The sequence below is a fragment of the Megalops cyprinoides genome, chromosome 21 (genome assembly GCF_013368585.1).
Source record: "Megalops cyprinoides isolate fMegCyp1 chromosome 21, fMegCyp1.pri, whole genome shotgun sequence".
Lineage (NCBI taxonomy): Eukaryota > Metazoa > Chordata > Actinopteri > Elopiformes > Megalopidae > Megalops > Megalops cyprinoides.
The window spans coordinates 9,473,014-9,543,984 of NC_050603.1; the positions used below are offsets into that span (position 1 = coordinate 9,473,014).

Here is a 70,971-nt window from a genome sequence, read left to right on the forward strand (position 1 = left end):
CTCTTGGGCTAGAGTGAAAAAAAAATTGAGACAATTTGTTCTGCAGCAGCTGTTTTAATATTGGTTTGCGCCACAGTTTTTAAAACACCTTGATGGTGTCAGGGAGATACTAAATCTCTTTAATCACCTCGCTGAAAATTCAGTTCACTCATAGGTGGTGTGCTCAAAGCTGAGTCCAGCGTCTCCTGACTTTGAGTGAACTTGCTTCTGGAAAATTCTGGAAACGTGATAAGGGTGTATAGTTTGACCTGGTGTGACAGAGAAGAGGCCACGTCAGTCATGTTCTTCAGAAGGAAATGGTGGCACTTCACTTTACCCTCCCTGCATGCATAACTCATAACTCCTTTCATTAATTATGTCCACCTCCCGTAGCTGAAGTGGTTATTTGATCAACCACCTTGTGTTTGTCTGCTGTAGGGAGCACGTCTTTGGATGGAATTATTGCTTTTCAGAGAAGGAAGAAAGGATTAAGGCACACTACATATTGTAAAAGAGTGATCTTTTAAACTCCTTTGACCACAGAAGGAGGGGTCCATCCTTTTCAGAGGGGAAATCAACCAGACCACAGTGTGAGGGTTTATTCGTGTTGGCAGTTTCTGCCCTCAGCAACTGATCTTGGGTCAGAATCTAAATTTTACACTAAATGACAGGGAATGAGATTGGGGACAGGGACGTCAATCTTGGATCTGCAGAAAGTGTCCAGAGTAGGTTAATATTTTACCATCGCCTGGCCAAAGTGGCAGAGGTATGCACAAGTTCCAGTCTAATTCCCTCTGAATTCCCTCCATGTTAAAATGACCTTTCCTGGCCTCCAAAACACTCTTTTTGCATATACACATACATTCAGGATGGGACATCTTTGCGAGATTTCTTCTGTAATCTTCTCCATGGCTGTCTCCTTTTGCAGGAGGATAACATGGCATTCGGGAACCCCACAAAGTAAGTCTCATCTCTGCACTATTTCTTTCGTTGAGAAGAGATACAGTGTTACAGACCCATAATATTGCTGTAACGTCTGCCTGTCTGTCACAGATACTGGCAGCTGGATGTGAGCAAAGTGTATGCCAACGGCCCCAATGCCTGGGACATAGCCGTGAATGATGCCTCAGAGGAGTACAAACACAGAATGGTGAGGGGCTGAGAGGGAGGGATGTGGGGAGAGGATGTGAGCAGGGGAGGTGGCTGTTAGCATGTCAGGGGGAGAGAGAATGTCACATCCCCCTCAGACCTCTGTAGGTCACCTGTGCAGCTGTGGGTCAGAGGAGGGTATGGGGGGGTGGGATGAGGGGGAGGAGTGGTTGTTTCCAACTCATGTGTGGGTTTCACGAAAAGGTTTCACTCTGCTATTGTACCCTTCAGTGCAGCAATGGTGAGTTTTGGGGCCTTAGCTTGCACTTGATTAACAGATTAAAAGTTTTAAAGGTGTGTGTCCATGTGTAACGCACTCGCCTCTCGCTTGTCCCTCAGCACAACCTATGCTGTGACAACTGCCACTCCCACGTTGCCATGGCGCTGAATCTTATGCGCTACGAAAACAGCACCTCCTGGAACATGGTTAACCTCTGCCTGCTCTCCCTCATCCACAGCAAGCATGTCAGGTGAGTAACCCCTCATAGTCTCTAGGAAGCAATCAAGAACACTTGAACCCCCCCCCCCCCCCCCCCCCCAAGTGGCTCACCATGTCTGCAACTTAAGGACAGTTGTTGCTTGCCTGTCTGGAGAATGGCCCTACATCTGTTTGTGTGTGTGACGTGGTGTCATCCACCCCCATACCTCTGGTTTGCCCCATACCTCATGTCTCCCAGCTTCCTTTATGGCTCAAATCATTTATAAAGACTTGAGAATTCAAGAACTGAGTCTGCACATCATGGTTCTCATCATTGCTGTTATTGTAAACATGAGGTTCTTTGTTTGATTACATGTGTCCTTTTCAGGACATTTTCAGTGCATGAAATGAAGCCCCAGTGTAACTTGCACAGAATGTTTTATTAGTGGGGGAAACTTGGACACCCCATTAGAGACTGAGAGCTGGAGAGGACATGAGAGTCTACAGATTTAGTTGATATTTCTCCTCATTGTATCTTCTGTCTCCTCTTCAGTTGTGGGGGATTCCTGAAGACCTGGCTACCTTTCCTCCTGCTAATTGGAGTTATCCTCACCATTACCTTGGCACTCAACCTGCGGTGACCATACAAGCGGGGGGACCATATTCTTTAGGTGTTCCTGAATCCTGTGGTGATATGCTGGGACTGTCTGTTGCTTTGGCAAGAGTTTCCTAAGATGTTGGCAGGTTGGTTCTGCCGGCCTGGAGAAACAGACCTCTCAGGGAGGGAATGGATCTCGAGAGTCTTTATGGAAAATCTTTAAATGGTGGGGTGAAAGGGGTGGGGGTCCCATCTGTGCCCTCCCACCACCCCCCCAGCTGTAGGCAAAACTTTGATACTTCAATGGCTTGGTCCATTGATGGCTTGGTTAACCCTGTAACCTCTTTTATGCTTTCCTTTTTCTAACAGAAGAAAGAAAAAAAATCTTTGCTGTTCTTCTTTAAAAGCATGATCATATTGCATATAAATCTTTGTTGTTTGTTGAAATTTTTTTATCAGTGTCAAGGGCAGTGCTCTGGAATGGTGAGCTACACGGGCTGTTGTGAGTTTTTCCCATTTACATTTATAATAAACATCACAATGTGGTCGTGCCGCTTGCCTCTGCAGCTGTCTGTTCAGCATGCTGACCGTAACGTTCCTGGTTCATATACTGTGTCCACCTCGCTCTGCTGTGTGCCAAATGGTAAATGGTGTTCCTGAAAGGTACTGTTCTCACCGGGGACAAACCCTAGAGAATTCCTGGTATCCAATTTCCACCCCAAGGGTGGAGGTTTCAAAGCATTTTCATACAGTTTTACCATAGTTTTAAAACGAGTCTGGTGTGCAAAGAGAGACCGTGGGCTTCATGAGTCCCATCTTAGACAAGTTACACTGAGTGTATGCTATGACTCGTTCGGATCAATTAGACTAATTGGTATCATTACAGCTCTACCCTTTTTAGAGCTACAACCTAGTGTGTAAAAATGTCCTAAACTCCTCTGGCTCCAATGGAGTGTGTCCTGATAGGTCCAAGGTGAGAATTAGAAATTTTTTTTTTTTTCTGAAAACAGTTATAACATCCATAGTGCTTGATTGGTTCTAAAGTGTGAATTCTGTGTGTATGTATTATGTGGCTTCAGTTTGCAAATATCCAAACGAACACAGCAGAATTCATCATACTGTTGTGTCTGAATGACTCACCATGGCCTCTCAAATGACAAATTAGATGTTCCTTGGCAGAAGAAGGCAATGTGAGGAGACAGTTTGCTACAGTGTGGTGGCGGTTATGGATGGACGCTGGATATTCAATTCATGAACATAAATGAATGTGGAATGATTGAGGAACTCTGCTGTCTCTAAGACTTGTTAACCCTTTTTACGTCATTTTCACTTGCATTGTAGTGTAGTCTTGGTGGTTTTGTGGAGTGTTCTATTTCTTCTCTTCAGTAATAGATTTTTGCCCGCATTTGCTCATGCAGTTCTTATTAAATTTACTTCAAGAACAAAATTAATTAAATGTAATCCTTTGCGCATCTGCCGAAAAGTCAGACAAGATGTGTTTATCACCAGATTCCTACCCGGTCTTGTGTAATTGCTCTGCAGTTATAAGCGAATATCAGTCTAAGCTTGAAAACATTTCTGTCTTAAAGAGCAAAATTATTCATTCGGCCTAATTACATAGCTTACATTTCGCATAACACACATTGAATCAGCTGCATTTTTACTTAAGTAATTGCAGTTAAATGTCTTACTGAAAGGGGACAACGGCACTGCTCCCACCTGGGACCTGAACCTTTGACTTTTCAGTCATAAGCCTGGCTGCACATCCCCTACGACATATTACATGCCTGCGTGTGCCTGAATGCACACGTGTGCATGCAAGTGCGGCAGTGCATGCATGCACTTGCATGCGTGTGAGGGTGGCCGTGTGTGCATTTGGGCGTGCATTTCAGTGAGAATTAAGGAAGCCTCACTGTCATCAGTATGTGAACATATGATAGAGAGTCCTTGATGAGTGAATAACAGTAGCACATCCTAGCAAACAATGTGAACATGCTTAATTTTTATATATTTATGTGTTTTCACATTTTTACTTAGATGGTGATAATTACACATGCTTTCAGAGACTGGGGAAGATATCCCAGCATTTCCCCAGTTGTGATTTAAATTCTGGAACGACTTAGAAAGACTGTTGTCATTAGCTCAATTCTGTCATTTCCAGCGGCAAAAACATGAACGTTGATTTTGGCTTTTGTCGTTTCAGAACAGGGGGGAGGATGTCTGGTAGGAGTATTTTTCATTGCTTGGATCCGGGAATTGTCCTCAAAAAATGCTGTAGAATTTGATGTCATACGACACGTCTGAATGTGTGGGTTCAGACCCCGGTAATACAATTCCACAAGAGCCAACCAGGACTTTGTAATAGTTGCCTTTCTGTGCCTTGTGTCACATGAACGGTTTAGCCTTCTGGTCTGCGTTTATAATCAGACTTGTTTACTTGGTGTAAACCACAAACTTGCATACAAATCGTTTCTTTTGTTTATGCCTCCAGACTCATCCCTGCAACCTTGGCGTGAGTTTCCCTTCAGAGGGCTGCTCTTCCAGTGTGATCTACAGATTGTGTAAAGTAGGATGTGTATAATTTCATGGAACACTTTTTAATGAAATCTTCTCAGGATAGTCTCTGGATACTAAACAAGATGATAAAGCTGCTATTAAATAATTGATAATTATGTAAGAATGGATTTTGTTAATGCGTGTTAAGCTGTGTTACAGGCTAAACTACCATCTTATACAGCATTAAAGGAAACGTCCCTGATAGGAGTTGCATTACATTACGTTATTGGCATTTAGCAGACGCTCTTATTCAGAGCAACTTACGTAGGTTACATTTTTTACATCTATACAGCTGGATATTTACTGAGGCAATTCTGGTTAACGTACCTTGCCCAAAGGTACAACAGCAGTGCCCCAGTGGGGAATTGAACTGGCAACCTTTCAGGCGCTGCTCCTTACCACTATGCTCCACTGCTGCCCACTGTGAGATGTTATGAAGCAGTAGCCATACCCCTCTGTAACTCTGTCCTGCCTGAGGCAGAAGCTAAGCAGGGATGGCCTGGGACGAGGCTGCTGGAGAAAACCAAGTAGTGTTGGTAGCCCAGCAGGGGGAAGCCTTCCCTCTGGACGTGGAAGACTGCCTCCTACTACAGGAAACAAATGCCCCAGCTCAGTTATGGGGACACTGTGCTCTAGGAGGCACTATCCTTCAAATGAGAAGTTAAATCAATCTTCTGACTCTGTGGTTATTAAAGATCTCATGGCACTTATTTTAAAAAGCAGGGGGGTTCCCAGGTTTCCTGTCTAAATTCCCAATCAGGCTCTTTCAGTCTGGCCATCTAAGAATCCTCCAGGTCAACTGACTAAATAATTCTCTCCCCAAGTAGTTCCCTCCCAATCCGTCGTTGCAGAGGAGAATTGGTTCTCAATTGATCTTACGCTGGTGAAATAAAGGTTAATAAATAATAGCAAACGAAAATAAATGAGGCATTACAATGTATTGTATTACTGTGGTGTAGTTACAATAGCCAGTTTGGACCTGGCTCTGCTTTAAGTATTGTACATGCCTCATTTGACCTGGACGTGCTTTTGTTGTAAGGGAACCACTGTGTGTGTGTCTGTGTGTCTGTGTGTGTCTGTGTGGCCTTACAACAGGACTCAGAAGCAATAGCATGCCAAAAGGCATTTGAATTCCAAAGTATGGCAAGAGTCAGTCTTATTCCAGTAAACTGAAACCACATCAAAGCCTCTGTTTGGGAAGTATATTTGTGTTGAAAATGAGTTAATAATGAGTTATAAAAAAAGGACTTGCAGTAGAGCCAGGGGTGAGTGTGCATCCTTATCTACCCCTGAACTTGGACCGTACGTACTGTTCACGAGTCAGATGACCATATATTTAGGTTTTCCAAAATCACTGCTCAGCTTTAGTTGTGCGGCATAACCAGAAACAGTATGACTAAGCTGTAGATTAAATAACTAAAAAGCAGGAATGAGCTTTCTTCTGCCTGGCATGACAGGTCATTTTCCACACCAGTCTCAGGCTTGCTCAGGCTGCTAACCATTGCCACACCTATGTGGTGTTCAGTTCACTCCTGTGGGGTGCACTCTGACAGTGATACTGTAAATATGTAAGGTGCTCATGTAATGCCAATGTAATACTCTATTCATACTACTGGGACTTTAAAGGGTTGCATGAGACAGGCGTTATATAATATTATACACCCAGTTTGGTCTCACACCTGATGTCAGCTGATGACCTAAAACAGCGCATTATGAGGGCCTGATTCGATATCTGGTTAAGGGAGCCCTGTTACAAATCTTACATCCTAACCACCCCCACAGCTTCCCTATAGCTTTCTCAAACTCTCATCTTGACAGTGAAACCATTTTTGCCTCCATTCTACATTCTCTAAAGGTCTAGGGATTGTAGCGTCTGGTGGCCCGTCTGTGAATTCACACTTACAGCTCCATAAAAAAGATCCCTCCGCTTGCCTGTCTGATCACGTTATGTGTTTTCACACTTCACCCCACAAACATATGAATTGTGAGATGCTACTGAATGCGTTACCTTATACTACATTATTTATTTCCTTAGGCAAGCAGACTCCCTTTTCAGTAAGCTTGCGATTGTATGCACTACGCTATCGGTTCTTCAGCCATACCTCTTCCTTACAATAAGTCAAATTTTAGTCTCTTTCTTGTGTTTGAATGAATGGTAGACATGTAGCAAACCCAGTAACTGATTAATTACAATCATTTCATCAGAGATCACATCACCCTACAACCCTACAACATTTCCCTGAAGCTATACCGCTGGGCTTGGTTGGTACTGGAACAGGAGACATTCTGGGAAAACCAGGTTACAATTGGAGGTGATGTTCCCTCTGGATCGAACAGGACCAATACCCCAGTCCAGTGACAGTGAAGAATAACAGAAAGGTCTTTTGCACAAGATGTTTAAACCGAGGCCCTGACTCACAATTACTAAAGGCCCATGGCACTAATTGTAAAGAGTTGGTGTCCAGGCCAAATTCCTAACCGGGCTCTTTCAGTTTTCGGCTAAGTAATGCCTTTCCTCTCACAATTTATGTGTGGTAAGCATTCTGATGCAAAATGGCTGCCATGCATTACCCTGCTGGGTGCTGCACATTGGTGGGAGATGAGGAAAGTCCCAACACTGTAGTGCAAGTCCTTGGGATTCATGACAGGTGCTAAATAAGGTAAATCAGTTATTATTACTGTTACATTTGATAGATTAAACGATGTAACAGATGGTGAGGGGAATTACTAAAACAGAATACTCAGAAGTACATGCGTGTGGAAAGTACATTGTAGGATAAATAATACATATGCATAAATGGGGTTAAAATGGGTTTAAAATGCTCCATATATTCCCGGTCAAATTAAAAGTCGTTGGTTTGCGTTAAAACGACTGAATTTCCAGCATTGCATAGCGCGGTATTCTATACACTACTGAGACACTATAAACCCTTGGTGTGAGACTGGTCCTTCAGACGATGGCCCCTCTCACTGCTTCACTCCTCTTTCACGTCTTCTACCCCGGTTCCTCTGACAGTTTCCAGGGAGTCTAATTACAGAACAATCAATGGGAATTCTGACAGTCTTAAAGTGCTCATCATCGGTGCTCGAATTACACAACGTGGTGCAAGCTTGCAGTTTTAACTCTCATATGCGCGTTATATGAACTAGCTGCTACATATCCAGATAACCAACCTGGGAAAGAAAGAATAAAACCGAAGTGAAATTAAGCCTTGCAAGAAAATGAACAATCACCTGACTCAGACACAGTTTCAAAGATGACATGCTTAAAGCCTTACTTTACAGAGTAGTCTCCAAAATTTACCTGCAGGAATGCGCCAACCAAACAATGATTACTTCTCCAATATATTGTGTAGAGCCTGTACGATATTGTTTTTGGCCGTTCTCAGCGAGACTTGTTTCTTTAAGAAAGGTAGTAGCTATGGAATACAGCGCTACAGCAGAGCACCTCCCCTCCCTGGTATAGCGAGCATTCTCGATCCTCCGAGGCGATATTGTTTTAATATCATCGCGGGCCATTTACAACAGGGACTGAACTGAAGACACCTAGTGGGAACCCACTTCTCTTTTCACGTGGAGACCCGCCCCTGCCTCCACTCGCGCGGGGTCCTTCTGAAATGCAAACAAGCCGTATACACTGGCAGTAGATAAACCAAGCAAGGTCAGGAGCGACATCAAAGGCAAGCTGACACAACGGAACCCTCTGAGCAACACGTCCTCTTTTTTTGCTTTTTGCATTACTTGTTTAAGCTGGGAGGATAACTTCACATCATGCGGTGCCAGACGTAAAAGGTCGTTCATGGACGGAAAGAGCGACCGGACGCCCTCATTCCTGCATCTTTAGTTCGTTCATTCTAGCCGGCGAGGACGTTTTGAAAAAAGTGCGGCGAGAGTTGTAAGTTGCAGCGAGGTAACAAAATGCCAGTAATGCACTTGTATTTGTTTTAGGTTTTATTAAGAAACTTTGCTCTGCGTGCGTGAGCGAATATTTCTAAATAGCCTGGAATTTGTTAAAATTCAATCATTGCACCTACGGCTGTATTTTCAGCAATGATTTCGAAAATGATGGGTTTGGTTTTGTGGGACCTACTCTGCGTGCTGCTCTGTGCCCCGGTCCTCCTCGCAGCGTGTCCGGCGCGGTGCGAATGTTCGGAACCTGCGCTAACGGTAAAGTGCGTTTCCAAGGACCTCCAAAACATTCCGACGGGGATTCCCGGATACACCAGGAATCTGTTCATCACGGGAAACCACATCAGCAGAATCGGACCCGAGTCATTTAAAGGACTCGATAACCTGACCACGCTGTCATTAAGTAACAACGGGTAAGGGAACAATCCATAAATAATCGAGCCTGTATCGTTAGCCATCTGTGCCAACAGCCATGAAAAATAGCGGAATATACACATCTTAGAAGTGATTGGGCTATTGTATCATCTATCTATGATTCTGGATTACAATGTAAGAAATAAATTGAATTTTAGAAATGTACGTTCATAATCTTATTTTTCTGACAGCGTTGTGGAACGGTTTCTCTTGTTCAGCAACTTATGTTAGTGGTTTATATGTAAGTATCTTAACATCTTTCATGTTTTGCAGTTACTGTCTGCACTCCGTATATATTGCATTATCCACAAATATTTCACTTTACCTGAATGTTTCAGGTGGCGGAGTGAGTTGCTTTAATTAAATCCAAATTTATATGTGATAATTGAACCCCGCAGAGTCTAATAACACCTGTATAGCAGGTGGTCAGTGTTTCTTATTCTGTTTTCAGGCATGTAACAGTTATCCACACTCACACTGAGTGCCATATGTAATGTATGCCTCTAACACAAGCAGTCTGTCTCCCAGGGTCATGACAGCTCAAAGAGGCAAATTGTTGTTGTAGTGGTTGGGGGTGTGGGAGTGGGTGTAGTGGTGAGAATGTGATAACCCTCAATGCGTTGTTTAACCATGGTGACCCTTCCTAACCAACAGGATCAGAGAGCTGGAGTCCCAGGCATTCTCCAGCCTGCACAGCCTGCTCCATCTGGACCTGAGCAGCAACCAGCTGACTCTCATCCACCCCGAGGCCTTTGTGATCCCGGGCGGGGCGTTGCGAGAGCTCAACCTGAGCGGCGCCCTCCTCCACCACTCCTCCGGCACCGACCTGGCCCGTTCGCTCCGCTGGGGCACCCTGGGAGAACTGCGCAGGCTGGACCTGTCGGGGAACGGCCTGGCGCACCTCCCCTCCTGCATGTTTTCCCACCTCCCCAGCCTCCGCCGCCTACGGCTGGCCAACAACTCCCTGGTGGTGCTGAAGAACGGCACCTTCTCCGGCCTTGAGTGGCTGGAGGAGCTGGACCTGACCCGCAACTCCTTCAGAACCTTCCAGGGGGAGAGCCTAGGGGAGCTGGAGGCCCTTCCCAGTGCCCAGCTCTTCCTGGGCCAGAACCCCTTCACTTGCTCCTGCTCCATCGAGGACTTCGCCCGCTGGCTCAACAGCTCGCACGGTCGGGTGGCCGATGTGGCCCGCCTGGTGTGCGCCTTCCCCACCGAGCTGCAGAACACCTCCCTGCTGGAGACGGACGAGCTGGACCGGGCCTGCAGGGCCAGCCAGGGCACGGACCTCACACTGCAGACCTCCTACGTCTTCCTGGGGGTGGTGCTGGGATTCGTGGGCGTGGTCTTCCTCTTTGTGCTCTACCTCAACCGCAAGGGCATCAAGAGGTGGATGTTCGACACACGGGACGCCTGCAGGGAGGCGCTGGAGGGGTACCACTACCGCATGGAGATCGATTCGGACCCACGCCTGGCACAGGTCTCCACCACTTCAGACCTGTGATCCAGTCCCACCTACTGTAGACACTGAATAGACATTTTTACTCTTTTCCCAATGGATTTGTATTGACAGCGGATTTAACTGCCTGTAAAAAATACATTTGTATAAACATACTGTATGTAAATACATATAAATATTTAGGAATATATTTCAGCGCGTTTTTCTTAATTAATGCATGCACGGCCTGTCCCTTACATTTCTAGTGCTTCATCTATGACGCTCCTGGGCTGTTCTCTAGTGAGTCCCCCGTCCCCAAATCCACTGGTGTTCAGACTGCTGGCAGCAATCAGGGCAGACTTGAGAATTTCCTCTGAACAACTAATACAGACACTCCTCCCTTCCCTGAATCTGGCCATCCTTCAGTGAGTTTCTTCAGTCCATAGAGGATACAGCAAGCCACCCCCCAGTCCTTTCTCATCGTACAATGAGCAGTGTGTGATAATGCTGGTCATTCTGTGCTTTTTTTTACTTGCCCGGGTGCCGTTTCAGGACTGACTCACTTGCGCTTGTTATTGATGATTAATTCCACAGACTTGTTTGATTAAATCTTAAGTCAAATTCCCATGAAGTCCTGGGAACTGAGAAGCTGATATTCCCTTGTCTTGGTGTGTAAAACTGACCAAATATTCACGCCTTAGCATCTGTCCCTGGAAAACGGCTCTGGCTCATTTATTCGTTTGGAGTCCTATGGCCCAGGGTACGAGGGAGAGATTTCTACACATTGCCACCACGACGTTTCAGAAGGAGGAACACACCTAGAATGGAGGGGGGTGATCCAACAAACCTGTGACAGTGAGAAAGGGTCGAACACACCTTTGATGGTGGGAGAGGGTCCGCAGAGCGGAGGCTGAGACCGGGCTGCGGGTTTGACCCTGCTCTGCTCGTACCCCTTCACACACGGGGCAGGGAACCTGTGGCGTGGATCCAGAGGCGGAAACGTCCCGCGGCCTGGGGCTCCTCTTTGTTTTCACTCTGGTTGTTTTATCGTCACGGGTGATGAGAACCAGCCTCCACTCTGCACTGCAGCTGAGAGGACCCCCCCTCCCCCGGCTCACCCCCCCACCACCCCCCATGCCTGGAAGACAGCAGTCAGGCTTGGAAGCTTTTGGAAGCACTTTGAGGGGGGAAAAAATGAGCCGGATTCTTCTGGTTTGTCACAAGCTCCCCCAGCTGCCTCTGTTTAAGGGACCCGCAGTGATAAGACACAGATGATTCTCCCCCTGCGCCAGAGTTCAGCTTTCTCCCAGAAGTGTTTTATCTGTGTGCTGGATTCACTTAGATTGCGTCCCGCCTCCTTCACCAGCTGGAGTAGTGTTGTTTTAATAAACAGTAATATCTTTATTAGATTGTATTATACATATATACTATTTCATATATAGTATACCATTAAAGCCTATGCTGCAAACTGTATTTTGCAATATGTTATTTTAGAACAGGTGCCATGTATGGGATGCACACACACCTTTGGATTCAAAAACCAGGCAGGAAGTTCAACTTTGTCATTGTGTCCTGAAATGGTAATCTTCAAATATACAGGCTGAACAAAACAGCTACACATATAGCAGTAGCTAAAGTACGGTTGGAGAGAATAATCTTTTTTTTTTATTGCACTGCTAATTATCACATACACTTTTTTAAGCACACCATTTACACTGTCATTGTTTATGCTAGGGATAGAAAGGAAGTGAAAATACTATTCAACACTGCAGTAATGACCCATTCATTTAATGGCTGCAAGATGTTGTTTTGTAATGTCTGTTTAAAAGGTAAATGAAATTTCATGTATGAGGACATTACTCCATAATATTTGCTACACATGGCCACATGTTTAGAGATGCAGCTAACAATGCATTCCCTCTGTTTTGAATGTCATATTGTGGCATATGTTCACTGTCAGGATGTGCTGTTCCTCATAATCAATGCAATGAAAATCTGCAAACATTTTTCTTGGGTCTTGCAGCTGGGTTATGAGTGGTGTAGAGAGCATGGAGGAAGAAAATGTCAGTGAAGACATTCTGTCCTGTCCAGTGGAGAAAACAGTTTGAATCAGTGTTTGGTTTGCATGTTTTAATTTTTAGAGTTTCGATCAGAATAAGCCATTAATTTTGTCTCGGTGTAAGTTGTCATACCCTTAGGGTTTGGATCTAAGATCATATTAGCTCTATATTGTTCAGAATCCACTGCTTTTGGACACCACATTTGTTTCCGTAGCCCTCTGCCCTTCTTGGTCTGGGATGTCCCTTTGGTCACATGGGTGGTGTTGCAGGCAGTTCTAAAATGTAATTTGGTTGTTTGAATGGCTGTAAGTTTTCCCAGCATGCATGAAAAAAGAAAAAAACTGAAGAATCATAATTAAAATAAACCCCTGTCTAAGTAGTATTTGTTCTTTGCCAAAGGTGTCCTTCAGAAGCCTAGTCTTCTCAGTGGAATTTTAATATCTTGTTGATTAAATGATTGCTTTCAATGGAGAGCCCAACACCAACAAGTGCAATTTTAAAACTGAATTGAATCCAAGTCCACAAACATACAAGACAATAAAAATAAAAGGAAAAATGAAACATGAACATTTTGAAGCATTTCATTTTTGAGCTAGTTCAATCGGTGTTAAGCAGGGTTGTTGAAAGCAAAATGGCTGTTTCGTACATGTTTCACAAAGGACAAAAAAGGAAGAATGAGTTTCCTGTGCACTCTCACCAGAGAGAGAGAGAGAGAGAGAGAGAGAGAGAGAGAGAGAGAGAGAGAGAGAGAGAGAGAGAGAGAGAGAGAGAGAGAGAGAGAGAGAGAGAGAGACAGAGAGAGAGAGAGAGAGAGAAAGAGAGAGAGAGAGAGAGAGAGAGAAAGAGAGAGAGAGAGAGAGAGAGAGAGAGAGACAGAGAGAGAGAGACAGAGAGAGAGAGTGAGAGAGAGAGAGAAAGAGAGAGAGAGAGAAAGAGAGCGAGTGAGAGAGAGACATAGAATGAGGGCGAGAGAAAGAGAAAGACCAAGTGAGAGAGAGAGAGAGAGAGAGAGAGAGAGAGAGAGAGTGAGAGAGAGAGAGAGAAAGAGAGCGAGTGAGAGAGAGACATAGAATGAGGGCGAGAGAAAGAAAAAGACCAAGTGAGAGAGAGAGAGAGAGAGAGAGAGAGAGAGAGAGAGAGAGAGACAGAGAGAGAGAGTGAGCGAGAGAGAGAAAGAGAGAGAGAGAGAAAGAGAGCGAGTGAGAGAGAGACATAGAATGAGGGCGAGAGAAAGAGAAAGACCAAGTGAGAGAGAGAGAGAGAGAGAGAGAGAGAGACAGAGAGAGAGAGAGAGAGAGAGAAAACCACATTCAGAATATTTAAGTGTTCCCACAGTGATTGCACCCTCCTTGTGTTGTCCTGCTCCGTTGGCCCAGTTTTTTATTATTATTATTCCTTCAAGGGTGTTGAACATGTAATTATTTTCAGAAAATTAATACATCACGAGGTCTTGTATATTTTGTTCACCAGTTTTTTTTCAGTTTCTGACCCTTCAGAAACAGCGGCAATGGTTGTGTTTGTTTGTGTGTGTGATACTTATAATAAAAATATATCCAGAGTTTTTGGTTTGAACCTAGTCAGTGGATTTGTACAAGACGAAATAAAACTTCCATTTTGATGGACAGCACAGCAGTAATGAGAATCTAATGACAAATGGACAGACAAATGTGCACTAACAACAAATGGGCCTACATCTCCCCACATCCACACACTGTTCCAGGGTCACAGACGTAGCACCATGATAATATATAGGTAGTCAGTCTCCATGATCATCCACAGTGTTCCTAGTTCAACCCTGATTCCTCTATCTCTCTTAGTAATGGCCCTTCAGAGCAGATCCAGGGATGGAGTCAGCCTCACGGTGTGGCAGAGACATGATGCTAACCAGGGAGCAGCTGGAAAATCTCCCTTATGTCTCATTTAAAACAAAGGATTGGACCAAGAACAAAAAAAGGCAGTTCAGTCATTGGTCAATTCACTGGCCGAACAGTGCCCATACAGACTTCAGATCAGATGGATAAACGGACTGTGGCTAATGTGGATTCTTGCTGCGGGCAGGGCGAGGTTTCAGCGCCGATACCAGCGGGCAGCTGAAAGCAGAGGTGAATGGTAGAGAGGGAGCGGCGGGTTGCCATGGTCTGTCACTATGGCTCCCACGCGATGGGGGCAAAGCCTTCCCATTCTTTTCTTCTCTTTCAGAAAAATTCATCCAATTAAGGGAGCCTGTGTGATGAGTCAACCTGACACCGAATGCTGTTCTTCTGTCCATTACCGTGGCCCTGCCACTGTGCTGGAACACTGCACCGAGATCAATCCGGCCATATCTTTCCCAAATGGCTTTTTACATGCGATTTCTGCAGCAGGCGAAATCTCTTGTCGATTTTATGACTATGACTCCAACAGGCTGGCTTTCTCTAATGACACAGCTTAAAAAAAAAAAAACTAAAACTGCAATGGAAGTAGAGTCTGTTCATTTTCATTTTATTTCTTCTCTCATTATCTCTGCGTTGTGGCTATTAAATGAATTACACAATTGGAGACTGTCTGAATTCATTTTTAAAGTATTCCGCTGGGACAATTAGCCATTGAGGTAACTATAGATGGAGATCAGTCACTTCAGAACATCTTGCTGCCATTATGTGATTTGATGGCCATGACAAGGAATATGGCTCACAAGTGCCCTCACATCTGTAATGAATTGAATATGTTAAAAAAAAAAACCCCCACAACAGCCGTTGCCATGGCAACGAAGACCCGAGTGGCAAACGACTAGCCGCGGGAGCTCGCATGGCGAAACGGGCCGGAGTCCTCAGCGCCAACTGCTGCTCTTCGCCTCTGCTCGCTTCCTGCCAACGGTTTTACTCGAATCAAAGCGATGCCCCGCTCTGGCCAGCAGACTTGGTCCCAGTTCAGGCTCAGTCCTGATCACATGAAGCCCTGCTCGTTTTGGCAGCAGTTGTTGGAGAGAGCAAAATGTACAGTGTAATGAAGGGCCACTATTTTGCAGTCATTGGAACACAGCTGCCAGATTGAGGTCCCACTACACACTTTTTTCATTTCTTAAACCATATTGAGAGACCAGAATGTATGACGTAGTGTGTGTAGCATAATTTTGCAGTCTGGGGGGGTTGGGAGGGGGCTCATGGGAATAATTTATACAGCATATACAGCCAAAAGCCCTAAAAATACTGATTTTCTCCTAACAGATGGAATCGTAAACTTTTTACGTACATTTTATAGACAAATATTTTATCACCCAAACTCTGGAATTGCCAGCCGTACATCAAGATGGCCTCGCTGCCCCTCTATACTTTCAGAGGAGCACTGTAACATTACATTACATCACACGCATTTAGCGGACACTCTTATCCAGAGCGACTTCCATCACAATAGAACATAAAGTTTATAAAGTTTGCTGTTATAAGGTGGCTCTAATTTCATGAGCGGCAGAAAAGTGTACAGTAATCACACTAAAATAGCTGCAAATGCAAAGCTGCTGCACTCTGAATATTAAAACAGTGAACCACGAAACATGTGCGATGCAGTCCTCCAATACGCTTGCATGCAACCAATCATTATTTCTCGCATGTCCCTGTATTGCACTACGGGCAGGCAAACGCTGAACAGAAGATACAAGCACTTCTTACCAGCGTCAACTGAACAGCTCTTAGGAGTATGAGGGTTACTAGTGGGGAGTGGGATTACTGGAGGCCAGTGCAATGAGGGGACACAGACTAACATAGCCCATCATATCCCAGGGATCACAGACTAAGCTACTCTGTAGAGTTGGAGCCCCGTAAACATAATGTTTGTTAGGAAAAGAAAACTGTGTACATATCGAAGTGACATAGTCTATACATATTTATATGTATTTATCACTGGTCTAGCCATGATCCACACAGACATGTGTTCAGTATTGTTATACCCACAGAACATCAGACACAACCAAAATCACATAGTTAATATGTGAATAGACATATGTGGTATATATTCCCCAAACCCATTTAATTACATTTCACAAAGACACGCTTACACAGACACGCCCACACCTTGCGTGAGCGCACACACACACACACACACACACACACACACACACACACGCACTCACTCATACCTTTCACACAAGCACACACGCAAACACGTTTTTTTTTTTTTTTTTTTCCTCCGGCGTTAGAATGAGCATTCCAAGTGTTCCTAGTCCTGGTGATGGGAATATGGATGCAAGCCTTTTGGACAATTGACAGAAATTAAACTTTGAAAAACACTGCAGGCCTTCAATAGGGGCCAGCCAGCCTTTGAGTCCTCAAGAGAGACACAGAGGGGGCTCTGAAATAAATCCATTTGGAAAAGAGAAACCCACATTGCCTTTTTACTAGCACAGCACTTATTTGAAGACTGAAACCACAACAATATAACTGTCTCCCACAGATGTCTCCAGAAATGAAACCCAGGGCCTGAATTACAAGGCCGTGCCATTGTGTGCTCATCCTTTTCCCTTCTCTGCCATGCCTCCCCCCATTTTCTCAATATTCCTCTGTGCTTTTTGTCTTTTCTCTCTCCCATCAAAGGCTTTTTTTTCAAGATTTGTGACGCTACAAGAACTTTCTTCTATATATGAAAACAGAAACACATACACACACACACCAAGATGCCAAGACCCCGGTCTTCTTTGTGGGGACTCCGTCACTCCCAGCTGGCTGTGTGATGGTCCTCCAGCACCATGTGGCCTGTAAGACATCCTGTTTTGTTGTAGCTGCGGTTGTTCAGAAGAGGCTTGCTTTAGAGAGAGGACTTGTCTGGTCAAACTTGGCTCTAGTGAGAAGACCATAAAGGCATTTGTCCTTTCTGACTGTTGGGAGAGAGGTTATGTTAGGAAACAATTATGTGCCTGTTTTTCTTCCTCCCCCAACAGATGATGTTTGTTACTAATGTACTTCAAAGACACATCCTTCTCTTCGCAGTCTCTTCTACTCTTTCACTTTAACTCTCCCTCTCCCTTCCTTCATCAGTCCCCTCCCATTCAGCAGATTTTTTTTTTTTTTACTGTTACCTGACAAGGTGCTGAAAACTCCAGCACAACAGCAAAAAAAAAAAAAAAAGACTTGGCCTTCTTGGTTTCCCTCCCTGCTTCGCATCTATGCAGGTCTCCAAGGAAGGGAACTGACAGCTAGGCTGGTGTATGGTGATGAAGTCAAACACAGCCTGGAACTGAACTGATGCTGTGGGGCTAACACCTTAGCTGTCAATCTGGTACGCAGGGGCCAGGAGGCTACCGACAATTTTAGAAGAGGTCGCACTGTACCCTTCAGGCATCGCAGGCACCCTGAAGGATCTCACTGTTTTGGCACAATTTCAGCTCCTCCTCCATTTAATCACTGGATTTGCACATTGATATTTTTGTACTCTGTTAAACGTAAGGCCGATAATACTAATTCTGCTATAAAGCGCTCCTCTTCAGGGAACAAGTGAGCAATGCCCTGGTGATTAAGGGAAGGAACAAAAACATTAAGAGCCTCATTCATTAGCCTCAGAACAAGAAGCCAGTGTTTACCTTTCAGCAAATGTGTCCAATGGGGCAGAACAGTTAAAAAAATCCATTCCTATGGCAGTGATATGGATTGAACAGTAGTGAAGGCATTCATTTTCTGGTCTGCATATTAAAAATGTTTTCAATAAAGTAGAACGCAATTCATTTGCAATGATAAACGTGTGGTTGATTTGAATGTAAGAAGAGTATCAACGTACAAGAAACACAGCGCTATCTTAAATATGGCCTCATCAGAGGTTACGTGAAGAAAGCAGAACAGAGTGAAAATTTGCTGCACCTTATGGGCACAGTGTCCATAATACAATTTCTGTGTGCCCAGAACAGTGTCTGTGCAAATCACAGTATCTCTGTACACAGCACAGCAGCCACATGTGTAACACTGCCTCCGTGTTCACAATTTAGATGAGTTCGGTGGTCCCAGGGAGGCCGCCCCTGTAATTGTCATGGAGTGGCACGCTCTCGGCTCCTCTCTCTCCGATAATCAGTTTCACTTCCTTTATTACCTCACATAGCAGTCCAGATGCCCAACCAGGAGGGGGGCTGGTGCTCCCGGCAGAGATGCTCAGCGTCTGATTGGCTGGGAGGATGATAGAGTACTGGGGGGTCAAAGGGCAGTATATATTCCGAAGGTGCTGCCAGCAGTCTCTTTTCTGTTCCATTTTAATGAAACGTTTTTAAGTCTGCCATGTGAACTTAAAACACCTTTCAATAAGCAAAAATAAAATAAAAACTGTTATTAATAGCACCTTGCAATTCCCACATGTGGATATGTGTTTTCTACCGGCACATCCCCTTTTACAGTTTGTGGACTGACTGTTATAGAGCAATCCATTTTTAAATCCGTCCAACACCGAATTTCCTGCTGTGTAAAAGTTCTAAAATTAGAATTTTAAAATTAGATGCTCGTACGTCATGAAGGAAAAAGGACATCCAAAATCCTTCATTCCCACAGCAAGGGACCTGGCTCAGGATCAATGATAAATTCAGACTATCTGCCCTGAAAAGACAGCAGCAATATTCACTGAGCCATCAGGGTGCATGCCAGTTGTGTAAATCACCCATGAGCAGTGTCTGTGTGTGTGTGTGTGTGTGTGTGTGTGTAGGTGTATGTGTGGGTGTGTGTGTTTGGGTGAGTGTGTGTGTGGGTGTGTGTGTTTGGGTGAGTGTGTATGAAAATGCATGCGTACATATATGTGCTTGCCTGAATGTGTGTGAGCTTGTGCATATGTCTGTTTCCAGTTCTATGGTGGCAAAGGGGTTTGAAAGTCATGCTGGGTCCAGCTCTGCAGTGAGAAACGGGATATAATGAGTGCTAGCTGCAGCGTCTCTCCTGCACTTGCAGACGGGCACCTCGGAGAAGAGAGAAGTCATTTCTTCACCCCTGCCAAAACGTCCACAGGCTGAGACAGTCCTGAAACAGATGGAGGAGCTATGAGCACTGTCCTCATCAGTCCTCTGCCCCCCTCCCCCTCCGCACACACACACGCGCACACACACCCTCAGAAGAGTGATAGACTGCAGGCATCTCATTCTCCAGCCCCGCGAAGCAGGTGGCGGTGCAGCGGTGATTGAGAGCTGCTGTTCGGCAAAATGAGCTGTTTCCTGTGACGGATGAGGCCCGCCTCCATCCCTCTGTTCTCCGTCGCCGTGAAACATGGCTCTGTCCAAACGAACACCGTCACCAAGGCCGACCACTGAAGTCACAGGGCCGTTTGACCATTTTTTTTCCTGGAACATTCCGTCCTGTTACTGCTGTTGGCTCTTCAAACGTGGGACGAAGGGGGTTCACTTTGGGTGTGATCTGCACATGCACACGGTGTCTTCCAGTTTAGCCACAGAAGCGCGTGGTCCCCAAATGCGTGTCATTGCCTTTCAGTGCTGCAGTGTACACTGCAGCGTATCAATTGTTATGTGTTGCTCTCAGTTTTGGAATGCGTTGCATTTTGGTAATGGGGTGCGTGTCTGTTTGCTGATGAGGACGTGCAGTCGTATTTTCAGATGGGTGGTGATCTCTCTGATTCATTCAGTCTCACTAAGACATCCCAACAGAGGGACTGGACTTCCTGCTTTCTGCAGATGAGAAAAACAAGAGTTTTGCACCAACACCTGGCTGCTCCGTCGCATGACTCTGAGACAGGGTGACAGATTTACACAGTGCCCAAGTCCAGTGCACTGGCTACAAACTGTTCCCTCTGCAATGCACTCTATCTACAGGACAGTCAGACTAATCAACCCTATTCATCAAGGACAGAGTGACGGCTGCCATGTCATGGCCTTACCTGTGATGTGTGTGTGTGTGTGTGTGTGTGTGTGTGTGTGTGTGTGTGTTTTGCACCAGCAACGCTCAGATTCTGTGCAGATTCAGCGCAGATGTTCTCTTTTAGATTGGCACAGAGGAGGGGATGAGACATTGAGATGATTTATTAGATGAGGAAACTATTCCTGAACCTTTCCTTCAGAAATAAATTCCCTTGTAATTTAAAGCTAGATTTACATCTATGTCTCTTGGTAAAGGATCATTAACACAGACAAAGTTGGTCTGCAGCCCTGGGAAAAATACACCACTGTTGCCACCTAGTGTTCATATGACGTACTGCAACATAATGGTTTCACGACTATTGGAATGGAAGGTATGCCATTCTCCACGTTACAGAATGCAGGGCATACCTATACAGCACCAGCACTGAGAGTTTGGACCTTTTGGGGGTTTCCTACATACATAGCCATAAAAACCTGTCTGAGCTAAAACATTCTTTAATAGCTTTAGACTGTGAAATATTCTGTTAATGTGTCCACATGTGGTTTTATTCCCACAGCAAAAATGATTTTCTTTTTCTGATTTTCAGAGATAATAATTCAGACTATCTCAATAATTTCTGTGCATATTTTGTTACATACGAGGGCTCTATGTCTGTGTTAGCTGCCAAAAAATGGGTTGCCGAAAGATCGGAATAAATAAAAAAATATATATTTACAATAATTTAAATAAAATAAATAACAGGTTACAATAGGCATGTTGGAAACACTGAGTAACAGTTTTGAAGTAGCGCTTGTTCACTTTGCCTTACATTATCTTGCCCTAGTTCATTGAAACCTGGATTCATTTTGAAGTCATTCATTTAAATGGAAATTCTATATTTGAAGGCGTTTCTGACATTAAGAGAATTCTTTCTTCGTCCACGTGAAAACCTTCGCTTTTTTGTACTCTGCTGTGCCAAAGATGGTGTTTTATTCTAGTTGATAGCACATTTGTAGTTTATTTGGCCGTCCACTAAGAGATTCTCAATATGTATGTAATTAAGGATATGTTGATTTACAAACATCAAGAAAATATTTCATGTTGCCATTCCATCCTCTAAACCAGTGTTTCCCAACCGTCTCCTGGAGGACCCTTTGTCCTGCATGTTTTAGATCTCTCCCTGCTCCAACACAGTTGATTCAAATGATCAACTCGTTATGAACTCCTGAAGCTGCTTAATAACATAATAATAATAATAACTGATCATCTGAATCAGGAGAGGATTGGGAAACGCTGCTCTATTAAAACATAAGGATACGTAAGATGAGGAAATGGTAGAACAACGCGTGCAAGCGTACGCATGCAAATATACTCTCAAATAAAGTAGGAGACGATGACATCATCGCTCACCTATGGGGGCGGGTGCGAAATCCACCTGCCGCCGGAGTAACACTGAGCAAGGGAGGACCGCAAGGAGGAAGATTTAATTTAGTTCGAGAGATCCGGAGGGTGGGGGCTTTTTTGAGTCCATGGCGTGTCTAACCCAACACAGCCAGTTACCTGCGTGCGCCGGGCCGAAGGGGAGGGTCAGGGAAATCTGACAAGCGGTGCAAACACTGCCATAGGAAGAATACAACTTTGACTTCCGGCATAAAGAAAAAAAAAACAAACTCTGAGGTCACTGAGACTGTTGCTTCACATGAGGTAAGTGCGAGTCGGATTTAAAGAAAATTGCTCACCCCAATGAGACAGACTAAATGTCGTTACTTTACAAGCCCAGAAGGAACTTTTAATGAGACGTAAAGGAGCGGCATCTGAATGTCAAAGCGATAAAATGCACAGGACTTTTTCTGTTTTGGAATGAAATGAAATATCGTACTAAACCGATGCTTTCATTTCCATATCCATCTGTTGCTGCTCCGCAAGATTTTTATGCGCAATGAAAAGAGAGTGTAGCATAAATTCTTTCTTTCGACAGTGGCAGCTGTGTGGTGTCCAGCATGGAGTGTTTGCAAACACGGATTATAGTTCCAGATAGGCCTTACTATTGCACCAGTTCAGCACAATCGTGACAAAAAAAATCTGTATCGATCTAGCCATTTTATAGACACCCTCGCCTTAAGACGATGTTCTGGTAAACTACTGAATTTCGTCATGGTGTCCAGTTACCATAATACTAATAAAAAACCCTTCATACGCCCGTGGCCACTGTCGGCGTAGAGAGCTGGGACTGTGTTATGCACGTGCGGCGATCGAGAGTATGAGATTGTGACGTGAATGACGAGATTTAGGCATCTTTAGGATTTAGGGATATTCAGACAGATGGATAGATTGTGTACTTTCTCTGTTTCCATTCCTGTACCGTCGGCTGATTGCATGCATGTGTGAAATATTCTCATATTTCGTTCTCTTGTTTTCCTTTTTGAATTCCTTCATTATGAGAAAGAACCGTTGATATGCCTTCCCAAATTAAATAAGTAATTTGATGAATCCAATGTATTTGTCCTTAGGCATGTTCTGGATATATGAGGACTTACTGAAATTGAAATGGTTATAGTTTGTCCCTGGTCCTGTTCCTCTATCTAACTTTCTCAGTATATGTCCCTATTCTCTCTCTCCCTGTCCCTTCCCCTGATAGGTCGTGGAGTGGGTGAGCCATGCCTGGAAGTGGCACAAGTAATTGTCACAATGTCTCTCTCCACGCTCGAGGGGCAGGGATGGAGGAAGACAGTTCCCGTCAGCAACGCCTCCTGTCCCAGGACAGCAGTGATGGCCCAGAATGCTACCAGGAGCGGTGTGTGGACCCGGTGGACCCGCTGCTGTACCACGGTGTCGAGATGCAGCCAACAGGGATTGCACAGAAGGCCCGCCCCAGAGATGCCCTTGAGCAAGATTCGGAGACCCTGGGGTACATCCCGGGCTCCGCCAGCTCGTCCCGTGGGGAGAAGGCGTGCAGCGCCTGTCCCGCCCCTGGGTGGCGTGGCTGCAGGGTGGCCGTGTGCTACCTGCTGACCTGCGGCCTGTACAGAGCCTGCCATCACTGCCGCTATGTACCCTGCCTGCCAGCCAACGAGAGCTCCACTGACCCCCCCGAGAGGGACCCTACAGAGGCCGTCAGCCCAGTCTGCGTGGAGCCCAAGCCCAGCAATCTCCTCCAGTTCGACAGCATCCGCTACCCGGACATCCGTATCGCAGGTAAGGAGGTGATCCTCCCGGACACGGCAGTCCGTAAAAGTGCACCTTCTCGCCCGCCAGAGGAGGAGAAGGGGAACAGCCAGCGCCCCTTCAGCAGCGTGGACAATCTGAGCCTGCAGGACGACGAGCCGGACGAGTGGGACGAGGACGGCGGCGACGTCGACGCCCTCATCGCCAGGAAGCTCCTGGAGCTGTACACCCTGCACCAGATCGAGCAGCTGGCCCTCTGCACCTCCGACTCGGTCTTCCTCAGCAAGACCGGCGAGATCAGCCGGCTGATCCGCGACGTGGTGCAGGAGCACCACCTGCAGGAGGAGGAAGCGGAGTGCAGGCTGGTGCACGGCATCATCCGCATCAGCACCCGCAAAAGCAGGAGGAAGAGGCGGCCCCGCAGGGAGGGGTGGGGCTCCGGGGTTGAAGGCACCCCAAGGGACAGCGGAAATGACACCATGATGGACTCTCTCGACAGCAACTACAGTAAGGCAGTCGTGACATAATCATTATCATTATCATTATTATATCATCAAGAAAATGCTTTTATCGAGGGCAGCCTATATGAGGTGCATTAGATAATTATGATACAGCATAAACGAATTAAAAGCCTTGCAATAAAGGTAATCAGTCTGCAAAGTAGTTGATATAGCTCAGAGTGAAAGCTCCTCATTCAGTGTAGCATGACCACTAAAGAACAGGTGAAATGGAGACGCCCAGTTTGAAGAGGGGTGTCCTTAACAGGAATCATAACTGACTTTCTCTTGCTCTGATGCTCATTAGAAAATGTAGTTATGTTAATATAGGCTCAGAAAATTAGACTAATGTCTGTGCCTCTAAATGTGGTGTGGATCACATTGTCATAATGACAATACCAGCAAGATGTATTTACCATTCAATATGTGCCAGAAATAAGGCACTTAAAAGGCTTAATTTAATCATATATGTGTGTTTTCTCTGGACAGAATATAGACAGCTGCACAATATAGACAGACAGATATAATATGTGAGATGTAGCTAATATGTGTGTGCTTCTTTGCATGGGATTTGTAGTTCTGCTTGCTTTCATATGGCTCTCACATTAAAATGCTGTGCTGTACATTTGTATTTCAGTTGACCATGTCCAGATCTCGGAGCAGACGTCAGCAGACAAACTGGCCAGACAGATGTGGGCCAGCGGCAGGAGAGGTAAGATGCCTCTCTCCTGACAGCCCCAGCAGGGTACAAATGTTTTCAGCAGTCTTGTGGAGGCTTCAAATCTGAATTTGAATTCATTGCTGAGTTCTCAGTGCTTTGCAGAGATGTGTCTATTGGCCTGTGAGTCTGTGATAAACTGGCCTCTGTCTTTCTCAGCTCACTCCTCCAGCTCCCCCACAACCAGCTCCGCCTGCCACCAGGATGTGGACTCGTCAGGAACCCCTCTGCTGTACACCATCAGAACATGATGAAGAATGTTCTGGAATGGGAATGTTGCTGCACCGTGTTCGAAATTTTAAATGTGATGGGTAACTGGATTCCCCTGCGGGACTAAATGGTTGTTCAGAGCCTGAGCTCAAGGGTACTTACCTGGTTTGACCCATGAGAGGGTCCTAGTGTAAAGAGGCTGTCCGGTGTTGTGCCTGCTGGACCCACATGATCAACCCCCTGTACCATTTTAATACAGGCAGTCCTTCATTTTACTCAAATGTCTGAGTTCCAAAAAACAGTGCTTCATCAAAACTGTGAAACCAAAAGGATTTTTCTATAATTTGAAATATAGAAATTAGGGTTGTGGTACCTACCTCACCACTCATGTGAAAATAGCACATGTATATAATGCTTTTCCAATAGAAATTTCAACTGTAAAGACTGCCTGCTGTTCTATTGCTGAATATTTAAGGAGATCCAGAGTCTGGGACTTGGCAGCCACAGAATTTTCATGAAGTGCAAAGAGTCGGAAACATAAAGTATTTTGCTGTAGTGCTGAAGTCTATATTTGGAGATGCACTGCATCTCAGTAATAGGACTTCTTCCTTATACCGCTTTACAGTGAAACTCTGTTACTTACGTAGAAAAGTGGTGCCTTAGTTGTTGGTGGCATTGTGGGGAAATGTGTTACTTAGCCATTGGTAATAGAGGAACATCTGTACTGTCCCTTTACCAAGTAATCTCTGTATGGAAACTGGCAGACCTGCTTTGTTCCTACCAGCACAGAGCAGCAGGATTCACATTCTCCAGAGGACCAAAGAAGAGACAGACAAATTACATGCCGCTGTCTCTCCTCTTTCCTTGCTTTTCTTTTCCTCTCCTTTGTTTGTTAACTCTCCATCTCCTACACCCCGTCCCCCTCTCTCAGTGCATTCTGGGGTCTTGGTGCCAGCCACCCAGGTTCTGCTGTGAGCCTGAATGGCTCACGAGGTGCAGTGGAATATGGGCTTTAGGGAAAGGGTGAGGGTGGGTTCTCATGCTGCTGTCAGGATCCACCTCATCACTGTGGGACTTGCAGTGCCATTTCCGCCAAACATGGGGCACAGCAGCAGCGGATGTGACCTAGGGAACATTTGATTGCGTGTCTTTTTTTTTTTTTTTTTGGTCATTTTTTCATTGCATGATCCTGTATTCTTGCTGGATAATTTCCTTGCCATTTGTTGTACTTTGTGTGTTTTTTCTGAGCATGTCTAAACGGACAGTGAAAAGTTCTCATCTTTACATTAGTTAGCTAATTTAATTAAAATTTTCACATATCCCTGAGTGGGGATTTTTGCACCCATGAAGGGAGAAGAGTTGAACACCTAGACACATTAAATGGTTCTACTGGTCATCTTCCATGTTTCGTAGCTATACCTATCCTATTCTGGACACGTAACACCTACTTACCTTGTGTGGCAGTGGGCAGTAGTTTTTTTGGCTTATGTGATCCTTAACCTGGAGGTTGCAGATTGAAATCCCAGGTTAGCAGATCAGCTTCTGTTCTTATGCACAAAGTACTTATTTTCAGCTATTATGGTTAATACAGATGAACATCAGTACTGACCTAGCTACGTATATAGGTAGAATGTAAAATGTCAGCCACAAGAGTTGCTCTACACAGGGTTTCTGCGGGTAAAAACATGTGAGGGTGGTTCATCCAGCTCCCTATGTGGTGCCCTGTGTTGTGGGAGGGGTAAGCAGTGCCGCTTGTCAGTTTGGTTTCTTGCCTGAGTCTGGTCAGGGCTGCAGGCCAGGGACACAGCACACAGTGTACAGTTAATCATTACATGTTTATTTTACCTTTACCCATCTGCACAGTTTGAGTTCAAACCACTGCAAAAAAAAAAAATCTAACTTTTTTATCATGTCCTAAATTTCAGAAACTTGTCATATTTTTACGAAATATAGATAAACTTGCCAAGGCCCATTTGGTTCCTCTTCTGAGCCTGCTGTTAGGGCAGAATCTAGTGAATTCTTTCAGTGGTGGGAGTGCCAGAATGTGAACCAGGCAGATATTTCTAAATCTGTCAAGTGCAATATGTTGTTTTATCTGTTCCAGTTGTGTTTTGTTGTGTTTGGACTGGTTTATTTCACTGATGTTTGTAGGAAGAGCACAGTGGTTTTGGTGTAGGTGATGCTATTTGGGGGGTATTGAGGCCTTGAGCATGTAGGTTCTGTGGTGATATTTATATATTATGTTGGCAGTTGCATTGCTGTCTGCTTGAATTCGTTTTTTTTTTTTTTGTGGTTCACAATGCTCAAAATGAGTTCAGTCTGTTTGTGGGTTTCACAGTTTTATTTTTGCAATGAAACATTGCAAGGTGTGGCAGAAGGTTTTACTTGTGTCCCAAAGTCAGGATACATTTTACTGCAATGCTTTTTGGTGAATGAAGAAGTACTCATGTACAATAAATGTATATTATTGTCAGACTACTTGGCGTCTTTCATCACTGTTCTGTTAAACCCTCAGGGATCTTCAACTGCTGTCCTATATCATTTAGGTGTGTATTTTCCAGTGAAATACTTGATACATTGTCCACCTTACATATAAATGGACACTCACACACATACACATGCACATACACACACATTTTCCCTGCCCCAGCAGGGCACTAAAGAGGTTGTACCAGATATGACCCAATTAATAAAGTCCTGTTTGTGCTGTGGGTCCTTTTTTTTGCTTTGGTCTGTTTTGCTGGGGAAGTGACCTTAACATGTATGTGTCTGCATACGCCTGAATGTTTCTCTGTGTGTGAGTATGGGTGTGTGATGTGTGGGTATGCTTGTGTGTGCCTGTGTGTGCGTGTACAATGTTTCTGAACTTTCCAGTTTGTTACTTATAATACAACAATGGAGTTGTTGACTTCTTGAAGTAATGAGCAGATGAAACCTGCATGTGCAATGTGAGGGCCAGGTGTACATTAATATTTTAGTCACATACCTCAGGAGCGATGGGACATACAGAACAACATTGGGCAAAGGGGCACCTGGAGTTGACCTGCAGTTAGATGAGCTATCACTGAGCTCTACCCCCTGTATCATACTATTGTATACAGAACTTACACAATGGTGGGGGGGGGGGACATAAAATCCTTCCATGTTTTTAAGGAGGTCAAACCTGCAACCCTCTGGTTACAAACCCACATCCTTTTCTGCTGCGCCATACTGCTGTCATGTGAAGGCCAGAAAGAGTTTTAGTGGCTGACGCATACTTACACAGCTAACTTTGAGTTCTTGTGGGTCAACGTCAGCCTGCTGCACCTGAACCCTCTCTTCTGAACATGGTTTTAAGGAGGTCAAACCTGCTACCTTTGGTTACAAGCCCACATCCTTTTCTACTGTGTGAAACAGCTGTCCTGTAAAGACTACAGATTTTGGGTGACTGGCACATACTGCAACGGCTATTTTGAGTTGTGTGTCAGCGTCAGCCTGCTGCACCTGAACCCTCTCCTCTGAACATGGTTTACCCAAAGCAGACTCCTGGCATACAGCCAGCTTTCAGTGGACGATCTGCTGGGAACCGGACGTCCCTGGATTGCTATCCCTCTTGTATGATGTGTTTTGCAGACAATTTATTGCTTCCTAATATACTCGCTCTCTCCATAGTGTTCCTTTCATCCCAACACTCTCAAGGCCAAAACATTAAATTGTCCCTCTACTGGTCTGTGTCAAGTCCTGTCTTCCTCTCCATCATCACTGCATTTCTCATTGTACTATCTGTAATGTATACTAGTGAGACTGAAGGGAAAAATTAAAATAGTTAAAGCTTTGAGCCAAAAGTTTTATCCTACCAGCCAGACACCACATCTCTGCTCTCTACGTCCCATGTCTCTGGGAACTGTGACATACCATATAAGCACACTAGGTGGCATTAGCTCACAAGTAAGTAACTACAGAATATTCTGCGTGTTCTACAGAATAACTACTCTTTGTTTCAGAAATATCATGAACTCATTATATGTGTGCTTTTATTCATCTCCATTCCAAATGCTTGTAATACTGTAGTGGTAAACACATGTTAATAATAAATAATGGAATAATGTAGGACACAATTTCGAGGAGGCATACAAATAATTTCTGTTTAGATTCCCTCTAGCTGGAAATGCATAAGAGTCCAGCTGAGGGGTAAGTAGCATTTCACTTCCACACCATGTGTAAACACCAGGGACTGAAGCCCCTCTTTCACTTTCCCTCTTTCACTTTTGACCTAAATATGGCTGCAAAAAAAAAAAAAAATCTAGTGACACACAAACCAAAATTTTAATAAGGAACAAACAAGAGCTTGGGTGTTAACTTAGCAACTGTTAGAAACAGTATGGATATCCACTCCGGTGAAAAGCATTATCCACAAAGAAGAATGAGGGTTTCTGAATTAGCCCAGAGCATTAGTAGTGATGTATCTTGTTGCTATGTTGCTCTGCAGTGCAAAGAAAACAAACCCTGAGAAGGAAGCATTTCTTTGTTGGTGACGCCAGACCCACCATTTGAGAATCATCTTTGCAGGCCTTCAGAGCTGACCTGTTTCAGTGCTTTAGTAAAGAGCACCAAGAGACATGGATAAGCCACACTGTACATTAAATAGCTCTCCTTTCATACCTTTCTTCTCTCTCGTAGCAGTTCACTGCTCATCACATGGGTGTGAGTGTTGTGATAGTTGACTACTTTAGCAAGCTCTGTTCTGGTTCAGTTGTTCTTGCATTTCATATCAATTAAACATTCATATTAATGGATTTGTTACAGTTACGAAGCTTCGGGTGGCATGATACACACAGGATTTAGCTGTGGCAATAGTGGAAAATCCTCTATATGATGGAAAATGTGGGAGGCTTAAGAGGAACTATTTTGTCAGAGAGAGTAAGTTTTCAGTATGTTTTCGGTGAAAGGTTGACTGATGCACAGTGCAGATGTTTTTAATTATTTGTCATCAGTGTGTTCAGCAGAGGTGCCAGTCACAGCAGGTTTGCAACTGACAGTGTTAGTGCTGTACCTGATGTAGGAGGGTGATGGGTATTGGTTTTAAATATGGTAAAGGCCATAGAGAGTGGAACTGAGGAAATACGACTGGGCAGTTTATCGAGCACTAGTAATGACTTCAAATGATACTAATTATATTGACATGATTGATTAGGTCATCATAGGTCAACACACATTTAGTTAATGCTGCTGTCCACCATCCTTCGAGAATATTCTGCTCTTTTCTGTGCGCCCGGTTGCCCATCGTGTATATTTAAGACGTAGAATGGGTGAAAAGGGCTGACCCGCCTTAATACGACTGATTTATTGGATATATCTGCTGCCAATTAAAATACTGATCTTCTATTTGTCTGTTTTTCTTTGTCATAGAAACGAAGGCGTTACTTGTTTCCAGGAAGTACTTCCTCACACAGCCGCAGGAGCGTGACTGCACGTTTAACTGCGCCTTCGGTGTTTTCGGTTAGCTGTCGCCAAGGAGTTTTTCCCCTTGAAAATCTGTTAGTGTTTAAGATGGGTGATGATGAAGAGAAGTACGATGGGATGCTACTTGTTATGGCACAACAACACGAAGGTGGAGTACAAGAGGTAAATTGTGGATTTGATGGGAGATAGGGACGCGATTTTGGCCGCTGCTAACTAGCTAGCTTCGATTACAAAAAATAGCTAACTAGCTAATCGCACCGGTGCTAGTTTACGCAGAAGAGCCTGTGCGGGATGATAAGTGTTTGATCCTAAAAATCTCCTGGATAAGCTAGCAACCGATTCTAGTTTCACAGTGAAATTTATCGTAGGTTTGCTAACCGTAGTTTGCTGAGCATTGTCTTAGCTACCAAGCTACTATAAAGCTAAAGCTACATAGCTAACCAGCTAGCTAGCGCGTGCATCAGTAGGGTTTGTTGTCACATACCGTTAGCTAACATTAAGTGACCGATGAAGCTGTAGCTAGTCAGGCTGGTAACTAACTGACGAATTATCTAATGTTAAATCTGTTATTTTAAGTTGGCAGATCAGTAAGAAACATCATGGGCTTGAATCTTTGCTTAGCAGGTTAGCTGGTTGTGGAACCAGTAAAACATATTTAATATGAGGTCTGTGGTTGAAAAAGCATTCTTAGGTGATCACGGGAAGCTGTAGTAGTTATACATGTGTACTCTGTGTGTGTGGCTTATTAATTTCCGACAGTCACAACTTTGCCTACCACAGTCACGATTGTTCATTGGTTTCAACCACATATATTGAATCCAGTTTTTTTTAAAAGTGTATAGTGTATAGTATAGTGTATAGTTAACATCAAAACCAGTAAAGTCCACTGTTTGTGCCCTGTCACTGGTTAGACCGCTGTACAGTGAGTTCAGTCCTCATTTCTATCTTACTATAAACTTTAGGTGTCTATCACCTCTCACACTTACAGTTATGGAATGCGGGGAATGGCCATGCAAAGGTCAGGTGTCGCGTCCACAGGATGCTCCTTTAGATACTTATGTTGTATTATTATTACAGTCTCATATGTTGATCTTTTACTATAGAATTGCTTATTACAAGATAAAAAGTTTACAGGACAGTGTTGGCATGGGCACTGATATTTATGTATCATGACACCTGTAAGATGATTGACCAGAACCAGATAAATGAAGCCATCACAGAACTTCGGGGGTTTTGAGCTTGTATCGTGTCTTCCCTGGCAGCTGGTAAACACCTTCTTCAGCTTTCTCCGACGCAAAACAGACTTCTTCACTGGCGGGGAAACTGGGGCCCCAGAGAAGGTGAGTTACAGCCATCAGATCCCAGTGGGAGAGGACATTCAGTCTAACCACAGTGTGTCCAGAGAAATGTGTCTTTGAGCAATGAACTAAAGCGCATGATACATGTATATTCCATTCCTCTCTCCCCTTCCCTCACTTTTTCTTCTCCCGGTTCCTCTATCTCCTTCCCTCTGTAGTTGGTGAAGGAGGCCTTTGCTCACCACAGCCAGTTGGCCCTCAAGGCACACAGGGAGAAGCTCTCCCGGCAGGAAAAGGAGAAGCGGGAGAAGACAGAGAGGGCAGCCAGGCTGGCTGAGGAAGAGGAGGAGAGGAGGAGGAAGAAGGCCAGCAAAGAAGAGGAAGAGCCAAGGATCAAGGAGCTGACAGACGAGGAGGCTGAGAGGCTGCAATCAGAGATTGACCAGGTGGGGTCTCTTGTTCACTGTTTTTATAGGTCTTGACCACACAGACTTTGGTGTGTCTGTTTCAGTGTTGCATTCTTGGTTTAGGTAATTGAAGTAATGTTCCTAGTTTATTGCATGTGGTCTCTGATCTTTTGGTCTGACTTTGTGTCTGACTTAATGGTCATAACTGGCATCATTTTAGGGGGTAGGGGGTTGGTAACAGATTATGGCACTAAATAACACATACTGCTAATCTATGCAGTATGCATATTAATTGTGTAAGTCACAATTAACACAAGTTAAGCAAAACTAAAGTGTAATTCATTGGGACATAACATTGGATTACAGAGAGAGACAGTGTCTATGTGTGCCACCTGGGATCTCATTCCAACATTATGCACCTGTTCAGTCGACACCTGTAGCCAACACCTTTATGCCTGTAAATCCGGTGTTGGGTTGACTGTGCCATGTGGCCTCTTTCTTTCTGTCACAGAAGCATGCAGACAAAAAGGAGGAGCTTCCGAAGAGCAGCACAGAGAATTCAGGAGCTGAGGGGGACAAAGCGGTGAGTTCTTTACAGGCGTGAAAGGGGGGTGTGGTTAAATGACCACACTGACGGTGAGCACGTAGTATGCTGAACCAACAGCTCTGTGACTGCACCCCACCCTCTCACTGGATTTCTTCCCAGATCTGGAGGGAAAAATCTCTCACTGAACCCCATTTTAGAGGTGTATTTTCATATTATCTCATGTATAGATATAGTGTGCAAGCAACACAGAAGGATCAGCAGCAATACATACCGTGCCTTTGAACATGGTCACTGAATGACTGTCTAATAAGCTAGATACTTGTGGAAAAAATATGACACATTAAATACAAAGCTCCTGAATGTGAAATCCTTACTAACTTAGCTACATTTAGAAAACTTTACCCCTAGGTTACAGTCAGGTGTAGGTTTAAAGTATTTGCATTATGTCCAGTTATTTCAGAACTGCAGTGTTTTTACCCGTCATAATATATTTTCTTTAGCAGGCTTACCTCAGAAATGCTTAAGCATCCTTCACCTTGAGTGCTTTTTTCTTGATTTGTGCTGTAATCTAATGTGTAAGTAAGGTGACTTACCTGCATGTTTTTTTTGATCCCCATCCCAGTCCGATTCAGAGGGCGAAGAGGACGAGAAGGACAAGGGGAAGCTGAAGCCTAACGCTGGCAATGGGGCCGACCTTCCCAACTACAGGTGGACGCAGACCCTGTCAGAAGTGGACGTGAGTGTTTTTTTGTCAGTTGAGAACCAAAGAACAATTGACAGGGAGACAGCAGCCATTTTTCTTTTTTTAAGCACTAAAATGAGAATCTTGGAGGTTAATAATTACATGTAGTAACGAGTGCATCAGATGGAAAGTAGTATGGGTGACAGGACCGTCAGTTTGAACTGTGTCCGTCCTGTTAATGCCTCCCCCCAGCTGCTGGTGCCCTTCGACGTGAAGTTCCGCCTGAAGGGGAAGGATGTGGTGGTGGACGTACAGAGGCGGAGTCTGAAGGTGGGGCTTAAGGGGCACCCGCCCGTGATCGACGGGCAGCTGTACAACGAGGTGAAGGTGGAGGAGAGCTCTTGGCTCATCGAGGATGGCAAGGTGGTCACCGTCCACCTGGAGAAGGTAAGTAGGAACAGACATCAGGCTGTCTCCTAATGGTGTTCTCTTCAGTAGCTGACCAGCCAGTGTTCTAGGGTAGCTGTGAGTCAATGTCAGTTTGGTGGGGCCTGTCTTACCTAGATTCTACCTGTAGAATGCTAGAAATGTACCTGGCATCCATGAGCCAATTAAAGATTAAAGGGATATGTGGGGTACTAAAGATATTTATGTTTTTGGAGGGATATGTCTGCACAGGGGTGCAGAACACAGCAGTACTGTATTGGAACATACACTTCACCGAGTGCTTAGTTTAACTCAACTTTGTTTTATGGAAAAAAAAAAAACATGGAAGGATTAAAAGGAAGCGGTGCTGGTGGACCTGCTTTAAACCCCATGCTATACAACATACCGTAAAAGACAAGATATTTGAACATGATCATTTGAGAGGTTGACAAACGTCTTAGTTCATTAGTGGTATACAGTTCTCTTCCTTTGATCAGAAACAAAAGGAAGCAACCGTGAAATTTTTTCTTTTTCTTCTTGGACAATTCACATTGATTTGGGGGGACGTGTTAGGGTTATATGGTAAATGTGAAACCATAGCAAATGATACTTTCTGTCTCTTGCTGCAGTAGTAATGAAACAGTTGAACTAGGAATGTTGCAGACATTATTCTGAAATTGTTATGGTGCAGCAATTACGGTCATTGGCTTGAAATTTCCTGTAATACATGAATGCAGTATGCAGTGTATTTTCACACAGAATGACACTCAGCTTTCATCCAACTTTCAGATAAACAAAATGGAGTGGTGGAATAAGATGGTGACCACGGACCCTGAAATTAACACTAAGAAAATCTGCCCAGAGAACTCCAAGGTAAGAGGGTTGACCCAAGAGTCTGTCTTGTCATCTTTTACGGCAAGGAGAACACATGAATGCTTTCCTCGATGACTGTTTTTTCTGTAATCATTCTTGTAGGAGCTGAATTGCAGGGTAAAATAAGTGTTCATGTTCCCCTGTCCCTCCCCTCTCTTTTCCACCCCTGTAGCTCTCGGACCTGGATGGAGAGACCCGCAGCATGGTGGAGAAGATGATGTATGATCAGAGGCAGAAGTCCATGGGCCTACCCACCTCCGAGGAGCAGAAGAAACAGGACATTCTCAAAAAGTGAGTGTGGTTGTCTGCCAGTGTATGTATGTGTGCATGTATTTTTGAGTGTGTGTGAGTGAGTGAGTGAGTGTGTGAGTGTGTGTGTGTGTGTGTGTGTGTGCGCGCACGCGCGCGCGAGTGTGTGATGGCTAGTAGTCTCATGACAGAGGAGTGAATGTGGCAGTTCAGTGAGTTCCTGCTGCTAGTAGAGGCCGAGTAATTAGGTTATAGTAATTAAGTGATGCTGATCTCTGGAAGGCCTTGCATACATCACTCAGAAAGAGAATTGGCAGCACCTGCAGTAAGGTTGGTGTTTATCAGGGGAAGGAGCAGTCTGAGAGACAGTTCTACATGAGCAGTGCTAACAAGGTTAGCCTGGTGGAGCCTTGCAGCAATGTCTGTTTCGCTCTTGTTTTAATCCAAATTATGACCAAGGATCACAGTCACCTCCCAACCTAAGAGAACAGACAGATGCACTCTTCAACTTCTTTGCCTTCATTAATTATCAGCGGTATGATTTCATTTGTCGTGCTAAAAGCTCAGAAATCAGAACAAACGTTTGACCAATTCTCTAAATCTGATTTCAGGTTCATGGCTCAGCACCCGGAGATGGACTTCTCCAAAGCCAAGTTCAGCTGAGAGGAGCCTGAAGGGTTCCTCAGAGAGAGCTGCCTTCGAACCCGGACCCCTCCAAGCTGCAGGCGTGGAGCGCAGCATCGCCACTTCCGTCTGGAGAGCAGGAGCTGGCATTGCCCTTGTCTCTTTGTTCTTGTTGTTAAAGATATTAAATGTTAAGTCTCACTCTGCACCCTGTTGCACCTGTTCAGTGTGTTAGGAATATTTAAGGAGAAGAGTTTGGCTTTTTTTTTTTTAAATAAACAAATTCAAACTGCACAGCCTCATGTCATCACATGGTTTGTTTTAGGACTTAGTTTCTCGACAGATGGGAAGTTCAACACCCTTTTGCACGAAGAAAAGTTTGTCAGTTTTGGCTAATTTTAGCAGAGGCCAAATTTAGTTTGAGGCTCCAATCAGCCACATTTGAGTCTTTTGATTGTGATTTTCTGTAAGGTACAGGATTAGATCATTGTTGCCAGTCCCTGTTATGGCCTTAATTCAGGGATAGCTACAGTGTATTAGAAAACACATTTCTGCCTTTGTTCAGATGAGTAATTAATGTGGGACCATATTTGCTACCATGTGTGGAAGACCTGGGAAAATTATACCGTTACGTTGCCTGTTCCAAAACATTGACCTTTGACCCCTGATCCAGGGGGTCTCTGTCATTAGTGAATCCCAGGAGTGGTTTTGCCAGTCCAAAAACAGGGCAGAGGCTGAGCGAGTTGACAGTGTGGTGTAGTGATGGAAAACTGTAACTTGAAATCACAAGTGTGACAGTGCTGTTGTACACTTAAATAGAGTGCTTAACCTCCATTCCTTTAATAAATTCTCAGATTCCTAAATGGAACTCTGGGAATCCAAGAGAGGTAGGAGGGTAGAGGGGACGGTGAGTGACCTTGTACCACCTGCACATATTCATACTTTCACTTATATTTGCTCAGTCACACTTACTCCATTGCTGTAACTGCCTGCAATTTGCCTTAGACATCAACAGGAGGCAGACATGGGACAGGGAAAGCCCAAGGAGTCAGAAATGTAAAATGGACACAACTGAACATTGGAGTGAAGCTATATCGCCCCCTGCTGGCCACTTGAAGTAACAGTCCGTGGTTGTCCACTGAGAACTAATCCCCCACATTTTTCTGATTTCTGCAAATATGTTTCTGCTCTGAGAGTTTTAACAATTTGCCAATATGATGGAATCGCAGACATCCATATTCAGACACCATGACGCCATCGCTTGTCATTGAATTTCACAGGAACAGCACTTAAGGCTTTTGTTGTCCACTAGCAGTCAGGAGGCAGTGAAACAGTCATAAGACTAACATCTTAGCATCTCTTAATAAAGGATAAATGAGAATGAAGATGCTTCGGAAGTCTTATTACATGCAGTTATGGTTGCTTGGTCAATCCTTATCTTTGTAACATGCAAAATGAGGCAGAGACGTGCTTTAGGACTTTCTGGCCCAAAGTTGGTCATAGAGAAAAAAGATGAGTGAAGCATGTCAACTGCTTCTTTATTTAGGCATTTGTTGAATTCTAAGGCTGTGAATCCACATTAGCCACCAGGTGGAACTATTTTGCTCTCTAGCTCTGTTCAGCAAATGCTAAGCAAAAGCTCTTGCTTTTTGGGAGAAACAATGTCTACTGATATTGATGTCCCTCTGTATTACAATTCTAATTTTCTAAAAGTGAGAGCATCTACAATATGCTACTAGAAATGGAAAGTATTGTTTTGCATCTACATAAAACATCCTATATTTTAACAACTTTTTCTGCAGTTTCCAGTGAAGCGTCAGGTCAACCCCCTCTTGAATTGTTCATTTCAGTTGGTAGAGAGCCTGGACATTAAATATGAAACACATATAGAGATAAAGATATAGAGCTATATTTTTTATATTAGACATGTCAATCTATATTTTTTATCTTTATTATTATTTTAATTATATATAAGTACATATTACTGTTTAATACTTTTTACTTGTGTTTTTTCATATTATTTGACATTTACTTAAGGGACTGATGTTCAGTTACTCAAGGTGTGTGTGTCCGACTCCCTGCTGCCTCATCTGGGATTTAACCTGCGACCCTCTACAAGTCTCTCGGCCAGTAGGTGTGTAAGAGGATGGAAACTGTGTTTCTGTTATTCTCCCATCAGTTTTGGAGTCCTTTGGTTGGCATGGTGAGCAGTGAATAGTTGTACACATGGAAATACTCCAGCAATGCATGTGATCTATAGGCAGCGGCCCTCAGCGTAAAGTTTACTGTCTATACTTACACCCAGTCAGACAAGAGGGCGGAGTGGGGACTGGTAGGGGTGGAGGGTGACAGGTAGGGGTTGATGGAGGAGGGAAGGGGGGGTGGGGGGGTGGGGGGGAGTGGGTAGCGGACTCAGCTGACAGCAATGTCTCACCAGAGTCCGAAAATTTCTTCATTAGCGAAGCCTCACAGAGAACAGAGGACGGACCGTGGGGTGGTGGTGGGGGGGGGGGGGGGTCAGCAAACACGGCGGCCTGCTCCAGACCTGGCCGCTTGATTTCAGTCTATAAATCACCCGGAGAGGCCGGGGGGGCACAGCGTCAGAGACAGGGCAGAATTCACAGAGCCAAACAGAGATCTCTGCTTCTGTCTCCCATTCACAGGCTAGAAAACCCATGGAGATCTCTGCCTGCATGTTCCTGCCAGGCTGGGAGACTCATAGGGATCACTTACTGCAAATACATTCATACACATATACACAACATATACACTCCAATTCACTCTGGGGGTGCAATGAATGGCTCTATTCCACAGAAAGTCCCACAGACTCCACTTATGCACCTCAGTATTATGGGTAGTCTCGTGGTTCAATGAAGAGTGATAATTGCCGAAAGGGTTAGTTCTGTGTTTCAATGAAATGGTCTGAGTGAGTCGTCTATGATGAGTCCTATATGAGTCCCAAGGCTTTATGTACGGAGGACCTTGCAACAGCATGGAATAAGACTAAAAGCAGACATCCCTGCTGTCCTGGATGTGGAGGTCCCCTGCTTGAGTGTCAGGCTCAAGGTAGGGGGCAGTTGAAGTTTGTTCCAGCTGCTCTGGGTCCACGTCTCTGATTCTCCACAGGTGATGAAAGCAGGTTTCCTAAGCTCGCATGGCGGACTCTGCACACACACATCAGTCCCTCAAAAGCGTATTTGCGCCATGCTCGGTCTGGGGTGGAGAGGCCGGGCCGCAGGGCTAATCCTCGGAGCTCAATTACCCGAGGCAAACAGTGAAGGCAGGCCGGATGCAGTCCCACTACTCCGTTCGGAGGAAGGCACATGTCACCGGGCACCAGCAGTGGCACAGCTGGGGAAATATACGTCTTTAGCACACTAGCTTTGAGTAAGGATGTGTGTGCGCTCCACCGCCCAGCTGCTTCTGTGGACTATCTTTACAACAACACACAAACACACACACAGACACACAAATGCATGCACATTTGTGGGTCCTCGTAGAAAAGGCAGCAAGTCACACAGGGATTAGACTCTGTAAACCTGAATAAATGTAGCAGTGTGAAAGTGCTGCACAATATGTGCAGCTGCTTCTGAGGACTATCTTTAAACAGTGCACAAATACACACACACATAAACTCATACACATTTGTGGGTCCTCATAGTAAAGGCAGCAAGTTACATAGGGATTAGACTCTGTAAACCCGTATAAACGCAGCTGTGTGAATGTGCTGCGCAGTATGTGAATTATGAATTTTAAAACAGCTCAGACACTTTGAATGATATAAGCTATAGAACTCCAGGATATACAGTAGGTGTTGAATCCCCGAGTTTAATTTGCCAAATCTCTCCACTGCTCTGAAATACATTGTGCTGCATTGGCATGTTGCACGGTGACTCCGTGCTTCTGAGTTCAGCACAGAGACAGCTCCACACCTCCGCTTTATTGGTGTCCGTCTCTTGGCCCGGGACCACAGAGTCTTCATTTGAGTCCCAGTGCGGAGTGTTCAATCATCCCGTAACCACCCCCCCCCCCACGGCTGTCACTTTACTGATGACGTCACTGTCTCACACTTTCTTAGACACACACGGACACGCCATGTCCTCCCGCACGCTTTCACCAGGCTGTGAGGATAGTATATACAGAAAGGGCATGCACTGCATAGCACAGGAGCTACTCTACAGTATCTAGAGCACTGCATTACCAACAGGCCATATGTAGGACAGCTAACCATCCAGATGCACTTTCTTTACTTTTCACTTTGAATTAAGGCACACTAGCTGCTAGAGCAATCAACAAGCATAGAAATATTTAATAATGATCATTTAGCAACATTGAAGTGATAAACACTTTTGTGACGTGAGATGAAGACAACCTGAAGTCATGCCTTGATGTTTCATAATTCTGTTTTCAAGGAACCCAGGTCATCACACAAGAGAATGAAGTTCTCAGTTCACTATCCTGGTTGATATAAATTAAAATGTTGTCAGCTGGAATTACCTCACAGACAACATATGGAATTCTGAACATGTGTCAGACTCAGTTGTCTGAAGTGTCATTGTTGTTAACAGGAGCTCCCTCGCTGTGTTCACGCCTTGCTCTGATCATGTGATCAGAATATTCACAGAATTCCGGAATCCAACTGGGACTATCACTTCTTTAGCCCTGCCCAACCGGTGACCACAGAGTTCCAATTGGCCTTTATTTACCTGAATAAGTCAGAAATAATTACTTAAAGATACGTTTGTTTAGGGTTTCACAGGCAGCTCTCACAGTGCCAAGTACACACCCTGTATCTTCTGACATCGTCATTTCTAAGGCAATGATTAGGTTATCATACAGACTTTGGGGTAGGTTCACTTTTATAAAACATATATATACACATTATTCCCATCTCTACTCTACAGTCATCCCCCGGTGAGTAGTTTATTTGCTGGTATCTCCAGCCTAGATGAAAAACAAGGTAGACACAGTGGTGTCACTATAGGCCTGCCTATCGTTTCAGCTAGGGCCATCATTCAAGGGTCATGGTGGTGTTACAGCAATATGATACTTATTGTGTGGTGTTGGATATAAAGGTGTGTAAGGACACAACTCCTGCTATTTTCTTCTGAACATTGTACAGTTTGAATTGATTGTTGGATGGTTAAAACTGAATGTGAGGGTTTCTGTTTGGTAAATGATACAAGCCAAATTGCATTCCATGCTACTTTAAGAGTAAACTATATTTGCAACAGCATTCTGTAAAATGGGTGTGGTGGTGGAATGTCAGTTGTATCAAAAATCATCAGAATAGTATACAAACAGCTATGACTGCTCCCCTGGGCAGATTGTAATTGTCTGAAACTGTGTCAGATTATGTAGACAAATGTAAAAATTCTTTCCTTATCTCATGCAGCTCACACAAACTGCACCACCAGCTCTGTGCAGTGAGGTCCCTTCAACCTCCTTACAATTGAAAAATGAATAAGGTGCAATGTGCGTTGGGGCAAACAAGAGGGTCAAACCGCCGTGGGAAAAAAAAGAAACTTTTAATTTATTTAGAAAATTACATAAATAATGCTTACAATGGGTCCAGGGAATACAAATAAGGTATTTACAATAGAATTCATGGTTTTCAGCGAGAGGCGACAGAATGAAAGAAGTGCAGCATAGTGTCACACATCACAGCGCTCAAACACATGGCGAAGATCGAGAAGAGGAAAGCATACGAGTATGACAATGACGGTCAATGTTAATTTAAACACACAGACATTTCGGTCCCGACAGTTCAAAATATCTCAATAGTTCAGAATGTTAAAAATGAACGAAATGGTGCCGCGCTGATGGTGCCTGCAGTCCGGTCTCGAAGGTCTGGGTTAGCGTCGCTGTGTTCGCGCGGTAGCACGACCGCATGACATCAGGATGTTTGCCCAGTTCGCCGCCGCTGCTGGAACAGGGGCCATCAGTTGTCCTTATTGCACTTCCTTCTTTCAGATTGTCACTTGCAGGGAAAGAGTACCACAGGCCAGCAGGAATGGGAGGAGCCCCCTTCAGGTTTTGGAACAGACCGCCTGAGCGGGGGTCTGACCTGGGCGGGCGAGTCTCTGAAAGCACGATCAGCCTCCAGATTCCTTCTCACAAAGGAAGTTTGGATTCTGACACACCATCTGGGGGAATACTGGTGGGGTGGGGAAGAGGACTGGAGGGTGGGGGCAGAGAGGGGGGGCCGGCTGTCACTGCTGCTCAATAGCTCTGGGCCACTGGGGTCCAGGTGGCAGTGAGTCGGGCGATGGAGCTCTCAAACTGGGCATCGCTGCCGCCCACTTCTGTCAGCCCCGTGTCGTACATGGAGGAGGAGGAGGAGGCGGGCAGGGTGGAGGTGAGGGAGGAGTAGGAGACAGAGGAGCCCCGCAGAAGCTGGGACGTCAGCCCGCCTGTGATGGAGCTGGGCGGGGACCCTGAGGGGGTCAGTGTTGTCCCGGTGACAGACCACAGGCTAGGGTACTGGCTGCAGACAAGACAGAAATACAGAGAACATGACAATGCTGCACAAAATATCATGTTTCTCCATACTGAATGACTGGGATATAGTCGAAAGGAAAAAAAAATAAGGACAATAAGCTGCATATGGCATAATTTGGGTTAACCACAGTTAAAAATGGACCAGACAGTGGAGGAGAGATGCAATGGGTAATATCAGGAGAGAGAATTTTTTGTATTTGTGACAGAGGGGGTCGTGGTCTCCACTCTTTCCCCTGATTGGAAGGCTGTGATGGGGTGGACACGGCGCGGGGCTCACCTGGGAGTAGGTGTGGTGTTGGTGGTGTGAGCAAGGGAGGCCATCCCACTAGAACTGGGGATCTGCAGGGCTGACCAGCTGTCGTGACTCGCTATGCCACTCGACGAACTGTCTAGGTAGTTATCTGCACAAACAAAATTTTTCATTAGTGCCAGCAAAAACACCAAAACAGACAAACCAACCCTCCGACTTAGCTGTTAGACAATGTCTACCTGCGCCAGTATGGATAAAAGTAAAGGACTAAGCATCGCTGACTGTGATTAGCATTTCAAATGAGGGTGACACATTATAACGTAGAAACAGACACTGTCAGCTCACTTCTGGTGATGTCACACATTATGATGTAATAGTTCAGCAGTTAAGGGACTGACAAGAGCCACTGAATACGGTAAAACTGTACTAGGGCAGGAGGAAAACAACTCACTGGTGCTGGGGGCACGGTGGGTGTAGTGGCTGGGGTACGGCGCGGCCCGGTGGCTCCTCAGGCTGCTGTATCTTTCACAGTGGGACCCCGAGGAGAGGCCTGCACCTCCACTGAACTGAGGGGGGCTGGTGTTGGGGCAGATGGTGCTGTTGCCAGGCAGAAACCAACCACCGACTGCAGGGGGAAAAAATGAGAGAGATCAGAAAAGCAGGAATATGGGATATAAAGTGATCACGCCAGTGAGGGATGCACAGTGCCATGTGGCGGTTATGTGGCTAATACCAAATGCTGTGTTGCACCTTCCCCTCTCAGAGCATGGTGGATTGACACCAATAAGATCAGGAAACCACCAAGTATCAGAGAGGTCCAAGGTGATCACAAATGTGGCATACTTAGCACTGGTGTGAGCATGTTTAAGTTTCTTTCTAAACCAGCAGTACATCACTGACCCCTAGCATCTCTTTTTAAGTGTAGTTACTGTCGGTAAACGCATACTGTCAGTCTTTCGCAGTGGAACAGTGACATTTATCTTTAATGACAGCTGTAGGTGTAAAAAGAGGTGCATTGTGTGCGTGTGTGTGATGCCTTACGCTGTGAGTATCCTGCCTGCTGACTGTCCCCTCCAAGCTCTGGAACATCCTTGTGTTCACTCCTGCAAATCAGATTTACAACATTCTTTGAGCAAAAAGAGGGTGAACACAGATCAAATCCTACATGTAAATCCATGTCTCATCTCAAAGGCTCTTCTCTGTATTAATGAAAATACAGAGAGACTTGCTTATTTTAAGATGTACCATTTGTACCTCTCTTTTGAATCCAGGAAGGCTTTTGCAAAGGGGTTGTGCTTGATCTTCAGAGCTGTGATCTAAAGGAATGATGGCAAAATTGAGCTTGTTAGAATGTATTAGCATCACAAAATGAATTCATAAATGTTTTCTTCCTTCCAGTCTGAATTCAGAAAACTACACTCCCTAATCAATGAAAACACGAGGATGTAAGATCTATCAATTTAAAGAGAGCGTGCCTCACCTCTTCGTTTTGGTAGGCGGTGACAGCGATGAACTGCGTCTCTGGGAAAGACTGGCTGCTGAGCATCTTCTGAATCCCGCCGACTTTGACGATGTGTATCCGCGGCTCGTACTTGTGCAAGGAGTTCAACATAATCTGCGGAAATGATATTAGTCTGAATATGCATCGAATATGCTTTAGCATGTATTAGCTGCTTAGACTTCAATGTAACTGTTACGCGCAAAATTGTTCATCTCTGAATTCATCTGCTTGTCAGATCCATTTCACTGTTGCCAACTCCTAAAGTCTCCAGTTACTCAAAATAATCTTTTTGTATTAAAAGTACGATTGGGGTTATCAAAAAAACCCCAACTAATTTTCTTAATGTTTCAAACATGATAGGCCTACTCTCGGAATGCAATCATATTTAACATAAATATTGTAATATAAATGCCACTTTGTCACTGTAAATGCCTCCCGACAGCTGACAACTCAGCATTGTCCTATTGACAACAATCAACACTTGACAACAATGGCAACATTTGATACACCAATAAAATCTATGACAATAAAATGAAGAAAGGACAGCCAAAAGTGTCGTTAGTAGTTTTTACCTGTCCGCCCCCGTTGAATTTATTAGACAGCTTTACTTTGCTGAACGAAACAGGTGCTTTCATCCAGTGCGCTCCAAAATTTGGAGAGTCTGGATGGATATAGACGCAGCTGGGACTCTGCGGCTCGGGTTTACCGCCTGGAACCCACTCGCCGTTGACGTATTTCCACCGGTTGTTGTCCGCCGCCACGAAGTCCAAAAGAACAGAGTACATGGCGTTTGGGTCCAGGCCCGACACACTTGCTCTGAGTACTGGAAACATGCGCCTGAAACACATAAAATAATAAGCAAATAATAAGTAAAAAAATAGCCTTGTTGGCGAAGAGGGTGTTGGGTCACGAGATACGTGTATAGTCATTATAGTAAACTACCAAATATTGACAATTATTTTTGGATTGGCTTTCATGTTACTAAATCCATCATGGGTTTTATTTTCATCTTCTCTTGAAAAAGTAGCGTCATAATATTTGCAATGGTGTTAGAATAGTATATTACAGCTATATTACTTATGGCTGATTGCGATACACGCATTTTCTGTTACGTTTTAATAATAAACGTCATAAAAACGTATATGAGGCAATACTGAACAGACCTGCCCGTCTTGGTTACGATCATCTCGTTGGTGAGCTCCTTAAATTTGGTCCATAGTTCCGCATCTTCTAATGCCAGTTTAATATCCCGCTCAGAAGCATCGCCTTTCTCGCTGCCCTTCTGAAACTCGCTCTCGACGGCGCTCAGAAGATGATCTAAACGCTGGCTTGAGTTGGAGGAACTCATGTCTCCCGATGGGCTGAGGTAAAGTCCGTATTTCAAAGGCAATACAATCCGCGTTTTTGCAAATGCCCCCGTGGACTGCGAAACGTTGAACGATCCCAACTTCCAGGCCTCGAGTTTAAAGGCCCACCAAGACCTACGTGTTGAAAATAGGTGTGGCTTCTTACTATATACACCACCTCTTTGGGGCGTGGTCTCCGCTTAAAACCTTTTTGCTCTGTGGGCAGTGGAGATGTTGTATTAGCGGTATTAGGGCATTATATTATTTATTAAGCAATGAGCACGAAATTAATGCGGGTCTGTTACTGAATTTAATTTATTACCTGAATGTGACTTTAAGTAGGCAAATTCTTGAAAAATGAACCCCATTTGACTGGAATTTTTCACATTTTCATTCCAAATGACCATCTAACTAGGATAGTATGCAAAATAATGGACTTCGGTCATTATGCAATTGTTTTCAATTAAGATATTAATATTTTTGCTTAAATGAGCCAAAAAACGAGAAGAAGAAGAAAAAACAATCCGCACAGTGATCATAATAAACGTCTTTTACAAACATACACAACAAGAACAGCAATCGCTGAAAAGGTTATTTTTACAAGAATAAATGAACTACGTTAGTTGTCTGGATGTCCTAAAAATCAAAGAACAGGAAAAACTGTCTTTGAACTCAGTTGTGTATTTGTGAATACGCCTCATCCCAAATACACACATGGAAAATCTTTTGTTTTTGGGGGGTAGCTGGAGGCATTAGTTGGCTGTGGCGATTGACGCATCTGTGTACAGAGGTGTCGACCGGCGTGAGGTGAGAGGGGGCCGACCCTGGCTGCTAACATTAATTTTGCTTCCACGTTTTATCTAAGATATAAACACACCTCTGAAGGAGAATTTTGAATGAATTTGCGGAGACATGATCAGAAGTTCTCAATAAATCATAATGCAGTCGTTATTTGACTGTATTAGATTAACAAGATTTTTTTTAAGTGATTGCGTTATTTGATGGGAATAATAAAAATATGCCTGACTCGGTTTCTATTTTGACAGGTTTATATTTGTTTAATTAATTTATGTTACTTTATTTTTTTTTGTTTATTTTATCATTATTTATTAAATGTTTTTGCTAATGTGAATGACACGCTAGGCACTGCTGTTTTCCTCCAAACTACCTGTTCTAACCGTCATTTCAAGATGGTCAACTGTGAGTAAGCGTCGTGGTCCTTTTGAGAAAGCGTTCATTTTTAGCACGAACCAAGAGAAAAGAAATAAAATAACTTAAAATACGGAAATAAATAGTAAACACTGACTACCACAATGTTTCAGTGATTCTCAGTGAAAACACCGAAGAAGACACAGTTCTGTAGATTCAGTTCTGTAGATTTTATGTCATTTCTCTTTATTCTTCACAATATCTTGAACAACATGTACCAGCACAGTTGCTGAATATTCTGTCATATGCTGTTGTTAAGAGCAATAAAGGAATATGGAGCGACTTTCCTGGTGATGTCATGATTTACTGAAGACTGAAGAAAAATTAAATAAAACATATTTGACTCAGTCTGAAAAAAAAAAACTGCTGGACATTAACCAGACGTACATCCTCGAAATGTACCTGTCTGTTACTGCGGGCGACGATGTGTTTCACAAGGTGAATGAAAAAAAATTGTTATATGTGTGTGTATTTAATCTCTCTAATGTACCTGGGATGGGCTGTAGGCAGTCGAGCCTAACTTCACTGTCTCCTCTTCCCATACCTCAGTACCACAAAGCAAAAGTCTTGCACACCTTTATACATGAAATGTACCATCGTCATTCTGATAGGATTTAACTGCTCATCTTTTGTTTGGAAATTCACTGTGTATTTCTCAGAGTGGGTTGGCCAGCCAGTGAAAACACAGCCATCCGCTGCATTATGCTATACTCATATGCAGTCTTCTGATCCTATTTTAAGGATAGATGTTTCCTCTGTCTCTCGCCCTCAGTCTCACCTCAGTCTCTGACAGAGGGTTAAGGGTTAAGCATCGCTGGCTCTGTCTGGCTCAGCAGCAGCATACACTCACCTCGGTGTGAAATATTACAGAGGGCTGGTGCTTCACAAAGGGACAGTTATAAGCATATTTTTCCAGAGCTCTTCTCTGGCCTAAATAGGTAAACAAGGAGAGGTGGATGAATAAACCCTGGGAAGAGGAAACACTGTCCCAGTCTGAGGAGAGCTCACAGAGTCAGAGAGAGAGAGGGAGCACAAACACACAGACACACACACATACACACACACACACACACACATGCACGCACATGAGATGAACTGAGGAGGAGGAACAAGGGGCTTCAGATCCATCGGCCTTGCATGGGGGGGGGGGGGGGTGCTGTCTCGGTTTCAGTTCTTCGTGGTCAGATGTTGGTGCTGTCTATTTGGTATTCCATCACAACAGCCACTGTAATGATGAGCAAACTGCAATGATGTGGAAATGGCAATCTGCAAAACAGATGCAAGTAGAGTCCTCTCCACTGTCATGATAGTTAACCAGGACCTTGTCAACTCTCTCTACATATACAGCATCCTGTCAAACTTCCATCCTGATCATTGGTTTTAGTAAGTTATTGATTTATTTTTTATGCAGTTAACATTATCCATGGATGCTGCTGGATATTTACTGAATGTATTCAGGTTAAGAGAACTTATTGGAATTGATATGAGCTTCTTGTCTTGTTTTCTGTCTACTCGTGAGCCCTAACTAGCAGTTAGAACAGGCAATTTTTGATGGCAGAGTGGCGTAGTGGATATGAAACTCACTTGTAACCTTCAGTCAGTCTGATGAAGGCTGAAATGAAATGTGAAAGATTTTTTGATGATTTCCATTTTTATTTTATTTGCCACAGCATCCTTCTAACAGCAGATTTAGTTGGGGTTTTTTTCTTGCACAATGGTGGTATTGCAGCTTCGTTCCTCAAATTGTTATATCACCATTGGTTAGAAAAGCCACTGCAATCATGACTTTGGTTTCTATTGCAGGATCTTTATTGTATTTTAATGTTATTTTATTAGTGGAGGAAGAGCTGTCACAGTGTGCAACAAAGGGGGGCAGGTCAGAGCAAGGGAGAACACAGGGCCCGGGCGAAACCAGGAACAGTCACATCCCCCCCGTATGATCCCCCCCACCCCCCCTTCCTGTACCTCAATGCGGATTGAGCCCTTGGATGCGTCTGTCACTGCTGCATTTCCATTTCAAGTTCAGGAAATCTAAACTTTCCTCTCCTAATCACCCTCACCCTTGAAAGGGGATAAAAAGGTTTAGCAGGGGCAGTAATTGTCACCAGAGACAAACATTACCCTCCCACACACACACCGTCCTTTCCACCCCGCTAAGGGCCTGGGGGCCTTTAGCATGCTAATGTAGGGAGCGCTTAATTTCGACACTGGGGGGTTTAAAATTAGCTCTCTTCCTTCATCCTGAATCTGTATGAGAGCACGGCTTCTGAAAATAATCCTTGTGTTTGTAAGTACACTGAGAGTATGGTAGTTGTCTATGTCATATAACTCTCTTGGGTTGCTGCTGAATGCTTATCCCATTATTAGAGGTAGTGTTAAAAGTCTGTTGACATGGATACCTGTTTGAGCTTTTTTTCTCACATCTTAAAGGTGTGAGGAAAGCAGGAGACAGATTTACAACCAGTTTTAAAGTTGTGTTTCCACTGGGTTGGCTAGCAACAGAGTGTATTTTTTGGTGAAAGTTCCTTTTGTTACAGTACTGTCATTTTTTCAGTATGGGATTTTTTTTTTAATTAATCAAACCTTGTCTTACTGAATTTCAACCTTCCTGTTTCTACATGTATTCATATTTCATATGGTCAAGAAACGATTCAGACATTTTGCTGATGGTGGTAAACAGGAGAGACTGCCCTTTGAGCTAAGATTTATGCTAATTGTACACATTCAGAGAGGTCAGGCCTTATCACCACCCCAGAACATCAGAAAGAAGGACGACACGGAAACCACAGGTACCAAGTGACCAGCAAACAAACCATTAATTAATCAGCACAAGTGGGTGGTAGGTGTGTGTGCCTCTCACAATCAATGCTTCAGTAGCACCCATGCATGCATGAGCACACAGAGACACACACACACACACAGGTAGCTCAGTACGTATTTCCTGACACACCTAAACTCTTACCACACAATGTATCGTCATCAAATACTATTATATTGTATAATGACAGACAAGATAGAAGGAATATATTGTGATATATCTCAAAACGTATTGTACCACTATGTGTACTGTACAAATTACCCCGTAGAATATGTAGCACAATGCAATATATTGTGCAATAACATATATTGTTTTAAAAACTGCAATAAAGGCTTGAACCTAAGCACATTAATACAACAATGACTGACATTCATTATTTCCTATATATGATATGTATTTTGGCATGAATTGAAAAGTGTATTCCACCTATTTGTGTTTCCTATTGCGACATATGTTGACATGTATGTTTTTTTTTGTTTTTTTTTTTGGTAAGGTCCAGTTCAGAACATCAGAGGATCAGCTGTGTTTGCGATGGTGCGCTGCTCTCCCTCCTCCTCTCGCTAAAGGGGATTTTATGTGAAGGGTTTGTGTTGATGGGGTCAGCGCACACCAGTGTGTGAGAAAACACAATTAAAAGGGGGGGGGGATGCCACAGGCCTCGGTCATGTGACAGCGACAGCGGAGAGCAGGCCGTACTGTGAGAGTCCGTTTTAGGCTGAGAGGGCAGGCCGTGACGAAGGCCACCTTAACATTTGACCTGAGAATATTCCCTTTCTCATTACATTACATTACATTAGTCATGTAGCAGACGCTCTTATCCAGAGTGACCTACAGATGCTACAAGTTTTACTTTACATTTATACAGCTGGATATTTACTGAAGCAATTATGGGTTACCTTGCCCAAGGGTGCAGCGGCAGTGCCCCAGTGGGAAATCGAACCAGCAACCTTTTCATTACAAGCCCTGCTCTTTTACACTATGTTACACTGCCACTCCACACGTCTGTCTGTCTGTCTGTTTAGCTGGCCTGTTAAAGGAGCACAGGAACAGCATTTTACCACCAGAGGCCAAGGTTAATTCAAATTGGTGAGTCTGAAATCTTTTTTGTTTTGCTGTCCTAGAATCAACAGCACTGTGGACAGGTGGTCATCCATTTTACTTCCTCTGTCTGTGAGTCTGTCTGTCTGTGTGCCCTCAGGATTCAGTATCCCCCCCTGTATTAGACACAGACAGCAATAACTTACTCCTGCCTTGTGTGACAGCTATTTGCTACACCACATTGTTCATAATAGGGCAACTTTAACAACAGTCACTGACATCACTAACATTTTTTTCCTAAAATATGTTTCATATTTCTGTACATTGATATAATTGGACATTTACTGAAGCAGGTCAATATAAGTAACTTATGACAGCAGTGCCTCATCTGGAATTCAGTCCTGTAACCTGGGAGGCAGTGTAGCATAGTGGTGAGGAGCAGGACTCGTAACTGAAAGGTTGTTGGTTTGATTCTCCACTGGGGCACTACTTTTGTACCCTTGGGCAAGGTACTTAACCCACAATTGCCTCAGTAAATATCCAGATGTATAAATGGATAACATAAAAAAAACTACAACCTATGTAAGTCACTCTGGGTAAGAGCATTTGCTAAATGACATAATGTAATGTAATGTAACCCTTTGGCTTCTGTCAGTTCCCACACAGCGAGTCCCCTCCGTGCTCCTGTAGGTTGTTAAAGTCCCATCCCTGTTACAGTCTCAGGCTGGGTGGTGGGTGTTCCGCAGTCAGAGACCACCTGGGATTTACTGTAGTCAGGAACTACTGTTTTACTGCATTTACACTGCAGCTTTATGGGAGAGGAAGCCCCACATTTCTGTGTCTGTTTTTATGTAGGGCTATCAGGGAGGTGCTGGTCCACAGTGATGACAGGCAAACTGAATATACAAAATACAGAGTGACTACAACATCTAGACTCAGCAAGCATGGGTGTCGTCAGACTTTTCTCTCCTGATTATCTCATAATTTTGCAGACACTTTTATGTGGCGTGATTCATGAGCATGCCTATGCATAGGGTTAAACGAGAGTTTACCCTTCTGTTTTTTCAAGTTCATGTTTTTGGGGCATTTGTGTGGCAGGGAGGTAGCATGGGGGAGGAAGTCAGGATGTTATGAGAGAGAAAGGGGTGGAGCAGAAGAGGGAGACATGAAGCAGGGGGTGTTAAAGGAAAGTGGAGGCTGAAAGCAGAGTCAGGACTCGGGGTAGTGTTTTGGCAGAGAGAGCCAAACATTAGAGGGGAAAATGTCATTCATCATGTCATGTACTGACCATCTTCGAATGCCTGGACATTATGCAATTGTGATTTTTTTTTGTTGATATTGTTATTTGTTACCATTGCTGCTTTTTTTTTTTGCTGCTGTATTTTTGCATATTGAATTTCACTTCCTTTGTGACCAAATGCATTATCCAGTGCAAAGAGGAATCCTCGTCCCTCATTTCTGTTGGCATGAAGTGAAATAAGAGCATTCTTTAGACATAATTACCAGTGATATCAGTGTCTCACCCCTCGATCCTATAATTTCCTGATAATGATGAGCACTGTACCACTACTCCATATAGTGAGTAAAATACACAAATAACGATCCATCACGCTAATTCCTTCTGTATATCAGTTCTGTTAATAAAAGCCATGCTCCCAGCAGGGGCTCTGTGGCAGTGTCTCTGCAGCCCAGCTCCTGTCTGTCTGTCTGTGGCGTCTGAAGGCCAGGCAGGAGCAGAGGGGCTAGCAGGCTGTAAAATTAGATTAAACAAAGGGGACCCGGCTGGGTCAGGGCCCTTTACAGCATTCCCACGCCTGCATAAGCACTTTGAGAAGTGTTACCTGGATAGAGCACTATTCCTCCTACCCCCCCCCCCCCTCCCCCCAACTTCCTTCAGAGCACCAATCGGCCGATGGAGTTACTTGTCCCAGGTGCACAAACAGTTAAGCTCGGCCACAGATCAAAGCCTCTGGTGAAAGGACAATAGACCTGACCCTCTCCTCCTTCACCTCCGCACAGCGTCAAATTTCCGCTCCCTGCTGTTCTCTCTCCACGGCACCCCCCATTGGCTCGCTCTCCACACCCAGCACAGATTACGCGACTTGGCCAATGGCAGTGGGGCGATGCGAATGGTCACCTAGTTTATGTTGGTGAATGCTGCAGCAAATCCGATCTCGAGAGCATCTCCGCACTGGAGAGATTTTTACAGAGATTTTACATGGTGCGTGGAATACACACCGGCCGGGTTTTCATCAAATCTTAATTTATTTTGTATAAGATGTAGAATTGCCTGAATAGATAGATTAAATAGGTTTCCAGTTGCCTCTGCTCAGCTCATTTCTGGTAAAGAGACCAGCTACTGTCTATGTGAGTGACAAACAGTGGAGGCCAATGTGACAGTGTGAGCGGCACAATACCCACACTGCCCCTAGTGGCCATCTCTTAACTCTGACTGTATCCTCCAAAAGCAGTAACATCCTGTTTAACCTGGTATCTTTTTGCTCTTTACTTCATAATGATGTAAGGAAGACAGTAGACCTTTTCTCCTAAAAACTGTTCTATTTTTCTGCTATTATAACCTTTGTTGGTGAATAAACCATCAGAGTACTGTGCTATTAATGTATAGGGTTTTGTTCTCCCTTACAGTTCAGTGACCTCTCTTACACAGACACGTATTTATCTTCATTGCAAGGCCATACTGTCTTGTTCTTCGGCACAATGGCAAACTATAGCAACCTAACAAAGGCACCAAGACGTGGTAACTCTAACCATTCAAGTGAACTGAAATCTGGATCTAAAACACAGTGCATCTCTTAACTTCTGTAATACTGTCCACACTTTCAGTGGCACTGTAAGAAATACCTCTGTCCTGTTTAAAAATCATCAGGAAAAAAAAAAACAAGTTAGAGGTAAAACTCAATGTTAGTTGCATCTAGTTTGTATGGGTCATAGATTTCAAATTTTACAAAGGAAAAGCTCAATGAACTAAGTTCATTTGAGCTTCTGGTATAGTTCCATAAACTACACCACAGCAACCGATGTCTCATATAAACTCCAGAATGCGTTGTGCTTGCTGCTGGTCTCTCTGGACTGGCCAAACCAAGCCGTGCATGCTGGATGATGAGGGCAGACAGGGGCAATGTTCAAGGGATCACCGCCCATTGCAAGTTAAATGTTACAAAATAATTACATACACTTAAAAGTCCATATTATCTAATGCATTCATCAGAGCCTCCTGAATATGCTTTGATGTTTCATATTGAGATCAAAACAATGACGTTTTTCCAGTAAGTATTAATTAATTTCACATCCACCCCATGGGGGAAATGTAGCTTTAGAGGAAAGAAAAATTGAAATAAAACAATTTCTCCTTCGACTGATATGGTTTTCTGAAAATCATTTGTATACTTTCTAAATTTTAAGATAAAGAACAACTTTACAACACATTTGTTTGGCAGTTTAGAGTATTTGGTGTTTCTCAGCTGGGTATTGACCTCAAAACGTAGCACTAATAGAAAAACCTATTAGAGGCTTCTCTCTTTATGCTTGCAAAATTAGACATCGGCAGTCAAAGTATAGAGTGCATGCTATAATGTCACCAAATAAGGCTCTGTTATGTGGCAGTTAATATTATGAGATTTTTTAAAATGAGGGTCCAATAAAATCAGAATTCAGAGAATAAGAATTCACTTGTTATGCCCCAACATTAAGAACCAAGCTACTGCAAATGTTGGTGCGCATACATAAATTTCATTACTAGTAATTCATAAACAACGATATCATTCTAGCCTTGAAGTTGAAGTGCTCAAAACCCAAGAGTTGCTAAACACAGAACCAGAGTAAAAATGATCATTTGACTTGGCTTTACATAGAGGGCCTGGGAAATGTCTGTCCGAGCAGACGCTTACATCCCGGCCTTTGATTGAAGTCTCTTTGTAGTGGGCCCTGAGGTGGTGCGGTAGTCAGTAAAAGTGAGCCTTGAATGGGCCCTTCACAGGAAGTGGTTTACACGGTGCCCCCCCCCTCCATGCCACCAACCCCCCCACCCCCCCCGCCTGCACCCCATTGTCTCCAAATCTCTCTCCCACTTCATTACTATTTCCATGATAAAGGTACAGTAATTACACCCCCCCCCCCCCAAATTCTACTGCCGTCCCTTCATCTTAGGTCTCTCATTTGCTTTTTCCTCCTTTCCTTTTCTCCTTCGTTCTCTCGTTCATCTTTACGGTGGCTCTAATGACCCAGTAACATTGAGCTAAATAAAAATCTATGTAAAATGCAAGGAGGCACCAGCAACAAGTGTGTTGCAATGTTCTTTGTTGACATTAATCAAGGGCAGACACCCTTGCCTGTGCTGACCCACAGAACAGACATAATATCCATTTACACAGCTGGATGTTTACTGAGGCAATTTAGGTTGCGTACTTTGCTCAAGGGAATCAAACCTACATCGTTCAGGCGACAAGTCCAGTTCCCCTACCCCACACTGCTACCATTGTAAACTCTCTTTGCATCTCTACAGCAGAAGTAATATGTACACGTTTAAAATGTGCCTTCACATTACTGGTTTTAGTTAATATTTAATCTGTTGCATTTTGTAGAATTTATCGTAGTCTGTTTGGTCCTTCAGGCACAGCTTTTCCATAAACAATCCATGTCAAGTGCAAGCAATCTCTTAACTGTAACAGGCTTCTGTGAAGTTACATCACTTACATTGCAGTAAAAATGTGTTGCTGTTTGTCTTTGAATGTGTCTCTGTGACCCTGGATATTTGGTGGCAGTGTGGCACAGGTGTTTGGAAATGAACTTGCGCCACATGGTTGCAGGTTTAATTCCCAAGTTAAACTCTGCTATTGTTGCATTGCTTCAGTAAATACCCGGCTGTACAATGTAAACACCCACCGATAAAGGGCATCTATCAAGCAAATAACCAGCAATAAAAGTCTGTGCTTTCTGAAGCTCTGCCCTGCAGGTGAAGCAGGGGATTAAGACCTTAAGCCCTCAATTCGGCAGTTGCAAAGACACACCCCCAGTGTGAGGGGCTGCTCCAATCCATCATCATAGAGGTGAGGTGCCTCAAATCATGTCTGTACATGTGACTTAGCATACAGATATTAAATCATATAACAAGTGCATATTCCATATCAGTTTATAAAAGGTAAAAAATTTAGAAAATTTGTAAAACATGTGTGGATGTGGATGGACACAGGTAAAATATAGAATTCCTCTTACCGGCCACGAGTAAAGGCAGTAAAACAAGGCAAGCTCTCCATCCAACCAATCAGAGTCGCTCACTTGTGTACTTGTGTCCAGACACAAGCAGAATCACTTCAAACACAGCTCATCCTTTCAGAGGCAGGGGTGAGCTATGGGATACGGGGATCGTGCGTTGGTGGGGACGAAAGAGGAAAAGGGCAGCACCTTTCAGATTTTAATGTGAGATAGAGATCGGAACTAAACAAGAATACAATCTGCACACTCATAGTCCAGGTCAAAAAAGTGCACACACACACACACACAAGACAACATTTATTTATATCAATATCAATATAACAATATCAACTTTGTATATGTTCACACACAAATCTGGGCACAAATATGGAATCACATGTAAGAGCACCTATGAAAAAAGGAAATAAAGGAAAAAATGGTTAAACACATGTTCATATAACATGTGGAAAATACCAACGCCCCTTTTCGATAAACAATTTGTTCAGCGGAAATATCTGTATATGCTTAAGGGGAACTGTAGTAAAACCACGTTCAGAATAGCACCTCACTACAACAGTTGATCCTTACCAACAAAAAAAATGCATTACATTTTACTGTACAGACCATGCATTGTCTGCGATGCAGATCAGCATTTCAAAGATTAGCACATTATCCCTCCCAGTGACACATTGGTGGCAGTACTGAATTTGAGCTGTTGGAACATGGTGGAGGATTCAGCCATCCCTGCTCCAAAACACACCGTCCAGTGGACACACAGCTGGACGTCCTCTTCTTTATTTGGTGACAACTTCATTGATCCTTCTTTTTACTCTTTCCACATGCCTGATCTGACAAATTTAGTCCTCCTGATCCCCACCCCCCCCATCCACCCCCATCCCACCCCCTATTATCTATTTACAGAAACAATGCTGGAGACAACCTATGCACACACCGACAGGAGAAGCGATGTTTGATCAGCACACTGTACTTTGATTAAAGGACAACTGCATGACATCCTGACACCGCCCTCCCCCGGAGTGCAAATAACGGACCAGGGATGGTCGATGCGGCCATCCTTCTGAGATTCTGCCTGCATTTTCACTCATTCTGGCATGTTTGTTTCAGATTATACATGCTAAATATTGACTCAGAGATTGTACATATATAACATATATTTATTTGTCTCAATAAAGACAAATGTATGTTCCGTGTTGCTTAGGATTCCTTTGTTTGCTCTAGTTTCACATAGAGAGCCTTTAACAAAAGATTTGCCTAAATATGAGGAGTTTCTCTCATGGAGACAATCGTTAGCTTCTCCTTTAAGAATTGTATTTGACTTCGATCGATGGTATTTCTTGTTCCATCTAGTGTCAGTGGTGTAAACTGGTGTAAAGGCTCCCCCTGCTGGCTCCAATAGTCCTCACAGCAGAAAAACTACTTCAAAATCTAAATCGTTACACACATTATCCCTAATGTGTCTTTTAATTAATCGTTTTTTTTTTTTTTTTTTTTTGTCATCGGCCCGAGCAAATTTTTGGGAGCCAACTGAAATGAAAACTGACTCCTGTACATAGACATGCTTGTTGTGTTCTACGCCACACTGTGGCGCTGTTCGACAAATATTTTACCTGGCATTACCGATTGAATCCTGAACACGCTGAACGATCTGCATATTTACATAGCTGTAAGCATGTAACGTGGGCTGTGGTTTTCTGGGTGAACCAATTAAATACCGGCGCAAATACTACTCAACAAGAAGTGATGAAAAGTGACCTCATCGTCAAAATGGATATTTGTCAGTTAGACAAACATTATATCATCGGGAGTATTTCACTTTTAATGATTATATGTCACATTATCAACATAACGAATATGTCTCCCTTGTTTCATAATAAAAAATTGCAATTAGGAATGTCTCCCGTACAAAATGCACAGATGATCTCTGTTAACATGCCAAAACCTACATTTCAATGCTTCTGTGCTGCAAGCATATTGTTGCTTTATTTTTTATTTTTCCCCCTTTTTGCCACTTTTTTTTCCCTTGGATATCTCAATATGAAATTTGCTGAAACTTGCTCTGATGAGAAATGATGAAACATACTGTGATCATCCCGAAAACTTTGTTGTGTGTGTGTGTGTGTGTGTGTGTGTGTGTGTGTGTATGTGTGTGTTGTGTTTTTCTGGTTTTAGTTGTTTCATCATTTCATTGGAATTTTAACCTCTATAATGTGGAACTTCATGGTAGTTTGTAATTGTGGCTGAACACTCTTTACTTCCACTCTGTAATGACAAATGGCAAAATTGTAATTGTGCACACCAACAGAATTCAAATGATACTTTAGCTATGGAAAGGTACAACATTTAAACTAACAAACATTACACACAAATTGCTCCACTTCCTTCTTTCACATTCCATCCTCCTCCAGTCAAATTGGAAGAACCTCTGTGCTTGAAGTGAGTCAGTGAGTTTTCTCTTGCTCTTAAAACTGCCTTTTGGGCTGAAATTACCCCAGTGACCGTGCTTTTTCTAAAAGTAATGTGCCATTTGGTGTAAACCATAACTAGAATAGGTGTATGTCCTTACATTATTTAAACATTTGCTAGGTAAGCATTTGTCCTGGACAGCATGCATTGGTTTCATTTTACACACTCTCCATTCACACAGCTGTATATTTACACTGGGGTGGCAGTGTAGCATAGTGGTGAGAAGCAGGACTCATAACCAGAAGGTTGCTGGTTTAATTCCCTGCTGGGGCACTACTGTTGTACACTTGGACAAAGTATTTAACCCAGAATTGCCTCAGTAAATATACAGCTCTATAAATGGGTATCACGTAAAAAACTGTAACCTGTGTGAGTTCCTTTGGATAAATCCGTCCGCTAATTGCCAATAATGCAATGTAATGTGATACACCACCCCCACTTAACATCCAGGTTAAGTACCTTGCTGAAGGGTACAGGAGCGATGCCCAACCCAGGATTATCTCCTGTGCCTTTTCCTCAGGCTGTGTTCTGTACCACACAGGGTTTCACAGCATAAAGAGGGGCGTCTGACGCAAAATGAAATGTGAGGTGAGGGTTAAAAGGAGTGCTGGGAGTCTGAGGGCTATCGCATCCTGCTGCATTCAGGGGTCCCCGGGGACGCACTTGAGTGTTCACAGACACATGCAGCTCTTACCTGCCTGCCTGCTTCAAGATACATGAGTGAGGCTGCTTGCGACATTAGACTGTTTCTTCGCTTACACTGTAAGAGGAAATCCTGATGCAAGTGCAATTTTTTTTATCCCTGTTCTGCATAAATAAGTATGAGGAAGACAGTGCCCTGACCCTGTCTTAGGTGACGGAGTTTATAGTGAGCATGTTAACACAGAGAACTCGTAAACATGGAGAAAAGGCAAACTGCTTTTTAAATGCACAAATAGTGTAATGTAATGATTTTCATTGAGGTTTTTGTTGTCTGTTTAAGCTTTGGGTTTTTTGGACTTTTGGACCTTTTTTGGAAGTTTTTGGCTTTTCTTTCATCTCAATGCCTGCTTTGTTTTCTCTTGTGACATTTCTGTTGACAATCTAAGAAGGAAACCACCAATTACTACAAATTGAATTGAAAAATGAAATATAATTTATAATGGAAAGGGAGTTAATAGAATATTATGTGTTTTTTTTCATGAACTGTAAAATCACGTCACTTTACTTACCTCACCTACATTTCAACTTGTCCCTTTACATTTTATGTATCTTGTGGCATAAATGAAAATTTCACAAAGGTTCAAGCAAGCAGTGAATAAGACATTAAGTTTTCTGTGAAACGCATATATTTCACTAAGACTGGAAGCTGTGGGGATGAAACCCGGTCTTATTTTAAACGGTGCCTTTCATTTAGACCCACCTTATTCTGGAGGGAAAGAACACGTTTTGTCGGCTGTGACCGTGCAGTGTCTGGTTTAATTAAACTCTTCTAAACTGTGTCAAATTCTGTGCACTGTCCGTAGAAGAACAGCACCATGACGAATGCCATTATATTCTGAGCCTTGAGCTGAATATTTTTGATCTGCCGTCATGAAGCAACCGTTTTCACTCCCGCAGCTGCGAGACAAAGCTCCCAGGTGAGAAGAAGGTAAGGAGGTCAAATCAGCCAACAGGAGCACATCCACCAAGTGCAAGTGTTGCTGTGCTCAGACAACAATTTCATATGTGACTGCTCACCTCCTGGCTTTAATATGTCCTGAATGTGTGAGAGAAGTTTAGCAAAGGGAGGTGATCCTGCCTTGAAGGTATCTTATCTGACTATACTATCGTGCTTTTGCAGCATCAATTCACTGAGGGCAGAGCAGTGATTTTATTGTTATTTTCCTCTTTCTCTTTTTTCCTCCCTTTTTTTCCCCTGCCATCCGATGAACGTCCCCATTCCGCTCTCATCCCTTCATCCTCTGTAAACCATGACAAACGAAGGCATTAGCTGTCTAATTGCTGAGGCTCAGACTTAAACGGCTACTGAGTGAAGCAGACAGCCCCCACCCTCCCGATGAAGGCGCAGCTAATTTGCATGATGGGTAATTGAATGGGGGGGAGGGGGTGGGGGGGGGGGGGGGCTGTGTCACACGCAATGGCTGTCAGCCCTCTCCAGCGGCAATACTTCTGCACGCAGATGCCGCATCAGGAAGGTCTAGGGGTCAAATCCCACTTCTGTTCCTCCCACAATCAACCCTTATTCAGAGTGGCTTCAACAGCTTCTATTTTTCTCTCCATTTACCTCTCCACTTAAATCTGATCTGTACTGAGGGGCTAACCCGTTCCGAGCAAGCTTGGAGCACTCTGGACAATAACAAGTGAGGGTTAGGCCAAATCCCTCACTCAAATGCTTAAGCTGTAAGGAATTTAGCTGAACCATTCATTACTTTATTGTCATTTGACTTACACAGGTTATAATTTTTACATTGTTATCCATTTATACAGCTGGATGATTACTGAGGCAAATCTGGGTTAAGTGCCTTGTCAAAGGGTACAGCAGCAATGTCCCAGAGGGGAATCAAACCAGCAACCTTTTCGGTTATGAGCTCTACTCCTTACCACTGGGCTGCATTACCTTCTTTCTCTAACTTTTCCTCTTAGGTAATTGATCGTCTGTAAAAGATTTAGTCAATGGAAAACAATACATTGGAAAAAAAGAAAAATTTGATTCATTTGTATTAAAATTTGCACATTGTTATGCATGTTTTTATTGTTGTTTAATGCCAGGGTATTGCAAGAGTGCTGGCCAATGCACCACACAAGCCTCAGTTGAAAACGTAAGATTAAGAAATTGATCAGTCCTTTCTGGAGTAAACCATCTCTTGTGACGTCAAAATTTGTACGTATTTTCATATTTAATAAAAACAATGTGTGAGACAAAAGTGAACTTCTAATCCACAGTGAGAAAATACACTTTCATTGGACAATAATCAACACTGGGACGCTGGGAAAATTCGAATGGTTGTAGGAACATGCTGATTGGAGGGGGACAGGCACAGCGTGGTGGGATAATGACATACAGTTGCACCCTGGAAAGCACTGTTACACCTTCCGAATAACATGTTACGCATGACATACAATTTTACTCCGAAAAACACGTCAGCACTGCTACGCCCACTGAATAACACGTTGTGAATAATGTACAGTTTTACTCTGAAAAACACATTGGCGCTGTTACACCCACTGAATGACAAGTTCAAACCACTGAAGTCTGAGAGAGGAGGCAAAGCAGAACAAGAGGTGATCCAAACATTGGAAACATTTTGGAATAATGTTTTGGTAATAACGATTCAAAGAAGACTGGAAAGCATTCCTCACTGTAGTTACACCAATCTAGACTAAAACTGTCTGAATATAGAGGAAACAACAGCATTGGTTTAGTTTTCCTTGGGTTTCTTTTTTATTTCTTTTACAAGCCAATGTTTAAGTTGAACACTTTTGAATGACGGAGACAAATATTCATTCTGCAAACACAGACGATGCAGCAGTGTTGGACAGCATGGAGATTAAAGTCAGCTAGTCAGCTCCGCGGTGTTACAGAGACTCAGGAAGTGGAGCCCGGGCTCCTTCTAAAGCAGCAGGTTATCAGAGATGAAGCCCCTCTTTATTTAGTCTAAGTTTGGGTCCGGAATGGCAATGAAGGCGATTACACTTTGGAGATTGCCAATTTTATGCTGCCAAATTAAAAAGCAGCTCCTGAATTACAGAGATAATTGTATGCCGTCTTTTTTAATGAGCCTGTCAATGATTACAGACCGTCTCCACCAATCACACGCAAGCCGCAGCTGGGGGAGGAGGGAGGGGCCACCCAGGAGCGTGACAAAATGAAAATGTCAATCATATTAATTGTAAATTAGTTTGAGTAGCTCATTGTCAGTGCGAATAAATCCTGACGTGTCACTCGCGACCTGGGCGTGATGAAGGATGGATCAAGTCACTTAAATTAGAGAGGGGGGGGGAGAGAGAGAGAGAGAGAGAGAGAGAGAGAGAGAGAGAAAGTAGAAAGAACAGGGAGAGAGGGAGGAACAGAGAGAAGCTGAGAAAGAAAGACAAGAGAAGGAGCAATGAAGAGAGAAAGAGTATGAGAGAAGAAAGGGGGGGGGGGGGTGGAGAACCAGGACAGCTCTCACGCCGTAAAACACAATCACAATAAATCACCCAAAGCACACGGCGATAGCAGTGATGATGCTGGATGATCCTCCTCTGTATGAGCGCTGTGTCCAGTGACTTATTGTTTTATTTTGTTGTAAGCACAGCTCCTGCACACCCCATTGCTGGTGCAAAAATGGCCGGCTTCCCATGGATAACAGCCAGTCCCCAGGGTTCGTGTGTGAGGGCGTTTACCTGCATGGCTGCACACAGGTTTCACTTGGGTTGCTGAACATATGCCAGCAGCCCACACATGCTGGGTAATTGACAGCAAGTAAAACAAAAGCCACACACACACACACACACTTATGCATGCATGCAGTGGCCATTTTCCATAGTCCTAGACACCGGCTCTAAATCAGGTAGAAATGCCTATGGTTTGACACTTCATTTGTCTAAGTCCCTGTTCACAGGAAGAGTGGAGGTGTGAACCCTAAGTGGGCCTCAGTAAATCACTCCACCATAATGAGTCCAGCGAGGAAATAGGCCCTTCAGGCTTTTGGGTAAGTGCCCCTTCCCCTCGGTCTGGAGGGAGCAGAAACCCCTGTGGTCCCCCCAGCAGAGGCCCGGTGTTCCACCGCTCATCATCCTCTAAATTTACACAAAATTTATATCACCCAAATTAAGGGTGTCATGCTACCCTGGTTCTGTGCAAATATTATGATTTTTATAGCAATTAGGTTGGCAGATGTGGTCGGCACAGGGAACGGACTGAGCCATTCTGGGTGATTTGAAGATCAGTGACTATCCGTGAATCTTCAAACCGCCATGCCCTCAAACACCACTGGACATTTTTGTGTTTTTCAATGAACTGCCTTACTCCCAGTCTTAGTTTGAGATACACGCAACTTGAATGGATAGACTTGTGTTCTGTTGTGCTGGAAGCTGCTTTGGATAAGTGCCTCTGCTAAATGCATGTAATGTAATGTAATGTAATGAGATGTCCCATGGCCAAACACACCACCTGCCATTGACCAGATAGACCTGTGAGTGTGCTCTTCTCCCTCAGAGTCTGAATGATACCAGCTCTATGTGGGTGTGACTTTAAGCACACAAGCTGTGGCTTGTTTGTGTCTCCTCATTTCCCCCACACATTTCTTACTGACCTCTACCACTGAAAGGATCATTAATTCTGTCGGTGCCCTGTCGTGGGCAGATACGAGCCTGCATCACACATCTGTAACAGTATGGCCGAAACACTCAATGTGGCTGTGACAGTTACATTAAAGCAAACATAACAGACTAAACTGTGGTATGACACAAAAAGACACCACACCGCTTCATAGATTGCTTGGTTAAGTGCCAAACTGTAGTGGTTTGACCACAAGCACAATTGTTATATCTGTGTTATGTTTTTAGAAATGAAGTTGTTGGGAAAAAAAGTGTGTGTGTTGGCTTATTTCCACTGATGTATGCGCACACATGTGTGTGTGTGTATATATGTGAGTTAATGGGTGGATGTGTTTGTGGGTGTGCATTCGTGTGTGTGCATGTGGGTGGGTTTAAGTGTGTGTATTCACTTGTGTATGTGGTAAGCAGGTGTTTGTGAGTAGTTATACATGTTTCCTTTGTGTGTGTGTGTGTGTGTGCATGTGAGCAGCTACCCCTTTACAATAGTAGGAACATTGAGAATGTACTGTGCTGAATGTAAATGTACTGATTCACCTTGCCCTGCAGTGACCCATCCATTTTTAACCATGGGAGTAGAGCAGTTCATTGGCTGCGTTATTTAAACTTGTTCAACAGTTCTTTGGTCACTAGATGGCAGTACTGAAATGTGTCCATTTTTTCACCGCCTTCTCCCCCTTGCGCATCCTTTAATTACCCATATAAAAGAGATGAGCGGTTTTGTTGGGTCTTTTATGGTCCAGCGTCACCGGGTAGCTGGAGATAGGAGCTCCTCATTTTGCTGGCAATGCATTTTTTTAATTAAAAAATAGGCTGGTTAATTAATTAAAATGCTGTGAAATAAAACAAAACCCAAAATAACAGCAATCTCAGCCAAGTGTTTCTACCCCCTTTTCCTTCAGTCTTTTTAGCTCCTCTTCACATCTGTCTAACAGATAATGCTCTTATGAAAAGGGGACATAACAAAGTGCTACAACAGGCTTTCATTCTGAAATCCAAAGGAGCTGCTGCCTCTCCACTGTGTGTGTAAGTGACTTACAGTCAAGCATTTTGAAGGTTCTTTGTAGTCATTTTTATGTATTAGGATAAAATTAAGTTGGTTTGGTTCATTACCGGAGGAGAATAATCAACATCACCTTGTTTATACCTAATATGAGACTATATAAACACACATATTGATGGAAACAAGCTATTACTTACCTTTATTTCAACAATTTTATTTCTATGGCATAGAAGGAACAGATGTGTTTGTTGTAAAAACACTATGATTTGTCATTTTAACCAAGAATTCCACATCCTCACAGCAAGTGGTATTTCTCCCTAGCAAGGTTTGAGAGTATGCATTCAGGAGATGCCCCACCACCCCCCAAGGGAGGGAATCCTCTTCATTTTTCATTTCCATCATAGCTCTGCCTTCCGTACCCCCCCCCCCCCCCCCCCCCCCCCAAAATCATTACACACCAGCACATTTTTCAGCATGGATGTGTGACTCTTCGGTTTAATCATAGCGGTACTCTCCCGTGACTCATTAAGAGGAGGAGTGAGGTCATTCTGAATTGGTGTAACGGGGCTGCGACCATGCTCAGAGAGACCCTGACTGACGGTCAGGTCAGATTCTCCTCTGTGGGTGGGGCTCGCCATGGATACTGCAGTGCTGAAGTTAACCACAGTGACTTACACCGCCTACAGATTTTTCATGTTATCTATTTACTGAGTTAATTCAGGATAGGTAACTTTGCCCAAGAGTGCAGCAGCAGTGACCCACCTGGGAACTGAACCAACCTTTGGGTTATGAGCTCTGCTCCTTACCACTACACCACACTCCGGAAGCAAACCCAAACTTGCTGTACCACAGAGGTCATGGCAAAGAGACCACAAAGAGAAAAGATCATCATCAAGCAAGTGGACTCCCCACTGCCATCAGTGGATAACTAGCATTATTTGCATAATGAAAACCCTTATCCAGAACAACTCATGGCGTTCATCTTTACACATTTTTGACTTACAGATCTGGAGATGTTATTGTTTTTGTTCAGGCTGAGAAGCTCAGTCATTGGAGGATTCAAACCTGCAGCTTTCTGATAAGTAAAATAACAAACTACTTCAGACTTTGTACCCATTTTTGGACTCGAAAAGCAGTTAGTCTCCTTAGTTATGGACCTCCCAGTTAGCTAAAAATGCTGTTTTCCAAAGCTTTGCAAAAGGTCGTTATGCGGGGGAAAGGAAAAAGGAGATGGATCAGAAATTCAAACAACGTTAACAACATGAGCCCAACTGCTAAGACAGAGATTTCAGCTGAGACAGTTATCTACCACTGAATTCCAGCATTATGTGAAATTAATTCAGTTTCACAGGGCCTGTAACAGATGGCTATTTTATTCAGGCTTAGAGTAGTTTTGTTGCCTTGCAATTGGTCTCCAAACCAAATCAGAGACCATAAAGTGTCACTCGAAGGCAGCAGAATCTCGTTTGCTTGGGGACCCTAGCTATGAAAGCATCAGTCATCCCTGTCATATAAAAGACCCAGGCCTTGCCTTCCAATGCACTCCTTTATGCAAAACAGAAATGGCCTGAAAGGAAAATTGACATCTTATGTTATTATGTCTAGGAATCGCCTTTTAGAATGCAGAGGAGCATACCTCCGTATGGGTCAAACACCGTCAGCTTTTTGTTTTGTTTTGCGTCAGAATAAACCAAGCTGAATTTCCACCTCCGTAGCTGATCATGCTTAACTTGCATAAGAGTTTGAACTGAATGAAATTTTTTGTACTGTGATTTATTATTTTGTCTTATTTTATCATATTTACACCACTCGACTCAATGGATCCCGAGTACTGTTGCAGTGTGAGACAGTGATAATAATAATGATGATGATGATGATAATAATAATAATAATAATAATAATAATAGTGTTTAAATAATTATTACTACTACTATTATTGCATTTATTATTGTTAAGCTATCATGTGACAACTTATCCAAGGAAACACACAATGAAACTGAGAATAAGAATATGTTCACAGCATTGAACAAAACCTGATATCACACATGTTATGTGTTAGAACAGAAGAATAATTAATAAGTGAACTCTAGCTGAAAACAGGTGGCTGAATAGTGACTGCCAGGGAGAACACCTCGGGTGACTTGAGAAGTAGGCAAACATTTAGCGCCGTAATTTGTAAAAAACTGACAGCATGTTGTATTGCTGTAAAAAGGTGTGCCTTTAGGAGATGAGAGACAAAGCAGTGAGAGACTGCATGGTTCTTATGTTGGGAGACTACAGGAAGGATCAGGAAAAAAACCCAGACATTTGAGTGACAAAATGGTGAGCAAATATGGAAGCAGTTTCAGCTATGGGTGGAATATATGCTCAAAGGATGATATCGATATACAAGATTGTCCCACAAATGCGCCAGAACAATGATTTTTAAATGTAATATTTTCAGTATAATGAGGCTGTTAGATGAGTTTGTTTGTTTGATAAACTATTTATTGTCGTTACTCAAATACCTTAAACACGAGAGACTTCTTGATTTCAGAAATCTAATTTCATTCTTATTAACTTCTAGGCCATGCTGCATACTCAAGACAGTACGTAATGTTTTTCTTCTAGTACTTTTTCCTACGACCATAAAACATGTAGGAGAAATTACTAGTCCATCCTTATTTTAATTGAGTAAGTGGGCTTGTTTGCTTTCTTTAAACTTCCTGTGCATTTTAAACGGAAAACTGCTTTTTAATGCGCCTTTCCCTTTTTCCGCTTGCCCCTCACCCTCGCTCAGTAAAGGCGGGAGTTTACAGGAACAGCAGGCAGGCTGCCCCATCACACGCGGAGCGACTCAGGAATGCATTGTATGTGTGAGAGAGAAAGACAGGGCAACCACGCGAAATAGTGCGCAAGTTCATGCAAACCTCAAGCCGCACGACAGACATCTTCATACACGAGAAGCCAGTGAAGACCGAGTCAGATTTTATTTAGTTATAATAACATCTCACATGTAACGTTGTAAACTTTGCCGTTTTGCGGCAAAAACATAACCACATATACACACACAAGTGAATCGTGGAAGGATCCATGAGGTTGTCTCTTTGTGCTGCGTCTCTGAAAGCACACACGGTAAATTGGAACGAGAGCCATCGCCAAAACCCGGAACGGACTCTAATTCTAACTAACACAAAATTTGCCTTTAGAACCTAAACAAAATATCATGTTTGGCCTTACTGACTCCCACTATCAGATGTAAATAATTTCCGAAAGGTTCAGAGATTGGTTTTGTCGATAAAATATATTTTATTATATTTTCTCCGCTGTGAATCCAAACAGTAAGCCGTTGTCCCATGGGAGGTGGAGCCTGTGTTCTCTGACCTCTAGACACTCTTATGCAGCTTCTAATGCACCGGGAATAAAGCTACGGAAAGAACGGCGGAGAATAGAGCACACCAAGTCGCGGTCTGTGCTAAGCAACGTCTATCATTTGTTTTACGTTTCAACACTGTCAGTTCTTACGCCCAAAAATGAACCATTACACCACCACGAAGTTTCATATACATTGTATTCTACACTGCTTCAAATAGACGCAGTCCGCTCAATTTTTAAACATCGCGGTTGCAAGAAAGTTACCACGTTCCCTTTGAACCATGGTCATTCAGAGGAAACAGTGTGGCATTTGGAGTCGAACTCGCAGGGGTTGTGACGTACACGTTTGTATACAGGGATTCGTTTAGTTTGCGTTTTAATGGGTTATATGATATCCATCATTAACCCGATAGGTGCTAAATCAGTTGTTGTTAACCCCTCAAAGCACAGATCCTCCAAAATGTTTGTATTCAGGTCCATCTGACACATGAGATAATTAAATAACTAAATAAATAATTTTAGGAAGTGTGCAGGGGGAAGAAATTTTTTGATGTCCAAAACAAGCCCAATATTGTTCTGGCTGTCTTGCCGTTCCACTCCCTTCTGTAATTTGTGACTTTCTGGCAGGTCATTGCATATGTACCGTAAAGCAGGTTCACCAAATCCCGTGTGATTCAAAACAAAGGTCAGCATGGGTTGCCCAGAATCTACACCACAGTGACCCGTTTGTCATAATGTCCCATCTCTTCCCCAAGGCTCACAAAGTGTTTGATTCTTTAACCCCGTAATGGCCCGGGACCGGACCCCAGGGATATACCTGTGCAGCAGGCCGCTCTCACACTGTGAGCAGGAGCAGGGGCAGAGATGACATCCATTTATCACTGATCCGAGATGTCCCATAATTCCCTTAGCCTGCTTTAGCACACAAGGGAACAGCGAAGGCACATGGGATGCCATTTTGAGCTGAGGTACAGTTAGGATTGTGGCTCTTTCCTTTTTAATTGGTCTTATTCTTTGTTTGTGGTATCCTGCACAGCGGGTGGACACCACACAGCAGACTTCTGGCTGTATTGATCATGCCCCCAGCATTCTATCCCAGTGACAGCAGACCCGTATACCATTCTGTCACCAGGAGTTCCTATCACTGACTGTATTCTCAATCAAGAGAGCTCTCTGTGGTTCATTGCAGGAGGGAGAAAGGGCAAGGTTAATCATGGTTAATCAAATGTTAAAGTGCTATCACTGTGCCACAACATCACATATAAAGCAAGTACACCTGCTCCCTCTTTTAAGGTGGTTTGTGAACAGGTGGTTATGGGTCGGGGGCAAGATTTGGCAACATCTCAGAAACACTTTGTTCTGTGTTTCTCTCTGTTAAGTCTAGAGCACTTGATACAATGATTTTCAAAAAATTGCACTGTTTTTTTTCTAGGCTTTAGAGAAACCAGTGTTATAATAACCTGTCTATCTGTCTGTCTTTTGATTCATTGGGTATCATTTGGAAGACATGAAAAAAAGACTCAAAAGAGTGGGGAAAGAAAACCATCTGAGGTTTATGGACTCTCCACTCACTCATCTGAAATATAACTTTTTACTCAGCTGTCAGATAGTAGGAAAATTATGCCTGTTTTTTCACCCTTGTTTTGAATGGATTTCATCTGGTTCATCTGGACTGTGTCAATACTCCATTGACACTGATCATAAGTGTAGGGCTGCTCAATGCCACTCAACAACAGAAGCAGACACAGTAAAGCTATAGCATCTCAGATTACATCACCCGCAGGGGCAGCCCATGGATTGCATCGTAAACCTTCATTAACATTAAGTCTGTGTTTTGTTAATAAGTGTGTACTGGACACACAAGGTACGCAGTAGTGTGTCATTCCAGGATAGTATCTACACACTTCGTCCGTGTGATACTGATCAGCATGTGCGAGCTTGAGAATTCTGAATTTCTGATAGTGCTCACCATGTATTTGTCATAATTCAACATTCAGTAAAGTGAAAGAATGTGACACTAGCATGAAGGGACAACCAAGGAGGAACTGAAATATGAAATATGTCCATAGGTGGGTTAGGTAAAAAAGGTATTCTCCACAGTAGATGCACACATTTAGTGTGACTCTTTGTCAATCAGAAAACATTTGAGGGTTTGACCAATACAATGTATGGATGCTTAAGAAACAGACGGACAATCAGCACTATATACAATAGCTTGAGCATACCAGTAGTAATCCAGTAGTAATCACCATTCTGTGTATAGAAGATGTCTTGTTGCTTCACTAATGAATGTGAAAGACGGGCTAAATTTCCACACAGAAAATAGGAAGCAGTAACAGTCTACAGTTTTCCAATGGAGGGTCTTTTTGTTCCCATATTTATCCCATATATAAGGTAAAATATGAAATCAAAACCATGAGAAATGTTTTTTAGCGCGCTAATATACAGTATACGTCACACAAATATTATTATTCATATATTAGTTATTTCCACTTTTATATCTAGTTGTACTGTAAATTGAGTGACAGCACATTGAGTTACTGTAACAGCTTGAAATTGTGAATATGAACGTGGCAGTCATCCATATATTGGGATAACTGAAACATTTTGGAGAGATTATGTTTCTCATGTTGTAATGTTTTAGCATTTGCTGAAACACTACTTGGAGGAAGTATTCTCAAGAAGGAATACCTTTAAAAGGTGAAAAGATAACGAAGGGACAACCAGCACAGGTACACCTGCAGGTAGGAGCATGACCTCACATAGCCTGGGTTCTGGCCGGAAGAAGGGGCTCCGATGTCTCAGAGAGTTGCCCCCCCACAGTCATGGCCAAGTGTGTTTATCTGCAACACCGGAGTGGAGGAAGTAGAGGAGCGATCCAGCAGTGACTCGCCAGTGTGTGAGTGACCCGTAACGGCCCCTTGTGACCTCTCAGGGGCTGGGCGGGTGGCCGGTTGTCCTCAGGATCTTTCTTGACACTGCACGGCCCCTGGTATTGTGTGCTCTCTGTTCATGGGCTACAGCAGCGGTAAGCGCAGGGGAGGGTGCTGTTGGAGAGCTGTTGTGAGCTGCGCACATGCCCCTCTCTCCCCCAACCCCCCCCAGCCCCATCCACCACCCCAAGCCCCCTCCTGCCCCACACAAAGTGTTGCCACGGTGAAGGGGTTCCCCCTGCCCTGAAAGCCCAGCTGTCCCCGGTTACATAAGAGCGGGGGCCTTGTTGGTGTCTGCGTGCGGCTTTGTGCTCTCGACTGTGACTGTGATCGTGCGTGAGATTAAACGGCTGGTAAAAGCCTCTGTGAAAGAGGGGGGGTCTCCACCTGAGCCCCCTCAGCAAAAGCAAACCAAATGGAGCACCGCTGAAACAGCACGCCACTCCTTTCACCCCCCTGTTCCTGCATCCACACGCCGCTCTGTGATAATCAGTACAGACGTTAAAGAGTTTTCCCTCCTCATATATCCACCCTCCTCTCTGGTGGTGGAGTGGGTTAATGGATTCTGGGTAAGGTGGT

The 70,971-nt window shown here is 43.7% G+C and overlaps 5 protein-coding genes across 6 annotated transcripts in view; 4 read left to right on the forward strand and 1 right to left on the reverse strand.

Moving 5' to 3' along the window:
- LOC118768998 (transmembrane protein 222-like) overlaps positions 1-2,689 on the forward strand; it is a 4,596-nt gene extending 1,907 nt beyond the window's left edge. Inside the window, exons 3-6 of the mRNA XM_036515992.1 lie at positions 908-939; positions 1,033-1,129; positions 1,468-1,598; positions 2,100-2,689. Of these exons, the coding sequence (XP_036371885.1) occupies positions 908-939; positions 1,033-1,129; positions 1,468-1,598; positions 2,100-2,187 (348 nt within the window). The 3' untranslated portion in view covers positions 2,188-2,689. The remainder of the gene's footprint in view (positions 1-907; positions 940-1,032; positions 1,130-1,467; positions 1,599-2,099) is intronic.
- Positions 2,690-8,762: 6,073 nt separating this feature from the next.
- On the forward strand, positions 8,763-10,524 carry LOC118769132 (trophoblast glycoprotein-like). The gene is made up of 2 exons (XM_036516151.1): positions 8,763-9,022; positions 9,678-10,524. The coding sequence occupies exons 1-2, from the start codon at positions 8,763-8,765 to the stop codon at positions 10,522-10,524; spliced, it is 1,107 nt and encodes a 368-aa protein (XP_036372044.1).
- Positions 10,525-21,824: 11,300 nt separating this feature from the next.
- Positions 21,825-24,951, forward strand: LOC118768950 (keratinocyte differentiation factor 1-like). 2 transcript variants are annotated; one of them, XM_036515938.1, is made up of 4 exons: positions 21,825-22,009; positions 22,944-23,977; positions 24,605-24,679; positions 24,845-24,951. In XM_036515938.1, exons 2-4 carry the CDS (start codon positions 22,963-22,965, stop codon positions 24,934-24,936), a joined length of 1,182 nt encoding a protein of 393 aa, XP_036371831.1. In that variant the 5' UTR covers positions 21,825-22,009; positions 22,944-22,962; the 3' UTR covers positions 24,937-24,951. The 2 variants fall into 2 exon arrangements, with proteins under 2 accessions (XP_036371831.1, XP_036371832.1); XM_036515939.1 differs by lacking the exon at positions 21,825-22,009 and having other exon boundaries at positions 22,508-23,977.
- A 5,369-nt stretch (positions 24,952-30,320) lies between these two features.
- Positions 30,321-35,731, forward strand: nudc (nudC nuclear distribution protein). Its single transcript, XM_036515866.1, has 9 exons — positions 30,321-30,499; positions 31,600-31,677; positions 31,854-32,081; positions 32,554-32,625; positions 33,212-33,325; positions 33,524-33,718; positions 34,487-34,570; positions 34,743-34,861; positions 35,431-35,731. The coding sequence occupies exons 1-9, from the start codon at positions 30,425-30,427 to the stop codon at positions 35,480-35,482; spliced, it is 1,017 nt and encodes a 338-aa protein (XP_036371759.1). The 5' UTR covers positions 30,321-30,424; the 3' UTR covers positions 35,483-35,731.
- A 5,934-nt stretch (positions 35,732-41,665) lies between these two features.
- On the reverse strand, positions 41,666-45,043 carry LOC118769018 (T-box transcription factor T-A-like). The gene is made up of 8 exons (XM_036516019.1): positions 44,859-45,043; positions 44,268-44,532; positions 43,675-43,809; positions 43,449-43,510; positions 43,236-43,297; positions 42,646-42,819; positions 42,222-42,345; positions 41,666-41,930 (listed from the first exon to the last, which is right to left on the reverse strand). Exons 1-8 carry the CDS (start codon positions 45,041-45,043, stop codon positions 41,666-41,668), a joined length of 1,272 nt encoding a protein of 423 aa, XP_036371912.1.
- Between the last annotated feature and the right edge of the window lie 25,928 nt (positions 45,044-70,971).

Excerpts from the sequence above, each read along its gene's own strand:
- LOC118769132 (XM_036516151.1), top strand. The coding sequence starts at position 8,763 with ATGATGGGTTTGGTTTTGTGGGACCTACTCTGCGTGCTGCTCTGTGCC. Across the intron at positions 9,023-9,677 it reads CTGTCATTAAGTAACAACGG|GATCAGAGAGCTGGAGTCCC; the intron begins GTAAGGGAACAA and ends CCTAACCAACAG.
- LOC118768950 (XM_036515938.1), top strand. The coding sequence starts at position 22,963 with ATGCCTGGAAGTGGCACAAGTAATTGTCACAATGTCTCTCTCCACGCT. Across the intron at positions 23,978-24,604 it reads CTCTCTCGACAGCAACTACA|TTGACCATGTCCAGATCTCG; the intron begins GTAAGGCAGTCG and ends TTTGTATTTCAG. Across the intron at positions 24,680-24,844 it reads GTGGGCCAGCGGCAGGAGAG|CTCACTCCTCCAGCTCCCCC; the intron begins GTAAGATGCCTC and ends TGTCTTTCTCAG.
- nudc (XM_036515866.1), top strand. The coding sequence starts at position 30,425 with ATGGGTGATGATGAAGAGAAGTACGATGGGATGCTACTTGTTATGGCA. Across the intron at positions 33,326-33,523 it reads AGACCCTGTCAGAAGTGGAC|CTGCTGGTGCCCTTCGACGT; the intron begins GTGAGTGTTTTT and ends GCCTCCCCCCAG. Across the intron at positions 34,862-35,430 it reads AAACAGGACATTCTCAAAAA|GTTCATGGCTCAGCACCCGG; the intron begins GTGAGTGTGGTT and ends ATCTGATTTCAG.
- LOC118769018 (XM_036516019.1), bottom strand. The coding sequence starts at position 45,043 with ATGAGTTCCTCCAACTCAAGCCAGCGTTTAGATCATCTTCTGAGCGCC. Across the intron at positions 44,533-44,858 it reads ATCGTAACCAAGACGGGCAG|GCGCATGTTTCCAGTACTCA; the intron begins GTCTGTTCAGTA and ends TATGTGTTTCAG. Across the intron at positions 42,820-43,235 it reads GCAGGCAGGATACTCACAGC|TCGGTGGTTGGTTTCTGCCT; the intron begins GTAAGGCATCAC and ends TTCCCCCTGCAG.